The 72,089-nt window shown below is 43.6% G+C and overlaps 1 protein-coding gene across 1 annotated transcript; it reads left to right on the top strand.

The window, feature by feature from the left end:
* The first annotated feature begins 18,037 nt into the window (after positions 1-18,037).
* On the top strand, positions 18,038-58,213 carry LOC147605572 (ankyrin repeat protein). The gene is made up of 6 exons (XM_086793468.1): positions 18,038-18,169; positions 19,466-19,542; positions 57,128-57,176; positions 57,298-57,405; positions 57,501-57,588; positions 57,706-58,213. Exons 1-6 carry the CDS (start codon positions 18,121-18,123, stop codon positions 57,929-57,931), a joined length of 597 nt encoding a protein of 198 aa, XP_086649594.1. The 5' UTR covers positions 18,038-18,120; the 3' UTR covers positions 57,932-58,213.
* Positions 58,214-72,089: the final 13,876 nt, after the last annotated feature.

Genomic DNA, 72,089 nt, shown 5'->3' with positions numbered 1-72,089 from the left:
CCAGGAGAGTGGACTAGGAGAGTGGACCAGCTAGTATGCTACTGAAAAAGAAGTTGTTCGGATTGATGTGAGTGGAAATGTGGTTGCACAGAATACAAGTCAGCAATCACAGTCTTTGAGTGGACCAGGAGAGTCCTCATCTAGTGGTTCAGTTGATTGACCATGGAGTGGCAAGTTGCGTCATAATACCAGTCCTGCAAATGTGATTAGTACATTACATAAAGGCAAAGAGAAAGTGGTTGAGCCCCTTAGTATGCTTGATATTTCTGCAGGGCATTCTCATGTTGATGGAGAGTCTAGTGGCTCAGAGATGAGCCTTGATGATGATCTTGGGATACCAGCTATGAGAACACCTGGTGTAAAGAAGGCTATGGAAGCCATGAATGCAAAGCTGCGAAGATCTGGGAGGGTGAAGAATCCTATGCAGAGGTTTGCCTATGATGGTTATGTGGCACATCACTATGCATACATGGCAAAAGTTATACAGGTTGTAGAGCCCACATGCATCAATGAGGCTATTGGAAATGTGTGTTGGGAGAAAGCTATGGATGAGAAGATGGATGCACTATATGGAAATAAGACTTGGGATTTAGTGCAATTGCCTGAAGGCAAGAAAGCCATTGGATGCAAGTGGGTGTACAAAGTAAAACATAACAATGATGGAAGCATAAGTAGGTACAAGGCTAGATTGGTAGCCAAAGGATATGCGCAAACATATGGCATTGATTATGAGGAAACTTTCAGCCTAGTTGCCAAGATGGCAACAGTGAGAGTTGTGATAGCAGTGGCTGCGTCAAAGCAATGGTCTTTAGATCAAATGGATGTAAAGAATGCATTCTTGCATGGGGATTTGCAGGAAGAGGTGTATATGCTGCAGGCACCTGGTTATGAGGATGTGAGTCACCCCGAGCATGTTTGCAGGTTGAAGAAAGCCTTGTATGGCTTAAAACAAGCACCAAGAGCATGGTCTAACAAGATTTTTGAATATCTTATCACTATTGGCTTTCATGTAGCCAGTGCAAATTTCTCGCTGTATGTGAGACACAGTGATAGAGGGGTTGTGCTTGTTGTCATCTATGTAGATGACCTGATCATTACGGGGGACCATGATGCAGAGATCTTTGATGTAAAGATCTTGCCTAGACAGAAGTTTGAGATGAAGGATCTAGGGGAGCTCAGATATTTCTTGGGCATTGAGGTGATTAGGTCACCACATGGGATTGGATTATTGGAGAGACACTATGGCTTGGACATGTTGTCCAAGTATGGTATGACAGGCTGTAAGCCTATCTCAGTGCCATTGGATCAGAATAGCAAGCTGAGTGCAGATTCAGGAGAGATTTTGGAGGATCCTACTATGTATAGGTGCATAGTAGGAAGCTTAATCTACATGACGATCACCAGGACCAGATTTGAGCTATGCTGTTGTGGGTTGGTGAGTCAGTTTATGCAGGTTCCTCGGAAGCTGCATTTGGATGCATTGAGACGCATATTGAGGTATGTGAGGTCTACTTTGCATTGTGGACTATTTTATGAAGCCGGGATAGAGATATGTGTACATGGGTACATAGATGCTGATTGGGCTGGTAGTATCTCAGATAGAAGATTTACTAGTGGCTTCATGTTTTCTTTGGGGAGTGTTGCTGTGACTTGGAGTAGCAAGAAGCAGCCTACGGTTGCTCTATCTAGTACAGAGGCCGAGTACAGAGGTGCTGCTATGGCAGCATGTGAGGTAGCTTGGTTGAGAAAGCTACTTGCAGATTTGGGTCTATCAGTGGATAGACAAGTTGTCATTTTCTATGACAACATTAGCAGTATACAGTTAGCCCGGAACCCAGTTTTTCATGCTCGCACGAAGCATATAGAGGTCCACTACCATTTTGTCAGAGAGAAGGTTTTGGCAGGAGACGTTGACCTTGTTTATGTCAGCACATAGGATCAGGTCGCTGACATCTTCACCAAAGCATTGGGTATAGAGAAGCTCCGCAGATTCAGGGCTTCGATTGGTGTACATGAGATGGAGTTGAGCTCGAGGGGGAGTGTTGAGATATCGAGCTTATCTAGTGAGGCGGTGGACAACACTGATGACCCGCCTGGGGGATAGGCCCCACACTTACACCACTGGCATGGTTGGTGAGATCATGGGTGATATGCGGCCAGTGAGATGACAGGCTGTGTGACAACCATTCTAGAGACTGGCATAGTTATAGCGTCAGCTCATTTAGTTGGGTTCACACTATAGAGAACCCTAGTATGTATTTGGTTGAGTACCTTTTCATATTGTGTGTACTCTTATCTTTGTATATGGTGTGTTGAGTGTTGTGTGAAGAAGAAGAAGATTTTCAACCTCTCACCTTGTGTGTTCTCTTTTAGGGTTTTGTGAGTGTGTGTGTGCTTGCAAGAGCTCAAGCTCTCTTCCCCCCTGCATCTTTTCAGACTGACCTATTGATTTTAAAGCCCCCTACTATTCTTCCATTGAGAAGCACTTTAGAGTATCCACCCAAGGAAAGAGCATAGATGCAAGTGGCCATTCTAGTACCAAAACCCATTCTTTCCATCACTCTTGCAATAAATGACCACTGTATCCTATCATAGGCTTTCTCAAGGTCTAATTGCATCATAATACATTTTTGCTGAGTTTTAATGACCACATCTCTACCTAGTAAAGCAGCAAAGATGTTAGCATAAATAGACCTGCCTTTAATAAATCCATGTTGTTTTTTGGAGATGATCTCTTGCAGCACATGAGTAATTTTGAGAGCAATCACCTTGGCTAAAATTTATACATCACAGTCAGTAAGGTGATAGGCCTCCAATGCCCAAACCTGTTGCAAGCAGTTTGTTTAGGAATGAGTTTCACCAATCCTTCTTTAAAGGCCCTATCCCAGAGACCCAATTTAAAAGCTTTCTTACAAATGTTAGCCACTACATCACAGTCAGTAAGGTGATAGGCCAATGCCCAAACCTGTTTGCAAGCAGTTTGTTTAGGAATGAGTTTCACCAATCCTTCTTTAAAGGCCCTATCCCAGAGACCCAATTTAAAAGCTTTCTTACAAATGTTAGCCACCACCTCTTTTAATGAGGGCCATAAGGTTATGAAAAACTTGGTTGAGAGACCATCCCACCCAGGAGCCTTCTCCCTACCCAACTTTAGTAGAGCACACCAACACTCATCCATCTCACTATCTCTTTCTAACCATTTAGCTTTATTAGAATCCATTTTCTGATTAAGAAGACCAAGCAACCTGTTTTCAGCTTGAAACCTCCTCAAGGAATAGTCTTCTTTCACACTGAATGTAGATCCCAAGAACTTGACCCATTTCAGAGCAAGTGAATTGGTGTCATGTATAATAGGAGTGCCATCCTCATCCATAATGCTCCCCCCCATCACTCTGTCACCTTTATTCTTGGAAAGTTTAAAAAACCTATTGTCAGGTTTCTTTTTATTACTGAAAAGACTCTTTCTAGTCCAATACTTGTGTTCTCTAAAACATTTATCTTCCTCCACTTTGATGTTAGCTTAACACTTAAGATACAGCTCAGTGTCACCAGAATCTAGCCCAACAGTCTGTCTCTTCAAAAGCAGATCCTCTAGGAGAGCATACTATTTTTTTTTCTCACCTCTCCTTTCCTCAGCTCTCAGTTTACCCACAGCCCTAATGACTCCTTTCATGTCATTGGCAAACTGTTTCCAAGAACCCTCAGCTCCCTTTGTCCTTTTTTAATTTATTGATGGCTATTTCCGTATATTCCACGAAAAGAGGGTCTTTCAAAAGTAAATTATTCACTCTCAATTTCCTAGTGGGGAACTGAGATAGATCCATATCAGACCCATTAAGATGAGACCAACCCCACTTCAAAGGGAGATAGTCAGATAAAGTAGAGCCACCCTCAATGTGCAAGGCTCCCATGAAGCCTCTTGACTAAAGAAAACTCTGTCAATTCTTGATGAGGAGGAAAGATATTGAAGACTAAAATATGTATGGCCCGGTTTATCTCTCTAGTCCCCAAGGTACCAACAATCCTTGAGTCCCAAACCCCTTCTAAGGCCTTTCCACTTCCCTTTTTCTTTCCCTAACAAAATAGTTCTACCACCACATCTGTCAACCGCTCTTTCTACCATATTGAAGTCTCCTAATACAACACAAGGCACTTGAACATTTACCCCTCGGCGGGGGGTGCATCCACAGATATGTAACCCTACTACGTGCGTTCAAATTAAGGGGTATTTAATTTATTTGGACTTACAGAAATGTACATACACAAGGGTTTATTTTATTCTCCTAGATCAAATAAACATAAGGAGTATTTTTATTCATGAGTTTACAGAAGTGTGCGTCTATTGTAGTGGTAAGGTTTATTTTTGTGAGCGCCTAGGTACATGGTTCAAGTCCAATTTTTGAAAGTCACTTTTTGAAAGATATTATAAAATAATGAAGCAATCCCAATTTCAAAATCTATCGCCCGACTGTATCTTTGGTCGTTTATTTGATGATTACTTTTTTAATGCTCAAGCGCTCTTTCCCTCCTCCTAGCTTCCATGAAAGCTAATAGCTTGACGTATCTCCCTCCTTAATTTACTAGCTCTGTGTTTTTTCCTCACATATTCTTTGTATCTCTTGTGTGCTCCTACTCTTTCCATGTAAGCTTTCAGTCCATCCTGTGCCCTGCAATGTATTTTGTTATAATAATTCTTTGCTATTGTTTTCTCACAAAAACTAATCAAGGGTTTTGATAGTATTTTTCATCTTTGCTAAAGTCTTTCTTATGCCTATGGTTCTCTCACAGATATTCTTACAGTGACTTTGAAAAATTTTGTTTTTCTCACACAGACTAATAAAGGATTCTCCTACCATGCGTGAGACCCAACTATCGTAAGAGACTGATTCTGTGTGAGGCCCAACCATCTTATCAATCTCATAAGAATCAGGTATCTTCAGTAAGTATATTTTCTTTAGTGATAGTAATCTCTCATCTCTGAGTACATGCTTTTTTAGTGAGAGTAATTTCTCATCTTTGTTGTTATATTTCTCTGCTTTAGTTTTCTCACAAAGATTAGTAATTTTCATCTTTGTTTAAAATTTTATCTGTTTTTTATTTTCTCACAGAGATTCTCTCTTCCATGTGTGGCCATACGTGGGGCCCAAGCATCTCATCCATCTACCAAGCCTTCATAAGAATGAGGTAAAAATCTCCAATGATCTTAAAAATTTTAACGTCTTTCTATGAATTCTTGGCTGGTGGCACAAGCCCACAAAGCAATACCCTTATTATTGAACATGACCTTATGTTGACAGTGCGAGCTCTCTTATTTTGAGCTCTTAATCAATTGTAAATGGATTGTAGTGTAACAACCACAAAAATCAGCTGGATTTTTGAGATATGGCTGTAATTTGTGTACCTTGATCCACCAATCCCATCATAAATTCAATCCCCCTTGTTAGCTAGCACTTTTCAAGCTTGGCATGACTTTCATCATGCCTTTATTTATATCATTTTTTTGGTGTTATAAGACCTCAAAAAAGCCTCTAAAGTAATATCCTCATCATGGAAAAGTACTTTGTCAAGGATCATTTTTTGTTGTCTCATACAGCTCTCCATCTTGAGCTTGTGTTGACATTGTGAGGCTTCTTCTTTTGAGCTCTTACGCTTCCAAGATTCCTTGGTAGCCTTACTTGAACGATGCCATGGAAATGATATGGTAGATGAAGAGAAGTTGTGTGGTAGCCCGAAGGCCCAATCATTATGTTTTGATTTTTATGGGTTTTCTTATGTAGCTGGTGACTAGTGATTATCCCGCTATTTACGTCTTGTGACTCTTAGTGTATTTACATCTGGAGCTCAATTTGAGGTTTGATCTCCAACACTCCCTCTCAAACTCAAATTGATTTTGAAAGTCTACATACTAGGCAGAATCAACAATGAAAGTTATTTTGTTGACAAAATTCATGTAGGCATAGATACCCACATCTAGATGCTTGATTTTGATGCCTCGGGTAGCCCACCAACAAGGTCGTGTCATCAGCATACTCTGAGTCAAGCAAGTCCTCCTCTACTCCCAGAGGTAATCTCAAACCACAAATGTCTGTGGCTCTATCCCGCAAAAAAAACGACATGGCCTCTGCAAACAAGATAAAGAGATAGGGTGCCAAGGGACATCCCTGTCTCACTGATCTCTCCAACCGAAATGCATCACCCACCAGCCTGCCCCCACCAATGACTGTCCTGCTAGTAGCTGATCTATACAAGGCTGAGATGCCAGCAATCCATAGTTGTGGAAAACCAAGTCTTAGCAGCGTACCCTCCAAAAAATCCCAATCCACTCGATCATAGGCTTTCTCAAAATCCAAAAGCATAATGGCCAAAGGCTTCCTTGAAGCCCTTTCTACCTCCACATGTTTTTAAGGGCATGAGAGAGCATTTTCTGCAACATGGAAACTACACGGCAGACCTATCCCCGACTGTTTTCGTTGAGATTCACACAACTTATTTGCATCCTCGTAGCATGACAAATTACCTAATTGAATTTCTCTGTGTGTTGAAGGATGGTGCATGTTCTGTCAACATCTATACATCATGGGGAGGGACACAACTTGGAGATATTTACTTGCCAGTTTTACTGGTCTTTCATAAAGGGGGAAGGGAAACGATTAATAAGCTCACCCCAGAAGTTGAGAGTGAGCAAGCAGGCAAGTTTTACTTTTACTTCGCCTATACAGGAGGCTGCTCCAGGAAGGTATTTTCATGGACGGGGTGAGACGGTCAAAGAGCCGCAGGTACCTTTCAAGTAGTTTAAAGGGGTGTTGGCTTAGAAGGTGGTTAAAAGCGTAATGATGCCAATTTTTGGCTGGAGCTATGACGGTGCATGTATTGTTCCACATTATGAGTTATGGCTCGTTTTCACTTGATGAGGTGGAGCTGGGCGATGATGGTGGCTTTCAGAAGGTCTCAGATCTTGATGCATTATTACAATCTGGGGACACACAAAGGAAGGAGTGGCACTGTAACGGTTTCTTTTTTATTATATAAGCTTTCAGGAGCAACATATGACATGGTTTGACGGCAGCCAGTCATGCGTATATTAGGAGGCTATGCAACTGAGGCCAGTTCCAGTGAGTTTGGACTTTTGCAGATCAACAGAAGCAGGCAGTCGCTGAGCATGGAAGATAGTCAATTTGTTGGTCTGCAGCCACTGCAGCCAGGGTCAGCAAGGCAGCAGGTAGACGGCTTCTTGGGACAGCCTGGTCTACATTGGAAACAGGTGGATTGGCACCGACATGAGCATTGTGTTATCCTGACATGCATTTGTCATGCTCTCCTCAATTTCTTTTTCACCAAAAGAAAATTTGCTTCTGATAGAAGAGGCTCCAATGATACCCTTTCTCAGTATGGTATTCTTATCAAAATCACAGTCATACTTGCTTCCCATTTCGCTCAAATGCCTTCTTTCACTAGCAGCTGCCTCTACCGTACCCCTTGGGTTGAGCAAATTCATGCGTGCACTGCACGATTTCAAGCTAAAAGAGTACTATGTGCCACAGTTTGTAGGAGCCCTTGTTGACATGGTAGAGCATTGCCCAAGCATTTGTTGATGAGACAGGTCTTCCTTGTCCTTAATGACTGGCCTACATCCAAGTGTCCCGGTGATGGAAATGCACTTGTGAAATCAACACCTTTGATGGAGCTACAAGACACTCTAGACCTTTGATGGAGCACCCTCCAAAGACCTTTGATGGAGCTACAAGACACTCTAGACCTTTGATGGAGCTACAAGACACTCTAGACCTTTGATGGAGCACCCTCCAAAGACCTGCTAGTGGCTACCCTCAAGGCCCTAGAATATTGATCTGAGTCTATAATTGCATAAGGACTGTTATACTGAGTCTTGCTTGCTTCTTTGACTGTTTTCATGTCCACGATGCACTATTTCTACAGTTTGCAACACCATTCAACTATGGTGTATAGGTCGGTGTCATTTCATGGTGAATGCAATGGTCATTGTCGAAAGTGATCAGACTTAAACTCACATCCACAATCTGTTTCGATTCTTGCTATCTTGTGGCCTATTGGAAACTCCTCAAACATGTCATCTTTATGGATTATAGGATGGTGAATGACTTTCTGTTGTAATCATTTGATGACAAACATGTACCTTGCTCCACAAAGTGACTCTTCGGCCATTGGACCATGCAGATGCATTTGAATTCACTCATCTTCTTTCTGGAAATTATTACAGCAACTTATCCTTCTCACGTGTACATCTATTTTGTGGATGAAAATGTGTCAAGAGCTAGTATAGGTAATCCCTGAATGAATGTAAGTATGATTTTCATGTTCTCCTGCCCATACATGCGATTATGTCACCACTTTAAAAGTACCGTATAATATAATGACTCTAGTTTTAGAAGACTAATTGGTAGTGTATTTGTGTCACTGTGTGTAAATAATGCTGGGAGGCATCATGGCTTTAGCTTCCAAGAGTCGGTACTAACTCTACTGCCCGTGCGACATTACATTTGCTGGCAATAATGTATGCCATGTCCACTGCTCTTTCAAGATCAAAGGAATATGTGGCTGCAATGGGAGCTTGCTTAGAAGCCTATGATTCATTTGATCTTAAGTATGGCTGGAATGGGTTTGATCTTAAGCGCATGCACATGCCCACCAAAGTGCATGCATGTGTGAGAATGTACCTCTCACTACCCAACAAAAAAAAAGACATCTTGCTCAAAATTTGTGAAAGTTATTTCTCTAGCATTATTGGTTGCATATATGCTGCCTATCATGAGCTCCATATCATGTTATAATTTTTTTGGTTGAAATGTGGAGTGGGTGGTTATGCATGATCTGTGATGTTATGCAATCATATGTGCATTAAGACTCAAACTTACATACTCGGTAAAATAATTGATCCGTTGTTTTTTCAGCCAAACATGAGTTTACATACAAACCCATAACTGTTTTTTGCAAAAAATGCGTATGTGCGCATCCATGTCTAAGTTAATCCTATCAAATTTTTGTTTTTTAAAACTTTTGTCTCTTCCTTTAACCTTTACAGATAATTGGTTGATCGGTGATAATCTATGGGGTCCAAGGTTCATGTGAAGGTGTTTGACCACGGATCTAGTGAGAAGAAGCTCCTGGGCTATGTTAGAGCTTTTGGTGAACCTACCTACAGTATGATACGCAAGGAGATAGTGCAAGATGGGCTTGTTGTTGCAGATCCTTTTCAGTTTATCATCGAAGACAAAGATGATGATGAAGGTTGCATATTAAATGCAATACAAGAAGATCGTTGGCATATCGAAGGGGATAAATGTGTTGGTATCAAAAGAGCGTTGAGTAACATTGAGAAGGATGGTGGGCCATCAAAGCGTTTTTGCAGGACATCACATGACATCAATGAAGGATTTATCAATGCAGATGGTGATGGAGAGAATGGCACGAGTGATCTATATCATGGACATTTGCATGCGAGGAGCATGTACAAGAGTACAAGAGTACTCTATTGTCAAAATCTATTCTTGAAATTTGGGAGGCTCACTGTGAGAAGATTCGGAAGAAATTAAGGGAGCTAAAGAAACCTAGAGATGACAAGTTTCAGCTTCTTACAGAGGACCTCAATGGTAAGCCTATGGTTCGAGTTTGGTGTCATGAATGTGGAAGTACCTACGGATCAGGATCGATTGAGGGCAAGAAATCGGCTTATGATTGCTTGTCCAATTTCATGAGAACTCATGTGCTAGATTGTCAAGGACATCAAAAAAGGTACTTGGCCAATAGAGGATTGAATTTGGAAAATTTAATGACTTCTCATGGAAGCAGCACACGTGAGGGAAGAGATGATGTTGATGATGCAGTGGAAATTGTAGCCGCTATTGAGGAGATAAATGTTTTCAATAACACTCACAAAGGTATGCTTTTTCTCTTAGATTAAGTAAGATGACTTACTTTATATGTATAACCTGTATCTTTCAAATGCACATTAGCTATAAAATATATGCTTTTGCCAATGCAGGAGCAAAGTTTGAGGTGGTGGAGGCAACTTTAAATGAGTATAAGGATAAAAATGTAGTAAGAGTAGTATGTAAGTACGATGGAAAATGGCTTCATTTGTGCCCTCGTGGATCAGATTTGGATACTATATTGACAGAGCATATCAAAGGCAAATCTCACATCACTTCTTGGAACAAGACATCAATCGAATCAAGCCCAGCATTAACAGGGACTTATGGGAGACCAAGGAAACACTTTGATAAAGATCCTCGACAACAATCCTTAGGCGGTTTCCTCATTTCAACAAAACAACAACTCACACATGATATAGCGGTGAGATGCAAGTACCTTATAGTCCTGTTAGCTGATCCATACTTGTCTTCTTCGTCAAATTTAAATTTGTTGTGTTGGGGGTTATGGAAAGCAACTATTCATGTAAAAGGTCAGGAAATTGATATAAAGTCTTGCTTAAATGATCAAAAGGGAACATGAATGGTTTTGTGAGCCGTATACAAGAGCTACTCTACATGATGGGGCTATGGAATACAAGGTGGAGGGATGCTACAGACACATACTTTGTCATCGTATATCAAGAACAAAAATTCCATTTCGGGGTTTCTCATGTGATAATTGCAAGAAAATTACAACTTGCAATGATTTTCGTATGAGGTTATACAGAGAGTATTGCCATTGAAAAGAGAGGAGCTAGAAGAACAGGTAAAGGCAGGCGATTAGATTATTTAACAATTGAAGAGTTAAAAAATGCTACTTTGGAGTCAAAGAAAAGCTTGAATGAAGACAAAAGAAAGTTGTGGTGGGCAAGATCACACATTGCGGTGCTATCAGTAAGGATCATGTCTTTCAAGGAAGCAAGTTTGAATGAAGACAAAAGAAAGTTGTGGTGGGCAAGATCACACATTGCGGTGCTATCAGTAAGGATCATGTCTTTCAAGGAAGCAAGTTTAGAATGTGTCAATAGAAAAGATGTTCGACGTTTCTGTAACAACATAATAGAGGCTCATAGACAAGATAAATTTGGAGGCAAATCAGCGCTATGGGATTTCTTCCAAGACGTGGCAGAAAACACATTGAGATCCAAGAAAGGGAGAAGGTTTAGAGAGTCTACCAAAACAATCTCTGAAGTTGTTAAGTTGTGGGGTGGACCAAGACTACATGATTTTCTAAGCGCAAATCTTGAAGGGCCATCTATGTCAACCACTAAAAGGCAAGGTCGAAAGGCAATTCAATTCATAGCTGGTGAGCATGAGTATATTTTTGATGCGGTTGGCAAGATATACATGGAGGCCAAGAAGAAATACGGAGTAATGTCTAAGGTGCCCATCATCATTGTGGAAGATGAGACAACAATCAAACGTCGCATAAGGTAACATTTGTATTTCTTTTCATTTAGCCTTAGTAGTCAAGTAACAAAGTGACTTGTCCTTGCATTAATATGCTATTCTGTGTAGGTGGAATCCAAAAGATGACACTCTTGTTGGATTTTGTGGGAGAAAAGAGGAGCATCATGTATGCTCTTCCAATGGTGCTATCATTGTTGGAGAAGGTTCACAAGGATATGAGAATATTGTAGATGCCTTTCAAAATCATGTGATGGGGCATTATGCAAGGCTGCTCATAGTTAATCCTCTTCACGAATGTCTTCCACGATTGGCTCTAGTTGTGCATTGTACATGTAATCGATTTAATAGTGATTTTGTCAGGAATCAGTGGGATCTTATAGAGAAAATGTGGAATGCTAAGTTGAAGGATATAGTTGGACCTATAATTGGGCATGCTTCAGATGGTGATAGTAGACGACGTCGATTGATGCTTGAGGATTATCTTGGCAAGAATTATAGGCTGTTTCACATTGATTGGTGTGGCTGGAAACTAAGAGGAAAGCTCATAGGAGGTAATGTATATGGTATACATGATCAGGATTTTGTGCACGGTGGAAAGAAACTTACAAGTCCGCTTGATAGTCCTACTCGACAACTAGCAATTGGCTGTGTTTGGATCACACTGAATCATGTTGCTATTGTTTACAACTCTTTCTCTATTGATGAGCATAGGTTACGAGATGGAGATATTTAACGAAACGATCGGCAAAATTGGGGAGCAACTCAAAGACTTGCAAGTAGGCAGGTACAAAGTTATTTGAGACGGTTACAAAAAAGAGAGAGAAGTATGCAGGGAACTGAAGCCTATTTGCAAATTGTTGCTGATTATATCGACATATTTCTATCACCAAATTTAGGCTTGAAGGAGCGTGTGATTCTTGCAGCAAAGGTGGTGTTCTTTTTCAAGATTTGGAGATTGTGGATTTATCACCACCCAACCTACACCTTGAAGAAAAACTTCATCAGCAGAGAGGCCTATACAGATATTCAAATTTCTTGCCACTTTGTTGTACTCCTAATCAAGATGTTTCGGGACTTCTATCCTAATCTCAAGTGCCCGTTGCATCTTACTGGAACTGATGCTGCTGAAATTTACTTCAATAAAATTGGAGGCATGGTTGGGCAAGAAAGAGCATTTGATCTTGGAGATCTACTGCATGTCATTGGTAGCTTAAATAAAATTTCCATGCATGAATGTAACTCAGATGGGCTAACATTTTCTAGGGCTCATAAAAAGCAGGAACATATTTGGAAGGATTTGAACAAACAGGAAGGAATATGTGAAGCAAACCTAGGGAACTATGAGAGTGTATCTTCAGATGACAAGATTATTGGTGCATTAAAGGAGGGATTACAGCAAGCACAAACGCTATGTGAATCATTAGGGTTGAAGCCTAGCAAGGTGGAAGACCTAAAATGGTGGTCTCAACCTTGGTTGGATACAGGATCCACATGGTCTAAGCTGGATGTTGAAATGGGAGAAGCCGACGAGTATGATGATTTTGCAGATCCTTGTGTTGAAGAGGATCCTCCTGAACAAGGTAGCGATGAAGATGATGAGGTCATTTCAGTGAGTGAGATACGACACGAAGTTGATGAGATTTTGAATGAAGAAAGCGTTGGACCAGATAAGAAGAAGATATGCCCAGTAGTAGAGATTGATGGAAAATTCATTTTCAAGTCAACCTTAGTGAGCCAACTCAATGGAAACTCAACGCTTTCAAAGGACAGGCTCACAAGAGTAAGGCAAGGCGTTTATTTCAACAATGAATCAAAAATATGTCGAGCAAGCAATGGAAACTTTTTTGGCATAGGATGTGATTGTGCTGTTTATTTCCATGATGATACAAAAGGGCAAGCAAATGAGCAACCAAAGAAAAGAAATGGCAAGGCAACAAGCTTGAAAAAAATGAATGCAACTCATAGTACATGGTATCTTGGAAGAGTTCAAAAGATGAGAAAGAAGATAGGACGTAGATATGTGGATTACAAGCGAGGTTTTGATCTAGCAGATAGGCCTCAAGGTTTGGAAGTTCAGCTTGGTTGGTATCAGAAGGTGAAAGGAACCCGAATGTTTGCATATGATTTGATCGACTTGAATATGGTGGACATTGAGAGTGTTATTGCATTAGCACACTTGACTTATAATGTAACAACTGACAAGTACCAACTAGATGAGAATGACTACAAGGTTTTCGTCAAATTTTTAAAAAGTGTTAAGTAGAGTATCATCTATTTTCATGTAAGTTGGTACCTTAAAGAAGTTTTTTATATTCATTTTCTCCCAAATTAGACTGACTCTAGATGTGTGATTCTTGATTGTAGACAAAAGTACCTCAAACGGAGCAAGCAAAAAGTACATGAAGTAGCTTTCATAAAGAAATTTTGTCATCTTTTGTAAGTTAAATGTTTTTCTTGTCAACTCTATGGGTTGGAGTACATATTGTGTAGCTATTATGTTCTTCTTTTTCCTTATCATAAGCTCATGATATAATAATGTTTTGTTTCAGGCCTTTGCTCACTTTAAGGTGACATAGTCTATTCGGCAATGACCTTCAAGAGTGTTAGCAGACCTAAGTGAAGTGGAAGAATGGTTTTGGTTAAATACAGCCTTTTTGGAAGTTACTTGTTTTGCTTGTCAATCTATGCACTGGAGTACGTATTGTGCAGCTATTTTGTGCTTCTTTTTCCTTATCACAGGCCTTAGCTCACTTTAAGGCGACGAAGTCTATTTGACAGTAACCTTCGAGAGTGTTTGGAAGACCTAAGTGAAGTGGAAGAATGGTTTTTGTAAAGTACAGTCTTTTTGTATCAGAAAATGTTGTCTATTTGCATCCAAAACAGTTCGTAAATGTAGTTTATAAATCGTTGAAGCGTGGTACAAGTTTTCTCATTTTTTGAGAAGTGACTTTTTGACGCTTTTTTTTTGTGTATCAAGTTGAGTAGTAGTTGTTAGATTGAAAATCTATCTTGTTGTATGGTGCAAGTTTTGATGTAGTTGGTTGAATGACACAAGTAGGTTTTCCATTCACTTGTGTGCCTCTCACATATGCGTGTGTGACATGCACAAAAACACTCTCACATATGCGTGTGTGACATGCACAAAAACACTCTCACATATGCCTGCAAACATGTGTATGCAGCTTGTGTGCATGCGTGTTTATACGAGCTTGTAGCTCACTTGGTACGGAATGGAAGTTTTGAGGCAGAGCTCTTGAACTCAAATCTTGGCTAGGACTGTTGATACGCTGATGTGTTTCTTGTAAATATGATATCGCGTCTGATGTATTTGTATATGTATGCATGTTCTTGTGTGAAGTTGTTATAGACAGATACAATTAGGGGGATTTTTTCCAAATGCAGTAATATTTTCTTACATGTTGAAAATGCAAGCAAATTTGGACAATCATTAATGCAGTAATCTTAGCAATGGCAGCCTGTGTGTAAATAACAATGCAAGATGCCTGAATCAATGTATTAAACAAGACTTGTATGCCAAAGAAGGCACTGTTGTGTTGGTGTTTGGCTTCTCATAGATAGCCTCAAATTACACTTTGAGATGTACAGAAGGAGGCCAAAAAAATGCAAGCTATTCAAATTTTAGACTTATGGAAGGGATATACTTATTGACCCAGAAACTCACAGTAGGGGTATATAAACTAGAGAAAAAGGGGTTACATAGGGTTTTTAAATTACCCTTTGAACGCACGCTGTACATATAACTTTTATAAGGTGCACCCCCCGAGATTTACCCTAGCAATCCAATCCCACATACAACTCCTAACCTTATGATTGTGAGCCCCATAAACATTAATGACCCATATTCTTTCACCATTTACAATAATCTCTACTATCAAAATTCTTCCCTCTGGATGATTAACTATAATGCTAGGGTTGAGATCCCTCTTAACTATAGTCATAACCCCTCTGGATGATTAACTATAATGCTAGGGTTGAGATCCCTCTTAACTATAGTCATAACCCCGCTAAAGCTTGAATTAATGCCGCCATAAAAAATATCCCACTCCCTAAAGCAATTTATCCTCGGAATTTTCCCAAAGAGATTATGTTCCTGAACAGCCAAAACAGACAAGTCCTAAGACTTCATTAAGTCCCAAAACAGACAAGTCCCAAGACTTCATTAAGTCCCAAAAATGGTATTTTCTTTTTGTCTTTGATCCCTTTCACGTTCCATGTACATCCTTTGAACTCTTTATGATTCATTATGTTAATCGAGTTTCCGAAACCATTTCCACTTCCTGATTTAGGAGTCTCAATAGAGGGGTTCCATGTGATACATACACTGTTACCTTGTTTTCCTCCTACCTCATCACCTGGGACAAACAACATCGGACCAAGGGACTGAGCAATGTCGCACAGAGCTGGTCTAAGCCAAGGAGGCAATCCAATCACCTCAACCCAAACATGGCACGCGTTTTGAAGGCTTTTATTGACATCAAACAGAGGGTAGAAGGGAAAAACATGTATTAACCTTTGACCAAAGAACAAAGGACCCTTGGCAAATAACTCAGTCACATACTTCCCTTTGATAAACAGTATAGTGAAAAACCACTTACCAAGATAGAAGATCTTAGACACAACACAATCTTGCAAAATAGTTTCCTGCAACCAACTACTTAATTCTCCCCTTGACGGAGGTTTGCAAAATAGTTTCCTGCAACCAACTACTTAATTCTCCCTTTGACGGAGGTTTGCAAAATAGTTTCCTGCAACCAACTACTTAATTCTCCCTTTGACGGAGGTTTGCCTTGCCACCCGCTAGAAGCAACCGCCATGCAGGACCCGATACGCCGACCACCCATCGACGTACGCTGGTCATGCACTCGCACGAGTTGAGTAAAATCACCACTCGCCCACTCGCTATAAGCATGCGTGACAAGTAGGAGATCTGATCACTCTCAACAATAATAAATTTTACCATTGTGTTATATCATTTCTTACCAACAACAAATTTTACCATTGTGTTATATCACATATCATTTCTTATCTACATAATAATCCTCACACTTTATTTTATTCGAAGATCAGATAATCAACTAGCTGTGTCATGTGGACAACACTGATCTGGATAATACTTAGTTTAATGATTAGTTGTGTGCCATTGATTGTAATTGAATGGACATTATTACAGGCTCACTTTGGTGCTATTGGCACAATCTTGTAATACCCGAGCCATGCAGGTTAGAAGTGGCTAACCAGCTCTGTATTTGGGGGCACATGTGAATCAATTACATGAACATACATCCACCAACACCTGTCACACTTAGGTTCTCTGTAGCACATACTATCTTGCAACCAAATTTATCCTGTAACTTTGCACCAAACCAAAAATTAGACATGTAGAGTCAAAATCAAGTGTTTGTGAAAAACTTGCATTGACAAAACGAGGCCTGAAATGTAGCTGAATCACGCTGAAACGTGTCAAAACTCAGTTAATGAAGTTAACTACACAATATGTTCTTCTTCTTTTACCTACAAGGATCCCTCAATCTGAGACAGTGACTTTCTTGTCTACTTGTAGCTCTCTCACAACTACCAAAGGTGTTACTCCAAAATCAAGGAGGAAAAGAGATGGAAATACCCTTAAAGACCATATTAGGGAGTTTGAGAAAATCCCATTACTTTGGGAATTTGGCTTTCAATATACTTTTTGGTGTATCTTTAGCACACCAAATCCAAAGTTGTTGGAGAATGTGGATTTAGAACCTACTCTTCAAGAGCTTTCCAACAATATGTCAGATGAGCTAGTTTTGACAAAATCTTAAAAGGGTTCATGGTGCTCCCATTTAGTTTCACATTTGTGAGGATAAATAACTTATGTGATTTTGTCTTGAGGGTTTTTGTGTAGTTGTTGATGCCCATTGAATCAGACTACTACATTAAAAAAACATGCATTATACATTATAGCACCTTAATATTAATAACCTTTGAATAACATGCTCCATTAATTGACTAAATAAACCACAAAAGATACCCATAGCACATATAGGTCAACCTCATTATAAACCAAGGTAGGAAGGCCAAGTCCCAAGATCCCCCTATGTCCCACCTCCCCCTAGCTCGACTCCCCTCTTCTCCCCCCCCCCACACACACATACACGCACTCTCTCTCTCTCTCTCTCTTTTAGGATGTAACTAGTGGGCAACCCGTGCTTTGCACATCTTTTGAGACTCCAAATTCAAATTCCACCCAAACCTCCTCAAACCTCCTCCTCCTTTTCCCGAACCTCCAAATCCTTGCCACATGGCAGCTTTGTGAAACTCTTCCTTAAGATAATATAGAGAAGAGCCTGAACCCTTGTACGAGTTCTTCCACACAGTCAATAAGCACAATTGGTTTCTTCATTAGAAAGCACAACAAGACATCTCCAATTTCTTAATCTTAGATAAAGCACTTGTCTTAACCACTTATTAAGGTCCTTGTTGATGATTAATTGAAAAAACTAGCTAGCTTAATGAGGGGGATGAAATGCCAAGAAGAGAAGACATGCAACCTACAAATTGCAAGCCCATGCCTTCCATGGAGGACGTATTCGCATCTACTTTCACACATAAAAAAATAAATTAAAAATCTACACATTGCAAAGCCGGGACGCCCATGGGTGTTTCATACTGTCTCCCCCCCCCGCCCGGACACACTCCGCAACTATTGTCAACGATTGTTCAAGCCAATTCATTCTTTTCTACACAGGTTTGCACTTCCATGGCAGGCAGAGAGGTACGGGAATACACAAATCTCAGCGATCCGAAAGGTTCTCTCTCTCTCTCTCTCTCTCTCTCTCTCACACACACACACACACACACACACATGTACGCGCGCGCGCGCGCTCTCACACACTCGCGTGCATATTCCCCTCTGTTCTTCAATCTGTTTGCAGGCACTGTTTCCTTTTTTTCCCCCAAAGAAAAGCTCCTCGAGAAAAGGTGTCTGCTCAATGCAGACTGCAACCCTTAAAAGAGGTACAACTAGAATAAAACGCTATCACTAGGTCAAAAAACCAAAGAACATAGAAAAAAAGGAGCTTCCCTCTCTGGCTGGCGCCTCTCAGAGGGAGATTACAGGGGGGGGGAAAGGCCTGTACTGCCAAATTCGTCTACGGCTCGGTGCTGTTGCATCCAGGGCTTGAATTGCTGGCTAGGGTTTGAATGAGGTTTGTCCAAATGGTTTGTCTCCGGGGGCAGGGTGATCGTCAATTGTCTCACTACATTTGGCCTGCCAAACATGCTAGGAGGTGATGCTGCTGATGAGGTCCCATTTCTAGCGCACGTGGGACTTTGGAGTCCAAAGAGTTTTCAGACACTGTTTCTTGTTTTAAGTTTAACACACGAGAACATTTATCAAATTGAATCATCCCTGGAAACCTCTTTATTCAGGTTACTTTAGTTCCTACTTTTGTTTTCAAACTCATGATTTGGACATGGTGCCAAAACCCTACCTTGGTAGGGACTCTCAGCATAGGGAGGAATATCACTTATGTGCATGCATGTGTGTGTGTGTGAGAGAGAGAGAGAGAGAGAGAGAGAGAGAGAGAGAGAGAGAGAGAGAGAGTTTAACTACTTGAGCACACACCGATTTCATATAGTTTTGAAACATGTATTATCATTATGCTGAAGGGAAGTAAATTGATAGGCATTATTCATGTTTTACCTAGCGATACTGTCCTTAAGGACTCCTTAACACATGGTGTTTACTTGCAATGCAAAATGGCAATCTAAAGCTTAATGGCAATGCAAAATCATGAAAGTGCTAGTATTCCAGCTTTGCAGATGGAGGGAATGCACAAATGTAATCAAGCATGTAGATTATCTTTGGTTTTTTGTATATGGACGTATGTAGTTGTTAAAGAATTTTTCATGTGTGTGTGGAGAGGTGTATATACATATTTGTGTTAGCGATTTTATTCATGTATATAGCACGTACCACATGTGCACACTTGTGTGTGTAAATTACCTATACATCCTTCCTTAGATGCCTGGGATCAAACTTGCCACTAAAGCTGGTGTCCTGGGAATGGCTGAGTAATTTGGCACTTGGATGGTTGTTGCAGACAAAAAATGGGGCGGGAAAGGTATCAAAGACAAGGTAGATGACGAAGATGTGGCCTTCAAAAGAATGGTGGCCAAGGTTAGTGGATCGGGCTTGTTGATGTCTTATCTTCTATTTTACTCAACCTCTGCTTTGTTGGACTTTTGAAAAAGACAAACAGCCCTGCTACATTTTTTTTTTGCAAGCTTTGTTTCTTAGCATACACGATGTAGAATGATATTCAGTTGATAGTGTTCAGCATACGAACCTTAGATTTAAAAACACATGCTATTCGCTGCTGAATATGAAGCTGGCATAACAAGCTCCTCCTTTTCTTGAGGAGCTCAATTTTTGTTGGCTTACATCTGTGTATTTCGTGGAGCCATGGATGCATCTTACTTTAGCTATGGTATGCTTGGTGAGCATCAGCAGATAAGTGGATGCTTGAAGGTCCTTCACACATGGATGGTGGTCATGAAGAAGACTGAGCAACTTTACACACACTGCCTAGTGGGGCTTCTCCAAATAAAGGTTAGATTTTGGACAAAGGAACATGCTCGTCACTGATTGGCTGGAGGAATCTCTTCCTTCCCTCACCTGTGGAGGTGACACTCGGGACATTTCTTGTAGGCACTTCATTTGCTGTCCGCCATGCAAATCACAAAGAAGACCGACAATTGGAAAGCACCTTCACAATGTCTGGGCAGTTGTCCATGGACACTTGTTAAGCACACCTAAATAGGGGTTTTGCCCAGTGAAGCAAGCTGCTGAGCTTGAGCCCTTTCATGGGAGGAAAGTAGGGGAAGGGATTATATGCGGTTCAGCAGTTGTGAGAATCAATTAACAAGCCCATGCCTGAGTGTATGACAAGGAGATGCTGCTCTTCTAAATTTATTTGGAAAATTTTACTAGCCTACAAGGCTGGACAAATTACCCCATTGGCCAGAAATCTCTTGCATGAAGACAAAGGGGAAGGGATGTTGCATTCGTGGTGCTAAAGCTGGTAAGTGGAAGTGATAAACCATCGACACATGCACAAGATAGGAGAATTCTTCATTTCAGAGTACAATGGACAAAGGTCAGCAGTCTACATAAAATAGGGAGGACCCTACAATGTGTCTATTAAATCATCTGCGATGGGAAGAGGATATCTATTTTTAACCGTAACTTTATTCAACTTTTTGTAATTGACACACAGACGTCGAATGTTGTCGGGCAATCTAATCCTCCTCCAACTGGCTCTTCTTGTAAGGTGCAATACTCGTCCTCGTGCTTCAAAAGCATTGGAGTTCCCCATGGAGATTTACATCTTGAGGTATTTCGACAATTGTTGGGCAATCGGATCCTCCTCCAACTGGCTCTTCTTGTAAGGAGCGATTGTGTGCTAAACTCTCTTAGTGTATGTGACTTCCTTGCTCCTTTTAGAGAACTCATGTCGCAGCCTTTGGTGGTTGAGGACAAAGGATACAAGCTGGTTAGCCTCCTCAATGGTGGGTGCAATCCATGGCAAGGCACCTATGTCTTTGAGGAGGTTGTTGAGACAATGGGCCATGCAAAAAGAAACTGTGATGGATGGATACATTGACTCAATAATGGTCCCGGCTGCCCTATTTGACGCCTCTCCATCCGCCACCATGCCGACCACAAGCTCCGGCCCAATGACCTCGATCGTGGACGCCCATTCCGCGGCAAGCACATCCACGGCCTTCCCAGTGCCACTCGCATCATGTGGCTCGATGAAGTACACTTTGCCCCTTGAGTAGGCCACCACTCCATGGATGGAGCGCTTGCGCGTGTCACTCCATCCGTCTACAATGAGAGAGACTCCGTTAGTCTCCCACGTTGCCTTTGTATCCGCCGCCGCGTGCTCAACGGCCAACTTCTCCCTATCAAGCAAAGTGGTGCGAATCTTTTCCGATGAAGGTGGCACATAAGAGGGGCCATATTCCCCGATCTTTGTGGCCATCTCACGGAAGTAAGGAGACCTATTTCAAGTAAGGAAAACCATGTAGCATGTTAGCTTTTTTTGGCAATATGACAAATGCTTTGAAGCATGAGACATTAAAAAAAAAAAAGAGTGAAGAGAATTGAGTCTCGACTCTCACCGTGCCGCTTGAAACGCAATGTGGTCGTGGTAGAAGAACCTAGCCACCGACCTATCCACCTCATCCTTCAATTTTGGGTTCCAATTCTCGTTAAGAGTGGATTGACAGCGGATGGGAATGGAGGCACCCGATGTGGATGGAGTGGACTTGAATGGTTGAGAGCTTGAAGCAAGATTTGGGTTCCTCTCCACCTCCATTCGCGTCACTTGCTCTCGTGCTCTCACCACATCATGAGGATCAACGGCAACATGTCGCCCTCTCTTTGCCGCCTCGGCCGCCTCATAAACCTTGAGCTTCTCAAGAAGCTCCGCTCGCTTCTCAGGAGTAACGCGTGCGCAAAATTGCACTTGATGACCGGCCTCGTGCAAAAAGTGAGCTCGCACTTTGTTGGCACCGCCACTTCTCTTGTAGGAACAAAGCTTGCAATTCCATGCCCTTGAACCACCGCCCACTCCACGACTAGTGTAGTGGACCTCATCCCACCATGACCATGTGTGCACTGCCGGCCTCCTTCGTGAAGAGCCCGCAACGGAAGATGTGGCGGCGGTGCCTTCGCCTTGAGATGCCATGAATGATGATAGTGTGAGAGAGAGGGAAGAAGGGTGCAATAGAGAGCTGCAAGTTGCTGCTTGACTCTTGAGGCTTGCAAGTCTCAAGAGGGATGGATCATGGAAATTGGAGAGAGAGAGAGAGAAAGAAAGAAAGATATATTAACGTCTACGAGAGGCCAAAGTCGGCCTATGAGACAAAAAAATAATACAACTGTGTTCTTCCGGTCATCGGAAGAAAAGAAACAAAAGAAAAAGTGTGCATGTGTCTGGAACTTGGAGAGAGAGAGAGAGAGAGAGAGAGAGAGAGAGAGAGAGAGAGAGAGAGAGATGGCTTGGAAGTTGGAGAGAGAGAGAGAGAGAGAGAGATGGCTTGGAGAGAGAGAGAGAGAGAGAGAGAGAGAGAGAGAGAGAGAGAGAGATGGCTTGGAAGTTGGCACAACTTGGAACTTTGAAGTTTGGATTCTGGAAGCTTGAGGCTTGAGAAATGAGTGTGGAGAAAAGTCCTAGAGTGTGCCTTTTTTAATAGCTGGAAATCTGCTCGTTTGTGGCCGTTTTCTGCCCGTTTCCGGCCGTTGGAGGCGTCCCCTCACCGGGTCCCCTGCCCGTCCCGCGTTTCGGGAACGCGTCCCCGGGACGACCTCATGCGTCCCCAGGCTGCACGGCGTCCCCTGCGCGTCCCTCCTGTCCCGGCCGTCCGCGTCCTCGCGTCCCGCGTCCCTAAGGCCCATCCCCGCGTCCCCGTGTGACTCTGCTGTAAGTACATGTCAAAAGACATGTTCCACATATCCAAATCTGCAAACTTGGACACATTGTCAAACTCATCCATGCCTTGGAGGAACTTGTCTCGAAATCCACCCACGTAATGGGTTTATCCCTTATCTCTCTCCACCAAGTAAGGGCTTTCCCCTTTAGGAGACCCTTGGGCATGCTCCCAGATTCATCCAGGTATATAATTCAGCCGTATTAGTAGACACGTAGATTTCACATTGTGAAGTTTTCGTCCGTGTTGCGGCCAGTTGATATTGTGCTAATTCTTGGTGCATTTGCCCTATCAACTACTTATTTGTTATACTATTTCTTTCTATTTGCTACTTCCCTTAGTGCTAGGCTTCATTATGGCTGAGTCTGCCCTGCATCTCTGGAGGTTTGACAGAAGTACGAAGGGCTTTGTGTGAATATATGCTCTTGTGTGTGTGTGTGTGTGCGCTTGTGTGTGTGTGGAGAGAGAGACTGTGAGGTTCATCGCCTGCTTGTGCTGGTGTTTTCGCCTTTCTTTGCTCCTATGCTACTGAGTCTGCTCGCCTCTTTTTGCCAGTCTCTTGGCCGTTGTCAGTCTTTGCTGCAGGCTATCGCCTTTGTCTTCCGAGAGCTTCTGCCTTTCCTTGCAGACTGTCGTCTGCTTCTGCTAGGTGTCCTTTCTCCGGTCTGTCTTTGCTGTGGGCTGTGACGTGGTCCTACAGTAATTACCGTCCCTCGTGAATCCTCTCAGGAAGTTGTCTCAAATTGCAGTTATAATTTTCTTTCCAGGAAGAATCCCAGCGGCCAGTGGATTAAGTCCATCCTTGGAGGATGCTTTGTAGAGGGAGTGTATTTTGCTTCCAGAGGCTTTTATGAGGTGCATTTATCAGATGCTTCGTGCAAGCAGAGGCTTCTTGAATTCTCTCCCCTGTTTTACGGGAAGCAGATGGTACATGCTATGCCCTGGTCCCCAAACAAGGATTATCAAAGTCTTATACGACATCATTGTCCTGTATGGGTTGAGGTTGTTAACTTCCCGGACTATATGCGTGAAGAGTTGCCTGGCCTGGCTGCTTCTTTGGGACAGGTCATTTGTCCTCCACGCCCCATGGGAAACCGTAACAGGTTTTGCATTCTCTGGGACACTGATACACCTACCCCTCCTTCTATTGCAGTGGAAGTAGAGGGAGTGCAATTGGGAAAAAAGTATTTTGAATTGAAGTGGGGTGTGTTTGCAGGAGCTTGTTTTGCCTGCCACAAGTTTGGGCATCTAGCCTCTGAATGCCCAATGGTTCTGCATCAGCCCCCTCCCAATGCCTTGCCGCCCCAGACACAGGAAAAGAATGAGAATTTGCAGGAGCTTGTTTTGCCTGCCACAAGTTTGGGCATCTAGCCTCTGAATGCCCAATGGTTCTGCATCAGCCCCCTCCCAATGCCTTGCCGCCCCAGACACAGGAAAAGAATGAGAATTTGCAAGCTAAGACAGCAAATAGAAATGGACCAAAGAATGCCAAACCAATCAATCAGGTGCAGTCACTTGCTGGAAAAGGAAAAGATAAAGGAAAAGAGAAGATGAAGGAATCTGCGGGGATTGATCAGGATGGTTTTCAACAACCTAAGAAGGTGGTTGTATTGAAGCAACGCCCCCTTCAATCTCGTCAATGGGATGCTTCTTCTCCCTTACTAGGACAGGCTTCTACTTCAGCTCCTGTCCTTCAAAATTGGGTGGGGGTTTTGAAGAAGGGAATCCCCATATGTGATTCAGAAGAAGGGGATAATGCTATGTCTTTCATGGGTCATGATGGAATGCAGCCCATGCAGGCAGAGGCTTTGCCTCTCTGATGTCTTGTTTTTATATCTGATACTTTGCTGTATATACCTCTTTCATGCCTCAAACACTTAAGTGCTTTACCTACAATGTACAGAGCCTCTGCAATGTCTCAAAGTGGAGGCGTTTATGGAATTATGTACATAAAATGCAGCCAGATATTGTTTGTTTGCAAGAGCATAATCAACACTCCATGGTTGGTCATCATGTTTATTTCGGCAGTTATGATATATATTATGCTGGTACCACTACCTACTCAGGTGTATGCATACTGGTTAGACATGAGCTGGAGCCTTAGTTAGCCTTCAATGACAGCAGTGGCAGATGGATGGTCATACAATGTAATGTCAATGGTGATATTCTTGAGTTTGCATCAGTCTATGCTTCCTAGACCTCTGCCCATGAGGGCTTCATTATGGGATTCTTTATGCAGATATCCATGGAGATCCAATGCATTCATCTGTGGAGATTTTAATAATTCCCCTCTGCCAAGAGATACCACCACTTCAAGATCTCATATGCTATCATTGGAAAGGCAGAAATGGGACAGCATGCTTCTTTCTGTGCAAGCTGAAGATTTATGGGTGCTTCTCCGAGGGTCAGTGCCTGGATATACTTTTCATCATACTGCACTTACTACATACTGGGCAAGGCTTGACAGATGGTATTTGTTTTACCCTCAACAATTTGCAGATTTTAGCCCTCATCTCCTTATAGATTTCTGATTGGGCTTGTCAGATCATGCCCCATTGTGGATGAATTTGCAGCTTGGCATGCCTCTGGATGATTTGCCCCATTGTGGATGAATTTGCAGCTTGGCATGCCTCTGGATGATTTGCCACCCCTCTCCAGTAGATTATTGCATGTTAATCAGGCTTATTTCTGACATCACTATTTCCAGCAAATGATCAGACTTGCAATTCATCCCTTGCCTTTGCATGCCCAGGAGGACATGAATTATGCTTGGGACAGCTTTGTCTCTCGTATGCAGAATGTCATTAGGGAGTATGGCAATTGGCATATGACTGAATGGAGGAATGAGGTTAAATGGGCAAAAAGGACAGCACAACAATTGACTGAATTTTCTCAGTTAAGGCCTCTCTCTCGTTCAGAAAAGGATTCCCTTTCACATGCTCAGTTTAAATTGACTTTTAATGATCAGAGGAAATTGCACAAATGGCAGATTAGGGCAAGAATGAAGCCCCTCATGGATGATGGGGAGAAACCTGTCAATTAGGGTTTAGAGATCATTCATGGGAGACATACACAGAGAAGCAAGGGAGAGAGAGAGAGTTGTGGGGATAAGTCAACTCATGAAAAGCATGAGTGTGTGACTCCCCTATCACACATGTATATTGCACTAGTACACATAGTGCACTTAGTACATTAAAAGTACTAAGTGTACTATGTACTATAACTTATGGGCTTGTACACACTATAAGGGTGGGCATAACGCCTTTACCCCAACAACCTCCCACTTAAAGGCAAAGTGCCCTTAAGTAAAGGAAAAGAAAAAATCAGCATGTACATGATAATATACAAGGCCATATCAAGGCTGAAAATGGCCTCATCCAATGCCCATCAAGTGTCTGCAATGAGCAAACCGCTCCGGAGGCAAACTCTTCGTCAACAGATCAGCCGGGTTGTCATCCGTATGAATCTTAACAAGCTGAATTTGCTTGTTCTCTATCACCTCTCTGATGAAGTGATACTTCACATCCACATGCTTCGTCTTTGCATGAAAGACAGGGTTCTTTGCCAACTGAATGGCACTCTGACTGTCACAATGCAACAATGGAATATCCCCTGTATAGCCCAAATCAACCACTAACCGAGATAGCCATAATGCCTCTTTGCAAGCCTCTGTGGCTGCAATATACTCGGCCTCTGTAGTAGATAAGGCTGTGCACTTCTGCATCCTGGATATCCATGACACAGCACCTCCTGTGAATGTAAATACATAACCGGTAGTAGACTTCCGGTTATCTGGATGACCGGCATAATCCGAATCCGTGTAACCATGCACTAATGCATCCTGTTTGCCAAAGCAAATGCACAAATCCTGTGTGCCCTTCAGGTATCTCATGACACCTTTCACTGCTTCCCAATGCTTCTTGCCAGGGTTGGCCATGTATCTAGAAACCACTCCCACTGCAAATGCAATGTCCGGTCTAGTAGCAACCATGGCATACATGAGACTGCCACAAGCTGAAGCATACGGAATCTTGGCCATATCAGCCCTGTCTCTATCTGACTGTGGGCTGTCCATAGCACTGAGTTTCACATATGGAGGCAAAGGAGTACTAGCTTTCTTCCCCCCGTCCATATTGAACCTCTGCAAGACTTTGCCAATGTATTCCTTCTGAGACAAATACAACACATGCTGATTTCTGTCCCGAAGTATCCGCATACCCAAGATGTGATTTGCATCACCCAAATCCTTCATATCAAAGGTTTCATGCAGCCTCTTCTTCAAAGCATCCATCTCTTTACGAGATTTCCCGGCAATCAACATATCATCAACATACAAAATGAGAATCAATAGACTGCCATCCAGAGCTTTCTTGGTGTACAAGCAGTGATCTATGTCACTTCTCCTGAATTTCTGAGATTTCATGAATGTATCAAATTTATGATACCATTCTCGTGGTGCCTGTTTGAGCCCATAAAGACTCTTTTTCAGCTTGCATACAAGCTTCTCCTTTCCACTCACTGCATAACCCTCTGGCTGCTGCATATATATCTCCTTATGGAGATCACCGTGAAGAAAAGCAGTCTTCACATCCATCTGAATCAAGTCCAGATCATCATGCGCAACCAAAGCCAACACAGCTCTAAGTGTGGTCATTTTGACCACTGGAGAGAAGATCTCATCAAAGTCCACACCATATTCCTGCTTGAAGCCCTTAGCCACTAATCTGGCTTTGTATCTTGGCTTTGCATCTGGTGCAACTTTGAGCCTGTATACCCACTTGCATGGCAAAACTTTCTTGCCTGCAGGCAAAGGCACCAACTTCCAAGTTCCATTTTTATGCAGAGAATCCATCTCTGACTTCATGGCACGCTCCCATAGAGCTTTGTCTGCCCTCTGTAAAGCCTCCTTGTAACATGAGGGCTCCCCACAGTCAGTGAGCATCAAGTAGTCAACCCCTGGAACAAACCTGTCAGGGGCTCTGGAGGGTCTAGTGGACCTCCGTACCCAATGACCATCATTTGCAGGTTGCTGTCCAGCCTGCATATCACCCATTGGTGGCTCCTGTTCCATGCCATAAGGCTGAAAAATCATGCCCGGTATATCCTCCAACTGTGGTATATCCATAGGGATATCTTCTGCCATGTCTGGCTGTCCATTTGGACCATTTTCAGCACCATTTAAGGGCTGGTTTTCCTGCTGTAATGGCTGATTTACAGCCCTTTGTTGTTGTCCATGATGTCCATCATCATCAAAGATGACTCTGCCAGGCTCCTGTTGCCTTGCAGGCTCCTTATACATGCATGTTTCATCAAAGATGACATCATTGCTGCGTATGATCTTTCTATTTATGGGATCCCAAAGTCTATACCCCATTTCACCTCTGTCACCATATCCTAGGAATATGCATTTGTGAGACTTAGGATCAAGTTTGGTGCGCATTTCCCTGCGTATGTGCACGTACGCAACGCAACCAAACACTCTCAAGTGCTTGTATGACGGAGGCTTCCCTGTCCATACTTCTTCTGGCACTTTCCCACCAAGCCTCGTGTTAGGTGACCTGTTTATAAGGTGTACGGCTGTCATAACAGCTTCAGCCCAAAAACCATGAGGTAATGCAGCATGTGACAACATAGAACGGACCTTCTCCTGAATGGTCCTGTTCATCCTCTCTGCTGTCCCGTTTTGTGGAGGATCATAAGGAGTAGAGAGCTCCCTCTTGATGCCTTTAGCATCACAAAAGTCCTGAAACTGTTTGGACATGTACTCTCCACCATTGTCGGAACGCAAAGCCTTCAGTGTTTTGCCAGTTTGATTCTCAACAAGAGCAACAAACTTCTCAAACACTGAGAATGTATCACTCTTCAGACGAAGAGGATAAACCCACACCTTGCGTGTGGCATCATCAATAAAAGACACAAAATATTTTGCCCCTCCCAAAGAAAGCTGAGGCATCTCACATACATCTGTATGCACAAGCTCTAACTGAGCATCTTTCTGTCCAAGAGCTTTCTTGTGGGGGCACTGTAGTTGCCTACCATAAATACAATGCTCACAAAACTGAAAACTTGAAAACTTTAGAGAAGGCAAGTAACCCAAACGAGACAATTGCTCCATTCCCTTGACACTCATGTGTCCCAACCGGCTATGCCACATAGAAATTTCCGGCAGCTCGGTTGCATTTACATTAGCATGGTGACAAACACCTGCATGCATGAAATAAAGAGTGTCCACTTTAGAGCCTCTGGCAACAACCAGTGAGCCCTTACTAATCTTCCACTTTCCACTACCAAATGTGGTAACATAATCAGCATCATCAAGCTGTCCAGTAGAAAGCAGATTCTTCTTGATCTCAGGCACATGCCTGACATCATGGAGCATAAGCTGTGAGCCATCTGAAAATACAAGCCTCACATCACCTCTGCCAAGAATTTTGCATGCATGGTTATCACCCAAATAAACCACTCCTTCATTGCCAGCAGTATACCTGACAAACAAGTCTCTGCAACCTGTGACATGAAAGGAGGCACCTGAATCAATGATCCATGAGTGCATACCATGACCACCTGTAAGAAGTGAATGGGCATCAAGTGAAGACGTAAAGAGGACCTCATCCTCACTGCCACCTGCATGTGACACATTGATTTCTTCGATCTTGACTCCACTTTTGCCCTTTGGCTTTACATCTTTGGCTTCATCCTTCTCTTTGTCTTTGCCTTTTCCCTTTTCTTTCTGATCATTTTTCCATTTGTAGCATTGCTTTTTAATGTGTCCCTTCTTGCCACAATAATGGCATTCCAAATCCTTTTTGGAGCGAGACTTGCTCCTTCCCCTTTCTTGGCTTTTCCCCCTTTGCTGGGATCTCCCACGTGCATTCATTGCATTGGACTTTCCCACAGAGTTGTTTTTCCTGTTCATCTCTTCTTGAAGAAGAGCACCCTCAACATCTGCATATGACAGCATAGCATGCGAATTGCTAGTGGCTGTCCTGAATGTGTCCCAACTCTCTGGCAAAGTGCATAACAAAAAAGTGGCTTTGAATTCATCGTCCATTGCCAACTTTTGATTGATAACCTGGCTGACAATACCATTAAACTCATTGAGATGGGCTGTCATAGAAGCCCCTTCCTTCATCTGAAGGCCTATGAGTTTCTTCAACCAATACACTTTGCTTGAGGCACTTTGTTGGGCATACAAGTCCTGCAATCTCTGCCACATTCCCCAAGCTGTCTTCTCTTCACGAATGCTGAAAAGTAATGAGTCTGACACAGACAACATGATAGTAGATCTTGCCAGCTCATCCATATCTTCCCACTCTTCAGCCGTAAGAGAAGCGGGCATCACACCCCTTTCTTTGATAGGCTTGTGCTGCTTTTTCTGAAGCAACACATTGTAGCACTGGGTTTGCCAAATGTCATAATTCTGCGAGCCTTCAAGCTTCTTGATGTGAAGCAATGAAGAGCTCTCGCCTGTGGTTGCCATAGCAATATGCAACCTTTAATGCTTGACTCCCTGCAAATGTGCAAACACTGCACCCAAGATGTGCAAACACTGCACCCAGAGCACACAAAGTGCTCACAAATGTTCTCCCAAGCTTTATCTCCCACTGCGGAAGCAAGAATGCAACTTTTCTCCCACTTTTTGTGATGAAAACACCAAAATCTGGTTGCTGCAGATTTTGGACAGCACCTTAAATGTGCTCTTTTGCCTCTCCAAAGTACTGTACAGCAGTACCAAGTGCTAACCAATGATGTACCAAACCTGTACCGGCAATTTCAGCAGCTGAATTTGAACCTTTTGATCACTCAAAACAGTGTACAGCCATGCCAAAACATGCACAAAGCTGTGCCAAATCTGTACCAGCAGGTACAATAGCAATAAATGCTCTCCTGGCTGTCCAAATGAGTGAAAATCAGACTTTTACAGTCTCGAACACTGCATGCAACAGTCCCGAACAGAAATTGGGCAAAAGCCCCTTGACTGCAAGCTGATTTCTGAGGATTCAAGGCATAAATGTCTTGCCTGCTGCTTTGCCAAGCTCAACAAGCATACAAACTTGAAAAGCCCCTTGATTTGAGATCAATTTTTGATCATGCATGGTACATTGGCGCACATGAAGGCATCCAGAGTGTTCACGATGCTTCCCCCTGGCCACATATACATCAAATACATGAAAGCTTTTTGATTTACAGGCACATTGAGTGCATGTAAGGCATCAATACATTATCCACAGCATCAAATGCGATTGCCTGCATGCAAATCAACCAAATCGGCACAAAAGCCCCTTGATTTGCACTGCGATTTGCTGCAATTTTGCCCAAATGTGCGATTTTTCACATCATACAGCATGTATGAGTGCTTAATTGCACAATTACATCAAAAGCCCCAAATTTTCGGCTTCAATGTCTGCAAATTGGCTTTAATTGACAAAAGTCCCAATTGTTTTCCACCATTACCTGCGTAATCTGCACAATTGCATGGAAAACAAGAAAAAGCCCCAGAAAATGAAGCAAAATACCTCTTGAAATTTGCTGGCTGTGTGTCTGCAGATCTGATAAAGGGAGGCACTCCGGGAGCCCGTGGGCCTGCTGGGCAGCCACGTGGGCTGGCTGCGTGGGCTGGCTGGGCAGCCCTGTGGGCTGCGTGGGCAGCCTGGGCAGCCCCCTTGAGCTGCCTGGGCAGCCTTCTTGGCTGCAACAGCAGGGCGACCAGCAAAAGGAAGGCGGCCAGCTGCAAAAGTGAGGCGACCAGCAGAAAGGGGGGCGACCAGCAGAGGAGAAGAGGGAGGGGAGCACCGGCTGTTGGCTACCTGTAGCCCGCGTGAGTGATTGTCACGCCTCGTGTGTTCGCCTAGCGCTTAGGATCGCTGCTCACACTCGATGCTCCAGCTACGCTGCCTGTGGTGTGCTTCGCTTGCCTAGCGATAGTCTTCGCTGCACGCTGAAGGGCCTTCGCCTATCCGCCTGCGTGGTGGCCAGCGCTACACGCTATCGTGCCTGCGATTTGCTGCCTTGCGTGTCGGCTCCAGTGATTACGTTGTGCTCGCCTCCTTCAGTGTTCGCCAACGCTCACGCTCGACCTCCGCCTTGTGGACTTAGTTCGCCTACGGCTGCTGCCTTCGCCTAGTGCTGACGCCCGCCTATTGCTGGGCAGTCCACGCTGCTGGCTGGGCAACAGTTGAGCCAGCCCACGCCTACTGTCTGGGCAGAGACTAGAAAAAATACAGCAGCTCCAAGAGAGATTCAGCAGGCGACCAGGAATCAGCAAAAAGGGGGGGGACGGGGGCGGCCAGCAGAGCAGAAGAGGTTCTTCGCGACGGAAGTGCTTCACCAGCAATAGGGAAGGCGGGAGCAGGAACAACAACAAGCTCTGATACCAGTTGATGGGGAGAAACCTGTCAATTAGGGTTTAGAGATCATTCATGGGAGACATACACAGAGAAGCAAGGGAGAGAGAGAGAGTTGTGGGGATAAGTCAACTCATGAAAAGCATGAGTGTGTGACTCCCCTATCACACATGTATATTGCACTAGTACACATAGTGCACTTAGTACATTAAAAGTACTAAGTGTACTATGTACTATAACTTATGGGCTTGTACACACTATAAGGGTGGGCATAACGCCTTTACCCCAACAATGGATAAGGGGTGCTCGTCAAAAGCATTTTTTCAGGGCTTGCATGCTACTCGAAAGAAAAACTCATGCTCAAGGGTAAGGAAGCTAGATGGCTCTTGGACGCACTCTTTCTCTGATCTCCAAGATGAATGCCAGAATTATTTCCAAAAATTATTCTCCGCTCCTAGTTCCCCATCGAATCAAATGACTGAGGCTAGGACTGAATTTCTCCAATATGTTTCTGGAATAGTGGAAATGGATGAAGCTCTTACCTTGGAGAGACCTTTTATTGACACAGAACTTGATAATGCATTGTTCCACCTTAGCAAATACAAGTCCCCTGGCTGGGATGGCCTTACGGTGGAATTTTATATTTCTTTTTGGGATGATTTGAAAGAAGTCCTCTTGCAAATGATCAATGTTGCCTGGCAAGAAAATCAGTTGCTCCACTCTTGGAAGCACGACATAGTCAAACTTGTGCCCAAAAAACATGTGTGACCATATGTCAGATTGGAGGCCTATTACTTTGATGCCTGCAGTTTACAAACTCATTACCAAAATGATTGTGCATAGGCTTCACAGGATACTGGATGCGGGACCTCATCCTCATCAGTATGGGTTTGTGCCGCGAAGACAAATCCATGACAATATATCCAATGCCTTGATTGCAATTGAATATGCTAAGTATTCGCATCAAGATGTGCTTATATTGCAGGTGGATATTGCTAAGGCATTTGACACTGTTCAATGGGATTTTATCTCTCAAATCATGACCAAGTTGGGTTTTGGTCCCAATGAAACCGGCCTCTGGTAGAAACCAAAGTGCGGTAGACCAGCAGTCACCCTTCCACTTGTAGTCCAGATATGAAAACAAATTTGATTGGAGCTAGAGTGCCCCAAATCTGAAAATAGAACGACACCTGTTGGCCCCAAAGCTTGGCGCCCCTTGCGGTATTTCTTTATTCAATTTCAAAAATATGTAAGGCTGAGTACAACAAAAACAGCCAAGAGAATACACCTGTATGTCCAATCTGGCAGCCCACAATACCTCTTAGCACAGAGGATTCACACACAGATCTGTGTCTCAAAGCAACACTCTGTGCTTCCCTCCGATCAGCCAAGACCATTCAGCAGGACAGCCTTGAGCATACATCTGGCATATCTCATGCACATGATTCAACAACTCAGTACAAACATACATTCATTGTCCAATCTCTGTTCCCACCCTTTTCAATTTGCCATACCCCTCCTCTCACAAGGGGCCAGATAGCACAAATCTGCATGGAAAGAAAGATAGATGAACAAATTCAGAGCTTACCAAGTCAGCACGTGGTTCTGCACCCGTGGAGCAGTTCGTACCAGTCTGCACTTGACAACGACTGTCTGTACTGTTTCCCTGCAACCACTTGACTATCACACCAACCAAGCTCTGGAAAAGCTCTGCCTGCAACTGGGAGTGCTGTACCTGTCTGTACAGACCAGAAAATCAGCACTGTACCTGTCCGTACAGCTTGCACACACCTGACTGAATCTGTCCGTACAGAACTGTACGGACGGTGCTACTGTCGCCTGAGTTTACTGGTGCGCCTGCTGTACCCGACTGTACCTGATGGTACAGTTCTGTACCTGCAGCACAGCCACCTGTCAGCAGCCGTACAGATACCTGTACCTGCTGTCCGTACGATTGTACCTGCAGTACAGCCTCTGTCAGATCCCACAGCTCCGCTTGTACCTGCTCAGCCTGTCAGCGCCGCCTGTACCAGCAGAGAAACCTGCAGCTGCCGTACTGTACCTGCAGTCGTACAACTCTGTACGGCCTGCACACGTGGACTGTACGGGCAGGTTTGCACTGAAAACAGCAGCAAAAACACAGCAGCCAGCAGTCCCACGTTTCTTCTCCTCTCCTCCACGATTGAACTTGCACGATTCCCAAAAGCAAGAGAGAGAGAGGGAGAAGTGAGAGAGGCATGCAACTCCAAAAGTGGAGTGGCCTCTCTCCAAACTTATCCTAGGGCCCCAACTTTAATAATCATTAAAGTTCCCTAGGGGCCACTAAGTCCTAGGGGCAACCATCAATAAAACATTAAAAACATTAATGTCTTGGTCCCCCCTTTCACATCTGAAGTGTCCACACATCATTTCATTTGTCCGGGCACCCCAAATGTGAATCTTTTAATATTTTTGCTCAGCAACCACCATGCCCACACTTGTGCTGTTCCATTTTCACAGGATACAATATGGCAAGATCAGCGTCCCAATCTCTCTAAGCCATGCACATGTATCAACATCATTCACTGCAAACCAATGGCGTAGTAGTAGTCCAAGTTGTATACCACTATGAAGCATACATACCACAATATCCCATGTGACTAGTACACATATATCATAGAAGTGATGTACTGTCAGCCATCAGTACCTTCGGGTGAGATAAAAACTGCACCAAGCGACCTCTAGATGTCATCTGAGCCTGTCTTTATCAAGGGAGTGGAGGTGCTACCCCCCTCTTGAGCATCAGGTAATGCTCCAGACCCATGCTCTGTTGAACCTGAATGAGCCACAACAAGAGTCGGCTCTAACTCGAAGGCATCGAGATAAAGTTGCAAAACCTGAGGTGAATCTGTTAAGTCACCTTCCTCCATCCACTTCGCATCCATCGGTGAATAGTTCTTGAACTTCACAAGATAGCGACGGGAAACTTTACCTCGTACCTTTCTTTCCTTATGTGCCAGTATCTGCTCTGGAATAAGAACCTCATCAAGTTCTTCAACTTCCGGCTGAGCCTCATCTGATACATCCTCAGGCACATCCCCATGGAAAGGTCTAAGGAGACTCACGTGAAAAGCATTGTGAATCCTCCAGTGATCTGGTAGCTTCAAATGATAGGCTACCTCACCAATCTTTTCGAATACGTGAAAAGGACCATAATAACGCATGTTGGGGTAAAGGCGTTATGCCCACCCTTATAGTGTGTACAAGCCCATAAGTTATAGTACATAGTACACTTAGTACTTTTAATGTACTAAGTGCACTATGTGTACTAGTGCAATATACATGTGTGATAGGGGAGTCACACACTCACACTTGATGAGTTGACTTATCCCCACAACTCTCTCTCTCTCTCTCTCCCTTGTTCTTCTCTGTGTATGTCTCCCACATGAATTAACCTAACCCTATTTCTTGTTTCTCCCACTCAACTGGTATCAGAGCCTTCAACTGGAGCACACAGTCGAGCTAGCAGTGAAGCGCAACAACGTTTGAGATTTGATCTTCTTGTAAGGAAAGAGAGTGCTGAGCAGCGCACAGTACGGCTCAGAAGAGGCAGCGTAGCAAAGTGTTGGTGGCCACAAGGCGTAACCCCACACCGGCAGTGATGGCGGAGCTGCTTGTGAATAGGCGAAGGTGGCGGCAACTTTGAAGCGCACAGCAGTCGGGCATTTCGTCTGAAGGGCCACCATGAGGCCTCTGCCAGCGGGGCGACGTCTAGGTGCGAATGGGTCTATGAGTCAAGCGCACAGGCGGGCGTCCATCGAATACTAGGCGTCGAGCGTTGAGCGAACCCGTAGCGTGGCTGAGGTAGCGAGGAGGCTAGCGCGCACAACTGGCCGCGTAGCCAACTACTAGGCGCTAGGCGAAGGCAAGCGAGCGAAGTCGGAGGCGGCAGTAGCCGAGCTCAAGTCTGATGCGCAGGCCTCCGGCCAGAGTCACAGAAAGAAAGGCGCGGTTTTCTCTCCGTCAGCTCTCGAAAGACGAGCAGCCTTCGGCGTTCCCCTTAGCGTAGACCCAATCAATGCTCAACTTCCTCTTCCTACACCATCTTCTCCAAGTGCCGCTGCCTGGGATCTCGTGGACTTGGAGAGTGGTTTTACTGACTTCATTCCTGAACGCCATAACGTGGCTGGAGAAGTGTTCGTCTTTCATCTTTACAGACAAGCACCTGGATCAAAATTGCCCACCTGCACAGAACAGCAGCAGCATCATCACCCCCTTTTCCTGCAACAACAAAATTCAGCCTGCAAATTGAAGAAAAAATCAGAAATTACAAGGTATTTTCCTCAAATTTTTTTTGGGGATTTGCAATTGAGCAAGTACAATCAACAATTGAGCAGGTACAGGCGTCCAATTGCTCAATTTTTTGAGCAAAATTGGCAAAATTGGGTGACATTGGTCACAATCAGGATCAATTTGCAGGAAATTGGTCACAATCAGGATCAATTTGCAGGAAATTGGATGTCAAAATTTGGGGCTTTTGATGTAATTGTGCAATTAAGCACTCATATATGCTGTATGATGTGAGAAATCGCACATTTGGGCAAAATTGTAGCAAATTGCAGTGCAAATCAAGGGGCTTTTGTGCCGATTGGATTGATTTGCATGCAGGCAATCGCATTTGATGCTGTGGATAATGTGTTAATGCCTTACAAGCACTCAATGTGCCTGTAAATCAAGGGGCTTTCATGTATTTGATGTATATGTGGCCAAGGGGAAGCATCGTGAACACTCCGGATGCCTTTATGTGCGTCAATGTACCATGTATGATCAGAAATTGATCTTAAATCAAGGGGCTTTTCAAGTTTGTATGCTTGTTGAGCTTGGCAAAGCAGCAGGCAAGACATTTATGCCTTGAATCCTCAAAAATCAGCTTGCAGTCAAGGGGCTTTTGCTCAATTTCTGTTCGGGACTGTTGTATGCAGTGTACAGGACTGTAAAAGTCTGATTTTCACTCATTTGGACAGCCAGGAGAGCATTTATTGCTACTGTACCTGTTGGTACAGATTTGGCACAGCTTTGTGCAAGTTTTGGCATGGCTGTACACTGTTTTGAGTGACCAAAAGGTTCAATTTCAGCTGCTGTACTTGCCGGTACAGGTTTGGTACATCATTGGTGAGCACTTGATACTGCTGTACAGTACTTTGGAAGGGCAACAGAGCACATTTAAGGTGCTGTCCAAAATCTGCAGCAACCAGATTTTGGTGATTTCATCACATAAAGTGGGAGAAAAGTTGCATTCTTGCTTCTGCAGTGGGAGATAAAGCTTGGGAGAACAACTGTGAGCACTTTGTGTGCTTTTTTGGTGCAGTGTTTGCACATTTTGCAAGGAGTCAGGCATTGACAGGTTGCATATTGCTATGGCAACCACAGGTGAGAGCTCTTCATTGCTTCACATCAAGAAGCTTGAAGGCTCGCATAATTATGATATTTGGCAAACCCAGTGCTACAATGTGCTGCTCCAAAAAAAGCAGCACAAGCCTATCAAAGAAAGGGGTGTGATGCCCGCTTCTCTTACTGCTGAAGAGTGGGAAGATATGGATGAGCTGGCAAGATCTACTATCATGTTGTCTGTGTCAGACTCATTACTTTTCAGCATTCGTGAAGAGAAGACAGCTTGGGGAATGTGGCAGAGATTGCAGGACTTGTATGCCCAACAAAGTGCCTCAAGCAAAGTGTATTGGTTGAAGAAACTCATAGGTCTTCAGATGAAGGAAGGGGCGTCTATGACAGCCCATCTAAATGAGTTTAATGGTATTGTCAGCCAGGTCATTAATCAAAAGTTGGCAATGGACGATGAGTTCAAAGCCACTTTTCTCTTATGCACTTTGCCAGAGAGTTGGGACACATTCAGGACAGCCACTAGCAATTCGCATGCTATGCTGTCATATGCAGATGTTGAGGGTGCTCTTCTTCAAGAAGAGATGAACAGGAAAAACAACTCTGTTGGAAAGTCCAATGCAATGAATGCACGTGGGAGATCCCAGCAAAGGGGGAAAAGCCAAGAAAGGGGAAGGAGCAAGTCTCGCTCCAAAAAGGATTTGGAATGCCATTATTGTGGCAAGAAGGGACACATTAAAAAGCAATGCTACAAATGGAAAAATGATCAAAAGGAAAAGGGAAAAGGCAAAGACAAAGAGAAAGATGAAGCCAAAGGGCAAAAGTGGAGTCAAGATTGAAGAAATCAATGTGTCACATGCAGGTGGCAGTGAGGATGAGGTCCTATTTACGTCTTCACTTGATGCCCATTCACTTCTTACAGGTGGTCATGGTATGCACTCATGGATCATTGATTCAGGTGCCTCCTTTCATGTCACAGGTTGCAGAGACTTGTTTGTCAGGTATACTGCTGGCAATGAAGGAGTGGTTTATTTGGGTGATAACCATGCATGCAAGATTCTTGGCAGAGGTGATGTGAGGCTTGTGTTTTCAGATGGCTCACAGCTTATGCTCCATGATGTCAGGCATGTGCCTGAGATCAAGAAGACCTGTGGAAGCATGGATTGTATTGTTGTAGGCAAACTCAACAAGTGGAAGATACTTCTCCCATGCACTCTTTTGATCTGCCACATAGCACTTCAACAAATCCAACACAGCTGAATTCGCAGCTTCACTTTGGCCATCCGTTTGGGGATGATACGCTGATGAAAACTCAAGCTTGATACCCATATTATCAAATAAAGCCCTCCAAAATAGGCTTGTAGTCCTGGGATCTCTATCCCCAACAATGGATTTAGGCATACCATGATGCTTGAAAATATTAGCAAGAAAAAGCTTTACCATATGATCAGCTTTAATGGTTTTCTTGACAGGCAAGAAATGAGCTTGCTTGCTAAACCTGTCCACAATAGTCCAAATAGCATCATTCCCATGCTGGGATCTAGGCAAATCCATAATAAAATCCATCGTGATACTTTCCCAAGGTTGCGAGGGAATAGGCAATGGCTGAAGCAAACCTGGAGGCTTTTGCCTGTCAAATTTCACCTTTTGGCAAGTAATACATGCACGCACATAAGCCTCAATGTCTTTACGCATGCTTGGCCAAAAGAAATACCTCTCAATCATATGCGAGTAGTAGGCATAATACCTCTATGACCAGCATATGGTGGAGCGTGACATTCGTCCATAACCTTTGGACGCAAATCCTTCACCACACATAGGCAATTATCCTTCATTAGATAACCCTCGTTGATAACATAAGAGGCATGTGAATGACCAGCCATCAAATCAGTCCATATATGGCAAAAATCAGCATCCAAATGATACAAATCTCTCATAGCAGATAGATCTCCATGAGAGGCCATTGAGACTGCAGCAATATAAGGCCTCCTAGATAGTGCATCGGCCACCACATTTTTCTTTCCTGGAGTATGCACAATCTGAAAATGAAACATGGAAAGAAAATTCGCCATTCTCATTTGCTTCTCTGAAAGCTTGGTTTGAGATAGAAAGTATCTCAAGCTTTGATGATCTGTCTTGACTACAAATTCAGCCCCAAGAAGGTAGTGTTTCCAAATCTTTAAGGCGTGAATTACAACCAAGAGCTCTTTCTCATAGATATCCATATGAAGCTCAGCATCATGCAAACGACGGCTCTTGTATGCAACTGCATGCCCTTCTTGATTTAGGACAGCTCCTATGCAATCACCACAAGCATCACATTCAACCACGAATGACTTGTGCAAGTCAGGAACAATCAATACTGGACCACATATGATCGCATGCTTGAGCTGCAAGAAAGCATCCTGTTCCTTTGAAGTCCATTTGAAAGCAGTTTTCTTCTTTGTGAGATCATGTAGAGGAGTGGCAATCATAGCAAAATGCCTTATGAAACGCCTGTAATACGAACATAATCCCAGAAAACTACGTACTTGATGTACGTTTTGCAATTCGGGCCAATTCCGAATAGTCTCTATCTTTGCAGGATCCATTGTAACTCCATCCTTGGATACAATATGACCCAGATAATGAATATCTGAAAGGAAAAATTCACTTTTCTTGGCATTGACGAAAAGTTGATGCTTCCGCAACTCTTCGAACACTGTGACCAAATGAGTTCTGTGTTCCTGCTCATTCTTGGAGAAAACCAAGATATCATCAAAGAAGACTCCTGTAAACTTGCGATGGGATCGGAATATCCTATCCATCATTCGATTAAAAGTAGCAGGAGCATTGGTGAGACCAAAAGGCATTACCAAGAATTCATATAATCCGAAGGCTGTCCTGAATGCAGTCTTATGGACATCTTGTGGCACCACGCGTATCTGGTGATAACCACTCTTCAAATCAAGTCTGCTAAAGCAAGCTGAGCCATCAAGCTTATCCAAGATATCATCAATACGTGGAATTGGGAATCTGTTCTTGATGGTAAGCTTGTTCAAAGCTCTATAGTCTACACACATACGGAATGATCCGTCCTTCTTTTGAACAAGAAGCACAGGAGAGCAGTAAGGTGAGGAACTGGGCTGAACCAAACCTTTCTCTAAAAGCTCGTTTACCTGCTTCATAATTTCTTCTTGTTGTGCAGCACTCACTCGGTATGCGGGTTTGTTAGGAGGAGAACTACCTGGCACAAGATCTATGCGGTGATCTTCGGGCCTTTGGGGAGGTAATTCACCTGGCAACGAGTCAGCAAAACAGTCGTTGAATGCATTAAGAAAATTCAGCCTATCATTAGACATAGCATCCACAGTTTGATGATTTGGCACAAGACTATCACGCACAAAAACCAAGTACGCTGAAAGACTCTTTTTCATTGCTTTATTAATTTGGATGTGTGATACAAGTGGGATGGAATCCCCTTCTTTGCCAGCATCAATAAAATGCATGCGGCCTTTATGCATAAAAGAAATCATATTGGACTTGTAGTCTTTGCGGGGCTCAAGCCTATGGTACCACGGCTTGCCCAACAATACATCACATCCATTCAGTGGAGCAACTAGGAAATGCTCATTATCAAGATAGCCCTGTATATGGATGCACAACTTCCCAATCAAAGGGGTAACCTGCACCTCTTTACCAATAAATGCAGCTTCGGCTTCAATATGAGGTCCCATGTTTTCAACCTCAATTCCCAATGCAGCTGCCATTTGCATAGAGATGAAATTGTCAGTTGCACAGTCATCAAACATGAATAATGCGGGCTGATCCTTGATTTGCCCCCAAGCCTTGCAAACCATACGCTCTTTTGCATCATGACCTGTATTACCTTGCACATCAGGAACTGCATGAACATTTGCTTTGGTGTGCTTGTCCTCGTGCTTTGGTTTGCGATCTGGGCATTGCCAAAACATGTGGTCTTTGCTACCACAAGAAAAGCATTTTCCATCCTTAGCATATTGCTCTCTTTGCTCCGGGGTTAATCCAAATTTGTTCTTCCTTGGGCCCTGTTCTTTAGATGGGTTATTTTCAGCTTTACCACCCTTGTAAGGCTCCCGGAAGTTCTTTTTAGGTGGCTGTCCACCCTTTTGCTGATTTGGGACAGCCTTGTCCTTCCCCTTGGAACCTCCTTGATCCTGCTTGATCTTGAGCACCAATTGCTCCGTAGCAAGAGCAGAAGCTGTGAGCTGTTGCAATGTATGTTTCGGGTGCAATTCAATACCCGATCTATATGCAGGTTGTAATCCAGAACGAAACTTCCTTTTTCTTTCATCCTCAGTGATTAGCATGAAGGGAGTCACTTCCAGCAACACTTTCCAAAATTTGTTAACATACTGTTGCACACTCTCATTATCTTTTTGTTCCAGCCTGTCCCACTTTTGAGTGAGAGTTTGCTCCGCATTGGGTGGCAAGAACTGAGCATAAAATCTATCTTTGAATTCCTTCCAAGTAGAGATGGGATCCTTGGTGATCTTTTCGGTGATCCACCAATGGGCAGCAGTCCCTTTCAAAAACATGCTAGCATGGCGCACCTTCGACTTTTCTGTAAAGTCCTCATCGCTAAAAGCAATGTCGAACTGTGCCACAAACGCTAACACCTTAGAAGCATCATGTTCACCATGAAAGACATCAAATTTGACAGATTTATCACTTGCTTTGAATTCCTTGAGCTTCCTGGCATGAGGCTCATGGTCTTCTCTTTTTCTTTTCCCCTTATCCAACGGGGTAGCCCTGTCTGCATGGGCTCCATGGGCCGTCATAGAAGCTTCATGGGGCACGGTGGCATGTGCTCCACGAACTCGAAGCTCAGATGCATGTGACTTACCTGCATATGGCATGGTCTCTCCATGAGACAACTCAGAAGGCAAAATTTTTCTGGAAGTAGACCTGTCACCATGAGATACATATCTTGCATGCATGTGACTTTCGTGCCCTTCATGAGCACTGGCATACATATATCTGTCAGGCTTAGTGCCTTGGGGAGAGGATGCATGTCGAGAGGTGACAGTCACCTCTTCCCTTTGCATAAAAAATTTCAGCCTCTGGGATGCGGGATCTCCATGCTTCAAACGAGGTGGATTTCTGAATTTTAGCTCTCCGTCATCCCCCTCTTTGATATCACCTTTGCGAAGGAGATAGGCAAGTGCCAACTCCCTTGGTTTCTTGCCCACTTCACGAGCCATTGATTCAAAAGTTACATCAACCATAGCATCAGCCTTCCTGGCATCAATAGCACTTTGTAGATGAGGATCTTCATGCAAAAACTTCAATTCTTGCTCTTGAGCCTGCAAAAGTTTTCTCATATGTTCCATTTCAGCCCTCATAGCATTAGGCTCTTGTTCAAGCATAACTGTCTTTCCTGGAGACAGTTGACCCTTGGATTCACTATCCAGAACCCTTTCAAGAGGCTTGTGTCTACCTCGCAGGGCATCAGACCCACGAGAAGCACTAGATGGCCCCCTCGAATTTGGTACTTCCAAAGGGTTGCCTTGGCTGTCCATTGTGTTCAAAGTTTGCTAAAAGCGGGATGTCCAGTACACAGGTTCGTTTCCCCACTAGGAAGAGGGAAACAACCGTGCTCTGATACCAATGAAACCGATCCCGTCAAGTGGGAAAGACTCCGTTGGACACCCACACGCTTAATAGCACAACTTTAAAACCACAAATATGAAATGGGCAACTTAAAACAACTTGAAATTTAAATGAACAGAAATGGAAAGATGGACACCAGCACTGGGGCCGGAACGGGCCGACCCCCCCCTCAATATATGATATATTTATTGGGAGTATTTAAAGAATACAATGCTCCATGGGTTTTGAGAACCAGATAATGTCCATGTACATATGAAAACAGTACCAAACAAGTAGGCTCGAATTTCGATGTAGAAACTCGAAGCAGAACGACCACTAGTGTGGTCCAATCTCTACGGTCCTGTGCTTTCACTGGACTCCGCGGAGAGCGCCTCACTGGTGTTCCGAGACCACGCACAAACAGACGCTCTCGTACTAACGCCTGGCTCTCCCGATCTCAGCACCTTTGGACCGAGGTTCGCCAATACAGCTTGGACAACCCGGCACCGAACGGGTGTGGCCGTAGAGGGATGAATCCCTTAGCAGATTTAATACAAAGTACTTTATTTAAATCTGAAAATTCACTTACTTGTTGAAGGTTGATAGAGAACCAATACTTATGGTGTTTGTGTAGACTTTGATACCACCCAAGAGACGTGAAGACTTCTTGTAGCCACCAACGGGAAAGAAGTACAACCTTTAACCAAACAGAAGATGGAGCTGCCGCCTTAGGAGAGGTAAAGTCCTCTTGTAGGAACACAGTTACCAACAGGAGCAGCTACGCATGAAGATACAGCCACCTGAGTAGCTGGTGCGTGGCCTGCTGGTGATGGAACAACAACTGGTTGCTGTAATATGCTGCTGGAGATGGCCTACGTCTGCCTGCAAAGGAACTAGGCAGCACAGCCTGTGGGTAAACAGCCGCCTATGGAAGCAACGTGCAGTCTGCAGAAGAACTCACGCAGAGGAAAAAGGGCAGCGCCTCTTGCTGGATGTTCAGTCGCCTGTGGGAGCAGAGACAGCACGCTGTAGTTAGGAACAGCCGCCTCTGTGCTGCTGTAGTGACCTGACTGCAGTGTACAGCAGCCTGGTTAAGACCTGAAGAGGAGATGGCCTCTCTTGAGAGCATGCGCCTGTTGCAAGTGTAGGAGAGGCTAGTGAAGCGCACAACCGCCTGGGAGACAGTATGCGCAGCAGTACAGGGAAAAGATGGCAGCCGCCTGCTGTAAGTTCAGTCGCCAGCAGAGATGGGGAAAAGCATGCGCCTGGTTGCTATAGGAGCAGAAGCGTAGGTGACGATTTCTTGGTCTTCACGTGGAAGGAGAATCGGGTGATGAACAAACGCCAAATTGAAGCGATGGATGCCCACGCTTGAGAGAGAGATTTCTTTTAATAAAATTAAGGTGGAGTTGCAACTAGAGATCTCCACGCTTGCATGTGGGTGGGGAGTTTGGGTAGGTGCCCATGCCCACCCCCACACTCACTTAAGTGGGGCTCCCCACCTTGGCCCCCAAGTGGGTGCCCAAAGGGAGTGCCCACATTTAAGTGAATGTGAACACCTAACCTTATAAAATAAAGGGGTTAGAATTTAAAACATTAAAACAACATGTGTAACATACTTGCCACCTGTTCACATGCACTGAAACTTGTCAGAATACAGGGCAGACTTCACGACTCACTGGCAGGCGTCCCCGCTCAGTATGTAACACGTCAGGCAGGCAAACACACAAATACATGTCATGCGAAAACAGTTTCAAACATGCAAAATATGTGTGCATGTGCAAATAGTAACATGGACATATCTCCCGTTCATGGAACAAGTACAAAATATCTGTCGGCACAAAACTGGCACGACATTTAATACATAAAAACCTGGTCTTCCTATGGAGTGACAGTCCCATAGGTAAGACACAGTTCCAGGCACGAGTCTCCCTATGGTGTGACAGTCCCATAGGTAAAACACGGCACGAATACTGGCTCTTCCATGGCGTGACAGTCCCATGGATCGAGCACAGTCCAGGTCATACACGGGTGGCACTGATCTGGCTCCCGTCCATACGACACCATCCAGCTAACACACGGGTGGCACCAGTCTGGCTCCCGTCCATGTCAGCAAAATACTGGCCTCTTCACACGAGACACTGGCCTTGCCTCAAGTGAACGAGACGCAAAAACTAGGAATGGACCAAATGGTCGGCCAATTGGTGACATCTCCGTGTAATTCCCACCAGAAAAAGCAGCATCAATCTGCTATAAAAAGGTAAGTGCTTTTAATTTATCTTTGGCTCCACTGAATGTATCAAACTTCACAACAGCTCCCCCTTCCTTATAATCCTTCGCCTTTTCCATAGGCGTTAGATTATCATATGGAAGTGGCTTCGCAAGATTGCTGCCCCCAATATTCATGCCCATCATAGGGTCAACATTTCCCATTCCCACACCTGGCATGCCATACATTCCAGCCATGTTTCCAAACATACCATTATGCATACCTGGCTGCATACCACCATACATATTTGCTTGCATTCCAGGTTGCATGCCCCCAAACATATTTCCTTGCATTCCGGACTGCATACCACCATACATATTCCCCTGCATTCCAAGCTGAAAATTTGCTCCAAAAGGCCCTGGCATACCCATGCCTCCCTGAGGATAACCCCCAGTCATAGATTGGAACACTGAGCCACCACCAAAATAACCTGGATGCATAGTCTGCTGAGGAATAGATGGCTCCCTAGGGGCCATTAAGGCCTAGGGGCAACCATCAATAAAACATTAAAAACATTAATGTCTTGGTCCCCCCTTTCACATCTGAAGTGTCCACACATCATTTCATTTGTCCGGGCACCCCAAATGTGAATCTTTTAATATTTTTGCTCAGCAACCACCATGCCCACACTTGTGCTGTTCCATTTTCACAGGGCCATGACACCCAAGATGGCAAATGCAGTTTACTGGCTTTATTCTGGCTCTACTTCTCAGTGCATTCTTGGGGGTCATCTGTCTCGGTCATGGACATTGGGTCGATCAGTTAGACAGGGTTGTCCTCTTAGTGCTCTCTTATATGCCATTGCGACCCATCCCCTTTTAATGTATCTTGATCATCTTACAAACACAGGACAGATGACTGGTCTTAAAATCCCTGGAGCTGCATCTTTTTTGGCACAAGCATATGCTGACGATTCCTTCTTTATGCCACATAATTCTTCCCGGGAAGTTCAAATGCTTATGACCACTCTTTCATTGTATGGCTTGGCAGCGGGATTGCATGTCAATTTTGACAAATCTAAATTACTTCCCCTGAAACAATGTGATTGGCATTCTATTCTTTGGCTGGGTCAGGTGGTGCATTCCAAAGATGTAGTCAGGCATTTGGGATATCCCATAGGATGGCATATCACCAGGAAGCAGCAGTTAAAATGGATCTTCCAAAGACTTCAACATAAACTGGAATACTGGAAGATTTCTACTTGGCCTGTTCATGTCAGGCTCAGAATAGTATAGTCCATTGTAATGTCCTATGTCCAGTTCTATTTGCCTTTGCTGCATTGGTCCTCCAGGGATATTTCAGCCTTTATGTCTCAAGCTATGGAGATGTTATGGAGGACAAAAACTGCTGTGAAAGCATTGATACTGATGAAGATGGAAATGGTGTGCTCTCCTAGGATGCATGGTGGACTTAATGTCCTCAATATAAGATATCATGTACTTGCAAGGAAGGCGACTATGCTGCATACTTTTTTCCGCCAACAACAGCCATGGACTTGTATGCTAGCATCCATGTGTGTCAACATGAGGACTTGTGCTTATGGTCATTGGATTACTGATCATTGGGAGGTTGTCATTGGGAGATTTGTAGGGAAGATACCTGGCTGTCCTTTCTCTACTCTGATACTTGACTGGAAACAAGTACTGTCTAAGGTCAAATGGGCTCCTGATAATTGCTCGGGGACAAACTCAATGAGGAAAGAAAGTATTCATTGGAGTGTCATCTTTGACATTCCACTCGCTTTACAGGAACCTGTTCGGGCATACAATCTCATGAAATTGGGAATTAGATACATACATGATGTGGTAGATGATCAGGCCATGTCTTATCTTTTCCTCAGGCCACTGCTTCCTATGCATTGGGAATGCATCATAGGTCTATATGGAAGAAAATTGCTGATTTATTACATCCTTTTCTACCTGTTCCTCCTGTTGGCTGACACAGACAGGCTTACGGATTGGCAATTGCAACCCTCTACTACATGCACTCATCCTGTTCCTCTTCCCGCCTTAACCTCCATCAAAGCTTACAGGCTTCTTCAGCCTGCTCCATGGATTCAGCAACATGCTAATTCTTTGTGGCATATAAGGAAGCCCCTCTCATGGTGGCGGAAGAATCTCGAGATGTTATGGAAGTGTAAAATGCCATTGAAACAAAGACTTTTTCTTTGGAGATGTATGACAGGCACATTGTCAGTGGGGGTCACACTTGCTAAACGTCGCATTGCACCATCCACATGCTTAAGATGTCAGGCTCCTTCAGAGACTGTTCTTCATTTGCTTTGGCACTGCCCGTGTTCTAGGATCCTCCTCAGGAGAATTTCAGATTATCTTCGGCTCCGTTTCCCGAGTCACAGATTTGGGAAACATTTCTGGCTCTTTGGCAGATTTACGAGGTCTTTGTCTCAATACTCACTATTTCTCTCTTGGGTGAGATATTGGGCTCTTTGGACAATCTGGAGTGAGCATAATTTGGCATACTTGGGTCGGCAGATTCACAAGACATATGAATCTTTTCGAGCCTCATTGCGGCAATCCTTATATGATGCCTGCCATGAGGGTGATATGGATGCTTGCATAGAGCTTTTCTTTTTATGTTTATGATCTTTGGGATACTCTCCATTTCGGAGACCTCCCATCATGTAAATTTATGAGCATATAAATATACTACACTGGATATTACCAAAAAAAAAAAGTGTGTGTGTGTGTGTGGTGCGTATGTGACAGCATATACAGAGTTCTACACCCACTATTGGGCACTGATGACGCTAGTGGGGATGTCGTAGTATCTAGTCCATACTTGCATAATGGAGTTGATAGTTATATAGTCTTGTGGGTTGACTACCATGAGTATATAACATGCACTTTCCTAAAGGTGAATTTGGGCATGTTCTTGGATTCATCTAGGTATATAATTCAGCCGTATTAGTGGACATGCAGATTTCACATTGTGAAGTTTTCGTCCGAGTTGCGGCCAGTTAATATTGTGCTAATTCTTTCTATCTTTAGTGGTGCATTTGCCCTATCAACTACTTATTTGCTGGACTAATTCTTTCTATTTGCTACCTAGTGGTAGGCTTCATTATGGCTGACTCCTGAGTCTGCCCTGCATCTCCGGAGGTTTAACAGAAACTCAGTACGAAGGGCTTTGTGTGAATATATGCTCTTATGTGTGTGTGAGAGCATATCTTGATACAGAGTTCTACACCCACTATTGGGCACTGATGGCGTTAGTGGGGATGTCGTAGTATCTAGTCCATACTATGCATAATGGAGTTGATAGTTATATAGTCTTGTGGGTTGACTACCAGGAGTATATAACATGCACGTTCCTAAAAGGTGAATTTGGACATGTTCCTGGATTCATCTAGGTATATATATATATACAACGAACGAAGGAGCAATTCCAGCCGTACTTGCTGGCTGAATCAACCGCTACCCTCTAGAGAAGTTGATTCCGTAACTGCTGAATATCAGCCTGGAAATCAACCCCGAGTTTTGCCATCTCAAAGTAAGTTTTCTCTACCACCTTGACCTCTTTGGGCGCTAAAACTCCACATGGTCCACCTTGTTCCTAGATTCATCTAGGCATATATATATATACAGTGAACAAAGGAGCAATTCCAGCCGTACTTGCTGGCTGAATCAACCGCTGCCCTCTGGAGAAGTAACATCTGATTCTTTTTTTTTTCGAGAAAAGATCCTTTCATTAGTTATGTAAAAAACGCCCGAAGGGCTACAAAAGAGATCTCTCCTGCTCCTAACAGAGAGAAGAGCAGTGAATACGTCATGGCAGCCCGGGAGACTCTCCCTAGGTGCTGCAAAATACAAGCATCAGTCTAAAGGACTGAGCGGCTAAATCATACAATGGGGGGGGGAAAGAGCCAAACAGGTGGCCTGTAGTGCCAACGGGGGGATCCCGTGTGTAGGGTGTAGAACGGGCCGCAGCGCCAAGTGGTATGAAAGGCCTGGCGCCGTAAGATCGCCTCATCCGAGTCTCCCCGGATGCGGTCGTACTGTCCTCGTAGGGTGTGGATCAACTCCTGCCAAATCCCCCGAACAGTCTCTGCTGGTGGCTCTAATCTCCCCTCAAAGGCCGTAAAGCACCGGGCCCTCCAGGTGAACCAGATGGTGAGGCTGCTGAGGAGCTCCCATCGTAAATCCCTCTCCTGTGTCCAGCTGGCGGACGAGAAATCCGGTGCCGGAACCAGGCGAGGCTGGCCCCTAATAAATCTGATGGCCTGACTGCCCTGCTCCATCTCATAGCCCATAGCAGGCCCTGACGAAGTCGACCAAGCAGCGGCACCCCACGTAAACATACCCTCTGGAGAGAGGGGGGCCAGAATACGCAGCATCCGCAGCCAAATCTGCTGTGCCTGAGGGCAGTCCCAAAGGCAGTGTCTCTGTGTCTCCATAGGGTGGCCGCATCGGACGCAGGCCGCCGGAAGACCGCTGTAAACAAGCCAAGTGCCAACTGCTGAGCCCCTGTGGGCGACCAGCCACTGAAAAACCGAGATCCTGCGGGCCTGTCGACTAGCCCAGAGCCGAGCCCAGAAATCCTCCAGGAACTCCTGTGATAGTCCCTGCAATCGCCAATGCCCCGCTGCCGCCGCTGGAGAAACCGTCCTCCTCGCCGTCAAAATATGCCGTCCCAGCCGAACAGTATACTGGAAAAATGTGATCTCTGTTCCTCAGTGCTAGCTCTGACAGCAATCAGGATCTCCAACTGCGTAAAGGCTCCCATCCACCGTGGGGCCACAGGCTCGAGAGGTGTGAACCACTCCTCTGAAAGTGCCTCCTGAATATCATCCCTCATAATCAACCCCCCTCTGAAGTGACTCAGCCTCTCCACCTGGGTCTCCTCTGGTAGACTGCAGAAAGCCTGCCAGTCTCCAAAACTACGAGCTGGGCCTGCCGCTAAAGGTCCCCAGGCTAGACGAGGCCGAGAACCCAGCATATGACCCTGCTCTGTACGAACCGCTGGGCTCCAGATGAGCGGCTGCCTGGCCCGCTCCTCAACACAAGAAGGAGGCCGCTGAGAGAGCCCCGGTCTCAGCAGCTCCCAAGCTCTCAGGATACTCAAAGCAAATCTGTCCTCCCATCCTCTACTGAGGCCTGTCCTCCTCATCTCTATGAAGATCCAGCGAATCTCTGGTGCCCAAGTACCCCCTGCAGGAGGCGCCCGGGCCTGCAGTCGCTGCAAGAGGAGCTCTTTCCAAGGCTCCGCGCCTGGAAGCAACCCTTGAACAATAAGCTTCCCCAATAAGGCTCTACTCTGATCGACTGGATCTATAATGCCCAAACCGCCCTGAGCCAGCGGAAGTGTAATAACTGCCCATGCAACCTTTGCCCGAGCTGGCTGACCGTCCCGCCCAGACCACAGAAAGTTCCTGATCAGCCTCTGTACCTGGCTGATGCAAGAGCTCGAGAAAATCCAGCAAGACGTAATGTACCACATAGTCGCTAACAGCACCTGATTTGCCACCACCACCCTCCCAGCCAAGGATAGTCGAGCTGTACTCCAATACAATAGCTTCTTCCGAATGCTCAGAAGAAGCGGGGCAATCTGCTGCTCTGGTGACAAATCGAGGCCAATCTGGCATCCCAAATACCGCACTGCTGTGCCGGGAGGAATCCATCTAAAACCGGGGTCCGGACTCCATGCCGGAGTGGGAGCACTACTGATCCAAAAGGCCACTGTCTTGCGCCAATTGATCAATGCTCCCGAAGCTGCACTAAAAACCTGGAGCGGCTGCTCAGCCCGAATAAGATTGGCCTCTTGGCCATGCAAAAATAAGCCCGTGTCGTCTGCAAACTCAGCATCAAGCAAATCCTCCCCTCGGACTGGGAGCTGAAGTCCTCTCAAACCAACCTCCTCTGCCGTCAAATACATACTCATAGCCTCCGCAAAGAAGAGAAAAAGGAAAGGGGCGAGGGGACACCCCTGACGGACTGATCTGGTCAGCTCAAAACTCGGCCCCCGACCTCCTGCAATCAGCACCTGGCTGCGAGCTGTGGAATACAAAGCTGCCACCCCTCTGATCCATCCTGGCTCAAAGCCCAGGCGTAGCATAGTGCCCTCTAAGAATCCCCAATCAACTCTATCGTATGCCTTCTCAAAATCGAGAAGCATCACGACCAAGTCCTCGCCAAGAAACCTAGCTCGGGCCGTCGCCTCCCAGAAAGTAAAGATGTTGTCAAGGATACTGCGCTCCTTGACAAATGAGTAGCATGAATCAACTCCCCCAGGAAGGGCTGGATCCTCAGACTCAAGGCCTTTGCCAAGACCTTGTAGACAGTATTGAGGATCGTAATAGGCCTCCAATGCCGAATATCATCTGATACTCCCTCGCCCTTGGGGATAAGATAGATCAAGCCCTCTGAAAAGCTCTGCGGCATCACCCCAGTGTCCAAAACATGCTGAAAGCCCCTGCGGAGGCCTGGCCCCAAAAGGTCCCAATAGCGCATAAAAAAGGCCGGCGTCAGTCCGTCCTCCCCTGGGCAACTATGTCGCGGTAGGACCCTCAAGGCCTCGGCAAGCTCAATCTCTGACAGAGGCGCACCTAGAACTGTGCGCATATGGTCTGTGACCCTCCTCTGCACATGGGCCCACACAGTCTGTCTGCATACATCTCGATCCTCAGTGGCTGGCTCCGCTGAAAGCAAGTCACTATAAAAAGCAGTGGCAATGGCTCTGATCTCCCCGAGCTCAGTAGCTATCGATCCATCCGGTCTACCAAGCTGGCGAACCCCTGCTCGCGCATGACGGGGTCCAGTGATCTCAAAAAACTCCCCAGTCACTCTATCACCAAGCTGCGTCCACTGAGAGGCCTGACGACGATAGTAAAACTCATGTCTCTGCTCCTCTGCCTCTCTAACCTCCTGGCGTGCCTGGCTCAGCTGGGACGCCACCCACTCACATGCTGGCTGCTGCTCCTGAAGGCGCTGTAGCGAAGCAAGGCTGCGTCTCAGCCGTTGCTCCCGCTCGCGAATCTCTCCCAGTCGTGTCAAAGCTGCAGCGTGCAGAAAAGAGCTAAGATCAATGAGTCCCTGGGCACACTGGCCCGCTGCATCCTGGTCAGAGCACTGACTATCATGCCAGATCCTCTCAATGTCCTCAGCGAGACTGGGGTCTGCAAGTACCCGCTCTGGGATCCTCAACTGCAAGCTGGGCTCCCGTGTCCCCTCCTCCAAAGTCAATATAACTGGCGCATGATCTGAAAATGAGGTGCCAGCAAGAATGCCGACGGAGCCCCCTCACTCCCCCAACCAATCGCCCACATAAAAGCGATCAATCCGAGATAGATTAGTCCCTCCCTGCCGGCGATCCGACCGAGAGAAACTAAGACTGTCCTGAGACCGGGAGAAAGCCCCATGCTGCCATGCATCAGTGATCCTCAGTGACATGCAAAACCGGTCCCAAGCTGCAAGCTCCGTGCCGTGCACTGTAACATGACTGCCTCCCACCCTATCTGCCGGGTCCTCAAGCATGTTGAAGTCTCCCCCAACACACCAATGTGCAGCCTCTGGCAATGCATCTGTAACCTGAGTCCAGAACTCTGCTCTGGCACTAGCATGATTGGGCGCATAGATGTTGAGCACACCCAATAGCTCATCATGCATCCTCAGAATGACATACTGTGCTCTACCAGGCACAATGATCCCTCGATCCACAATGGCCTGCCGCCATGCATCTGCAATAACCATGCATACTCCTCCCTGTCCACCCAAAGGACCAAACCCTGCAGACCAGAAAGTGTCCCATCTACCAGGCATCACCGAACCATATCTCCGGATCCTGCTCTCACCCAAGTGGTGCTCCTGCATCATCAGAATGTCAATGCTGCCACCAACCAGGCATCTCTGTAGCTCCTGCCTCAAGCAGCCTCGATAGCGTATAAAGTGTGCTCCGCCAAGGCCCTGTACATTCCATGAGATGATCCTCATGGATGTCCTACTGAGGTGGATGCTGTCTCAGCCGTGCGGCGAGCCTTCGCAAGCGGCTTGGATGGAGAGTAGTCCCCATCCGAACGGCTGCGAGTCTGCCCACCCGGTGTACTGCAAGAATCCCGGATCAGGCGCCAGTGGCTGTGACCCATGGCGACTGCCTCCTGCTCTGACATAGTAACCTCGTGTATACTCACATATCCTGGGTCGCGTGCCAAATCTGCAACTATGCGCACGACCAAATGCCGAATCCCGGATGTATCCACACTCCCGGGATCCAAGAAAAAATGAGCCAACTCCCAAAGTCGGCCTATCACATCTGTAACCTCCAAATCGCTCATGTGATGCGAAAACTCAACTGCCTGAGTCTTCAACGTGCTGAGAGCGAGCTCTAGAGTCCACTCCCGGTCACAAGGTCCACATAGAGGGAACGAGAAGGCCACCGCTGAGTCTAGTGCCTCCTCCCCGCGGGCCGGAGGTATCACTACATGCACTCGGATGGGTGCTGGCTCATGAGGGCCCTCTGCTCCAAAAAGCCGTGTAAAGGTATAATCAAACGCCTCCGAGCGCTGTCGAATGCCGAGGCGACTCAGCCGACTGCGGATAGATGAAATCCGTGAGGCCCTAATCGGCATGGGTCTCCTCTGTGATGCTCGAGCGAGGTCTGTGCTCAGCGCTCTCCGGACTGCAGGTGAGCGCCAGGGAACTGCCAGGGTCTCCCGGGAAGGTGAGGCGGGCGGAGGGGGAGGGGGGGGAGGCGAGGGAGGTGGAGAGGGAGCCGCTGCCGAAACCGGAGCGGGGGCGGGCGGAGGCGAAGGTGGAAGCGAGGCGGTGGGAGGGGACGGGGGTGGGGGAGGTGAAGGAGGGGGAGCTGGCATCTCCTGGTCCTCGGTCGCTGCAGGGGTCTCCTCCTGAAGGGGAGCAAAGCTGTTCCTCACTGGAACCCAGTGAGACTGAGACTGTGGCTGCTGATGCAGCGGTCTCTGTGCGTGCTGCTGTGGCTGTCTCCCTCGGCGGCGCCCCTGTCCAGGCTGCCACTCCGAGGTCTCTGTGGCCTGAGCAGGTGTCCCTGAGGCAGCCTGCCGAGCCGAATCTGTGGGCGGGCCATCAGTAGCCTGCTGCTGTGGTGCGGGTCGAGGTCTCCTGCGAGGGCAGGCCTTGGCCAAATGACCGACCTGCCTACAAATGAAGCACTGGTTCGGGAGCCCTGAAAACTCCACTCTCTGATCTATCCACCCCCCCCCTATCCTAGGTAGCTGAATGACCTTAGGAAGGGAGGAGATGTCAGACACCAACACTCTGACCGAAGGTAGCCCAGCTGCTCTGGCCACCACTGAAGCAGCTGAGGGGCCCGTCTCTAGTACCGAGCCCACCAATGCTCCGAGCCTGGAGAGGAGCGGAAGATACTCCCGGCGGAGACCAGGGAAACAGACTGTAATATGGAAGAGGCGCTCTCCCTGCTCCGCCGCTGCTGGGTCAAATCCATGCTGCCAAGGTCTGAAGAAAGCCCGAGCACCCCTGATGTCCAGAGGACTCATGGCAAGGACCTTGGCAACGCTCTGGGCGGCCTCGAATTCGATCTGATAATGGCCCCGGCCCAGGAGCTGTACATCTAGGATCTTGCCCACATCTGCAAGAAGGCGAGCCCGAAGAAGATCCTTGATCTCCCCTCTGCTGGGGCGAGTGCCGACTATACGGCAGATGGTGGAATGAGCCTGGAGGCGTTCCACCTCTACGGTGAGGCTCGCTTCCTCTTCCGGCGAAAGAGAAAGCCTGATGGGGATGTCCTCGGGGGCGGGCGAGGGGGCTGCGGATGAGTCCCTCTGAGGCGAGGCGGGAGGAGTCTCCATCAGAGTCTGAAGCTCAGGCGAAGGCGAGGCGAATGCGGGAAACCTGCAAGAAACGGGCTGCACACGAAGAGGCGGGAGACCGGAAGAAAAAGAAGAAAAACAAGAACCCCCTGGGGGTGAGAAACAGCACGAACGAGGAGGGAGGGGGGAAAAAAGAAAGAGAAGCCTTGAGGGGGGGGGGGGGCGGCAATGAAAAAAGGCGAAAGGGAGGGGAGGCGAGGCGATGCTGAGGGGAGGCGGGTGCGAACAGGCGGAGAGGGGGGGAGGCGGCGAACAGGCGAAGAGGGGGCGGCTAGGAGGGGGGGACGAAATGGCGAAGAGGGGGGAGGCGAAGCAGCGAGGCAGGAGGGAGGGGGGGGCGCAGCGGCGAGAAGAAGGCAGGCGGGGGATTGGAGGGGCGAATAGGCGGAGAGGAGGGAGGGTGAACAGGCGAGAGAGAGAGGGGGGACAGGCGGGCGCGTGCAGAGCAGGGTGGAGGCGGGGCTTCAGCGAGCTCGACAACAAGAGCTTCGCGGGCCACAATCCCAGGTTCTTGTGTCTTCTAGTAACATCTGATTCTGTAACTGCTGAATATCAGCTTGTGAATCAGCCCGGAGTTTTACCATCTCAAAGTAAGTTTTCTCTACCACCTTGCGCCTCTTTGGGCGCTAAAACTCCACGTGGTCCACCTTGGGTTGAGGATCCTCTTCGCGATTCGATAGGGTGTTATCAAACTAGAGATCTTCTGCCATGGGTGAAGTGAAGGAAGTAAAGCAATTGCTGCTGGGATTCTGATGAGATGGACCTTAATTTGGCTGATAGGAGAAGGGGTTGGTCTTTGCACTCTCGGTCCTTGACTTCCCTGTCCCCTTGACATGGTAGGAGTTGGGCACACTCCGGTTAGCTAGTTGGTTGGATTTGTGCACTCCGAAAGGTTTTTTGCATTTAATTTTGGAGAGTTTTTGGCAATATTTATTAATTAAAAAAAAGAAAATGGCTTCGAGCAAGGGTAGCATACGTGTCTCAGGCAGTTTGGGGGGTATTTCTGGAGTATTATAACCTGTTTCCAGCCTTACACAAGCCGAGCTTGTCCACATGCAGCAAGTTGTCCTTGCACGCTAGACAGAGGCTATTCATCCTCCGTTCACGTTACGACTTGGCGTGCAGGAGCTGAGTGGTGTAGGAGGCACGTCCTTGACCTTGTCCTTGTTCGTAGACGACCACACGATTCCGTCCCGCTGAGATCGAACACAACCCACTGATAGTCGACCAATCCGAAGAGACTGGCAATACATTGTTGGACCCAGGCACAGATGACGACCTCTTGAATGAGGATGAGTTCAGGATGTGGATCCCAATGCTCGATATGAGGCCGACGTCTCGGACTAGGAAGTCTCATGCGAGTCCATTTTGCAGCTTTTTGCCCCAACCTTAGAACAAAATCAAAATGAAATTTTGACCATCCTTAGGAGTTTGCACCACCGTTAGACTCATGACCGGCCACTCCTATTTCTAGTGTTGCGTCTCCTATGCTCGTGCAGAGAAGAGTGCAATTTACTTCTTCTCAGCAGGAAGTTAGGACTTCCATAGGGCGGCAGTGCAGTCTTATCAAACGGTCCCCTTCTTGTGTATGCAAGAGACCAAGAAGCCTCATTGATGTGAGCTTCCTACAGGATGTCTGTAGAAGACCGGTGGGACCATGGTTCTGAAATACAGTCTCAGACAACAGGAAGAAATCTTTAATGAAAAAAATGAAGTCAATATAGTTTGGAGTTAAATGGATTCTTATCTTGAAGTTGATCTAATTTGGTGATATTTTTTTTAGATTACTTTTTCTGAGAACTTGCCCTGACAGGGACCATGGCGTGGCACCTGGGGGGGTTATTGACAACAGATGCAGGAAGTAGCTGGGGAACGTGGTGGTTACCTTCATGGTCGCGGGGGTATCACTTGCTTTTCCTTTGTTCTCAAATTTTGCCAGTTTTTGAAGATTTTCAAGGCTCTCTTGTCAACATTCAAATTTGTTCTTATGAAATCATGTATTGGTATGGGAGGTGCATACAGCTCTTGACAGTGATGATCTGCTCTACTTGAAAGAGCAAATGGAGGCAGAAGAAGATGCAGAGCGCCTTCGACGCCGCACTGAGAAGAGGGCTTTTGCAGCCTTTCGAATATCCAGAGTTTCTGTTTATGTTGATTTGTGTGGTTTAAACGTGACTAATCCTGTTTATGGTGCCTTTGATTATCCTTGACATAACCTCTCCACAGGGCAGCGAGTTTAGCGGATGCATCAGCATCAGCATCATCTGCTCCCCTACCCCTCAGGGTAGAACCAAAGCCTCGTAGTGGGATAAGGTATGCTTTGCATGGACCAAATGGTTTTTTGACTTAATTTTAAGAGAACAGCCATGATTGTGTCAGCTCTGGGGAAGGAAATACAATTCTCATCATGCTACGGTGCATGGATTTTAGACAGCAAGTGTTGCTGAAGAATATTATGCCTAAGCGTAAGAGTGAAACTGGACCAAATAGCGAAACGGGAGGCCGGAAGAGCTACAGCTCAGGTTCTGACGACAATTCAGCAACTAGACATCAAGAGGAGACTACTTCGGATAAAGGACCAAGACAGACAGAGCAAGGTCAAAGTGGAAGCTTGCTGGGATTGACTTACGAGAGCTCGGAGGATGAAAGAGATTAGCAAGGGGACCTGAGGGTACATGCTCAATGAGGCAAGTTTCAGATGCAATGTACTTTCTCCTCTTCATATCTGAGAACAAATGCCTTGAAATGCTGGCCTTTTGATTGTATAAAGTTTTGTGCTTTTGGAAGTCCGGAATGGTTTTCTTCTACATACAAACGGGATAAAATGTAACATACAAGTGGATTGCATGCTCTAGGTATTGCAGTGCTCTGAAAATTGTAAACCTAGCTTGGGGAAGACATTTTTTTGATAAAATGCATTAATGAAGCTTATGGTGTGTATACTTCCACGGTTCCATCATGCTGAAATGTAATAGCAAACCCAACATGTGGTGAATTTCTATCAGTGCAGGAATGAAGCTTAGGATGGATATAATGATGGACCTAAAACCTCCCATGATAGTATTCGGGTGCGTCCACTTGGAGAGGTTTTCTATTGCAAGTACATGGCTACCAATCAGAGAAAGGGAGAATGTTGCTGTCACAGTGATAAAAACTAGGTGTCTTAAGGCCCGGCCACAGACAGACAGACAGAAAGGTTGCCTAAGGTTTCCTCGCTGGAAATAATTGAGCTAATAAGAGTTGATTTTCAGTAAGCAGTGGTAAAAAATCTAGGCTTAAACATTGTGACTTGCAAAACATGGAAGAGCCCTTAATGTTGCTTGCTTTGATCATGTTCTAGCACTCACTGGTGTTGAGCTTCCCACCACGAACTCCATTTTATTGCTCAATTGAACAGTGGCCCTTTTTTGTTGCTGTTCTATGGTATAGATATAAGCGTGTGCATGGGACTCAAAATTCTCCTTGCATCTCAGTCTCTTCCTGTAGATCAAGGCATGTTGCTGTGAAAAGCTGGCATGCTACTAGCGGGCTTCCATGTTTTCAATGTAGTAGAGCTAGGGGAGGGCTGTGGGGGGGGGGGGGGGGGGGGGGGTGGAAGGAAAAAGGGGAGGCGCAGTTCAAGTGGAATATTTAGATTCATTTGCATTTTAACCAGCCATTGTCATTTGGGTAGGTTTGTGTATGATGCATTTGCAATGCCCCTTTTTTTTGCCTCAACTGCCCTATTACATAAACGAGTAGGTGAGAACACAATGTGAAAGGGAAAAAAACAGGGTCTCGAGTGGTTGAGGTTTAACACTTCGTAGCAAACGCCATCAAGGCATTTACAAATATCCTCTTCAATCAAGCAGTATAGTTACCCCTTTCATATTTTGCATGTGTAGGTGTCGGCCGGACTGCTTGTCTCTCAATCTTCCATCAAATCATTTAGAAATCGCCTATGTTAAGCAGTATGTGGCCTCCCTTACGTCCTTTGCATGCTGTTTAGGCTCCTGTCTGATGAGCGTAGAACAGCTATTTCTAGTGTAAGAAATCAAGCCACTTCTGATTCCAAAGGTGGTGGATCATGGCTGTAAATTGATGATAGTTCACCACTTAGAGACGAGGCCTTGTATAGGCAGCCGAGTACCAAGGCTCGTCTTGTTTGAATGTTGCCTTTTCAGAGTGTGTTGTGTAGGTTCTCTAACAAGCTGCAAGTAAACCATTGGAAGGCAGAATTGTATGTGCTCAGAATGTATTGAAGAAGCACTAAAATATGTCAATCGCCTATACTTCAAGACCCTTCAAGGGTATTGTGAGTTGGAGTGAACTAGTGGTTTAGACACAAGGACATGATATTACTTTCCACTCAATTGGTCGATTGAATAGTAAGGAGTAGCCCATGTTGACATTATTATCATCAAAAGTGGAGTAGAAAGGTACATATTTTTCATCATGCAATTTATCATGACTAACATTCATTCTACAAGACATGAAAAAAGTGTAAAAAGCAACCTTAATGGTACAGGATTACATTGATATCTTTAGACACAACAATAGGGATGATAGCTTCATTGGTTTGGCATATGCTTTTGGGTGTTTATTAAGGGGGGGTGTGTTAGGAGTTAATAGTGCACTATCTTTGTTTATTTTTATGTCTCAAGTCACTCATGTTGTAAAGCCTTGGCTATTATTTAGTAGGTGCCATGTTTGGGAAAGCAATTGCTTCACATTCCAGATTTTGATAGTAGCGTAGATGCAATGTGAGGAAAAGGATAAGTTGGAGATAGTCATATGGGTCAATTTGGCCTTTTGAGAGAGGGCAAATGTATTGCCCAGACCACTTCAAGGCTATATAAGGACCTCATGTTCACTCTTCTATTTCTTGAAGTAGTCTTTAGCCTCTGTCATTTCTCTTGTATGGAGTCTAATCTCTCATGTTAGAAGCGTATAGCTAATGGGATGCACCTTCTTTTGTAAGCAATTCACTAGTAGTCAAGTTTTATTTTTCTCTTTCTTATGTAAGATCTACATCAATCTTGTGAAATGTCCTGCTTTTTGTGTTTCCTTTTATAAGTCGAGAGCTTACCTTAGCCTTACCGAAGCATGTGTTGTTGGGTCTTGCCTTTAAGCTGCAAATACAACTTCTTGATGTGGGTGCGTTAGCTTGTTTGTCACATCCTCACTCCATTGTTGCACCGGAATGCTCTTGCTCGATGGGGTGGAGGGAGCGCTCATGGAGGCAAATGGAGATGGTTCTTCGTGATAATTCTCTTCTACAAAAGGCGAGGAAAGAAACAGTTAATGGAAGAGAGAAACCTACAAGCAAACCTATTCAAGCAAGTATCCATCTAGCATGCATGAATTCAATAGCATATAAGCAAGCAAGAGTAGAGTCCACAAAGATTCTATTGCAAGGGAATGATTGCATATTGCTTATTGTCAAAATGACTTATATACAAGTGACTAGTTTTCACACTAGGACGGCTAAAGTTTAAAATGGTCCGGCTTCTATTACTAGTCTTAAGCAAGTATATACGCGAAGTCCTGACTTTCCTTATCTTACATTATGTACAAGATAAGCCTTTTTATATGTTCCAGTGTCATCTTACAAAAGATAAATGCTTGTTCGAGCGGGTAAGATGGCAAAGCATCTTATGATATATAGGGTGGGTGAAACCATGTTAATCTATGGAGAAGTTAACATCTTGCATCTTTATTATTCTTATAAGTGGCTTTCTTTACTGTTGAACGCTATGTTCTGTCTCAATTTTCTTTGCTTTGTCTCTTCAAGCAAGAGAATTACGACCCCACTTTTTGAGCCAAGTGATTTTGAAAGCCATTAACAATTTATTATTATTGTTTCACAAAGCACAAGTTGTCTTTTTCTTTTTTCTATGAAGTACATGAAGATAGTAAGGAGATTATTTTGCTCAACAAAAAACCCATTATTTTCTCTAACTGGACTAATTCATATTTGACAAAATTATGGATCCTTAACAATCTTTTTGGATAAAGATCTAGGCAAGTTTAAGGATTTGAGCTTGTGACAATGTAAATGTTGCATGATAGACAAACTCATGAACCCCCACATGAAACTCAACACACAAAAATCTCTTCAAGTTTTTGGGTAATTACATTTAGGGAGCTCGGAGACTTGGATGGACTATGTCACTTCTTTCAAAGTATTACTAGTTCTTATTAAGAAGTGAAGTGCAAGCATATCATTTGGCATCATCATATTCTGAGGGACCCCCTTTGCCTCTTGGTCTCTAACTCTTGTGATACCCTTTTATCTTTTTAAACTTCGTCTCAATAACATGCTAGCCCTCTTCTTGGTTGCTCATGGTTGAAGGTATAGAGATTGTAGATATAATCCACACTGTGTACTTTGTCCTTGAGATTCTAGCTTTGTATAATTACACTCCTAGATTTGAGAACTAAACATATCCAAAATTGCATGTATGCTTTTAAATTCTCCACTTTAGTAGCTGCTAAATGCATGGATTGTAAACATAAGAAAAAAGAAAACTCATATGCACATACCAAGACATAAAGTAGCCCAAAAAAATACATACAAGAAAGTGTCTTTTTACAAGTGTGTATATGTTTGAGTTTGTGTTTTTGTGTTAAGCAAGGATGTACACTAATTTTGACTTTTTCTATTTGATATTAAGCTGAAGGTAAGGTTGCTTTAAATGTTCCAATGATTTCTAACAAAAGATAAATGCCCTTTTGAGCATGTAAGATGGCAAAGTGCCTTTTGAGCATGTAAGATGGCAAAGTGCCTTACGTTAGGTGGGCGGGTGAAAGCATGTTAATCTACGGAGTGATAATATACCTCGCTTCCTAATGGTGAGACCACATCATCACTCAAGTCGGTGGTGAGGTTGTTGTCGGGGTGGAAAGGTGTGGATGGTATAAGATATGCCTTTAAGTTGTCATGCGAGGTTAAGTGGTGTGGTTTGGGATTGATCTTTGAAACCAGATGCAGGGCATATTGGTGATAAGCTTTAGGTAGCCATGGTGGTAGAAGGCAGCTTGTCGAGGTGGCATGAAAGGTATAGGTGATGTTGACGGTCTTCATGTGAGGCCGCCTTCTATTATAGAATGTTGAGATGTCAAGCTCAACATGAGCTGACACGAGACGCTTGCATGACCGTTCGATATTTACATCACTGGCGGGTTTGGTAGCTGGCACCGACTAGCGTGTTCACATTATGGACTACTTGTATATACTCTATTATGTGTGTTAGTCAGTTTATCTTCATTGTAGACCTCTTTTGTTGTGTGAAGATGAAGAAGAATTTTCAGCCTCTCACCTTGTGTGTTCTCTTCTAGGTTTTGTGTGAGTGTGTGTGTGTGCTTGCAAGAGCGCAAGCTCTATTCTTCCCTGCATCTTTTCATGGTATTAGATCCTGGTTCATGCTAAGGGCTGAGCGACAAGCAAGAGAAGCACAGAAAGTGGTACGAGGGTAAGAGCTGCATTCGGGAGGCATCGACAAATGAACTTTAATTGAGGAGCTTTCTTCGTGGGAGGAGAGCTACAGGGCAACTAAACTATCCATTGGACCACATTTTTTGGGCTGAAAATGCGTTTCAGGCGCGCTGGACCTCCGTTTTTCAGTTCGCACAAGCGTTCACAAAGCACTGTGGGTAAGTTTCGATTCTTTGCAAAACTTTGTTTTTGAACTGCAAGAAGGGCAATTGGTTGTGTAGACACTATGTGTGCTGCAAAGAGGTCTTAAAGGTGCCATTGGGTGTATGTATGCAAATTGAGGTCACTGGTTGTGATAGTTTGGGTGCAAGTGTAGTACTGCTGCAGAGAATACAACAGTTTGTGCTGCAGGTCAAGCAAGAGTGTTGTTTTCGGTAAATTTGTGTTGTAGACAAAATGTCAAATGATGGAATAAACCAGATTGTTATACAGAGAAGCTTGAAAAGAACAACTTCCATGCTTGGAGGTTTAGATTGACAAATTTCCTGATGGGAAAAGTTTACTGGGATTACATTAAAGGTTAACATATGAGAAGGCACCGGAGATACCGAAGATTAATCCAAGTGTTGCAAAAAGAGCAACGATTGGAATCAAGGAGCAAGGAAAGTCATGTATTGGCTTTCTATGAGTATACAGGACACCATGATTGGGCATATATAGGATGCCAAGTCACCTAAGGAGGCATGGGACACCTTGATGAAGCTGTATGAAACTAACACCAAGGCATGAAAGATTCACTTGAAGAATGAGCTTTATACTATGGAGAAGAAGAATATGTATGTGCATGAATATGCCTTGAAGATAAAGGGCATTGTGGAATCCCTTGTATCAATTGGTGTCTCTGTTGATGATGATAACGTGGAAGTGTCTACGTGATCTCGGGCTACAATACAAGGCGTTTAAGACGTCTATTCAGACTCGGGAGAACAATCCCAACTTCACAGATTTGGTGTCAATGCTGATCATTGAAGAGAAGAACCTGGGTGAAGATCAACAGTCTCCACAAAACAAAAACAATTCAGAGCAGCAAGTCTTCTACACAAGTGCAGGTAGAGGATGAGGTAGAGGTCATGGACGTGGCCAAGGTGGTGCTTGAACAGGTAATCAGAATTATGGTCACCAACAACAACAGTCCTAAGATTCGCAACAACAACAACAACACATAGGTGGAAGAGGCCAGTTTAGAGGCAGGGGGAGTAGACAAGGTCATGGTAATTGTCAAAGGCAGCATAATGATACACGAGGTTGTTTTTATTATGGTAAGCTGCCTAGGCATGTGTAGGCACATTGCTATAAGAAGCAGAGTGATGCAAAATGAAAAAGTGCAGCAAAACAACTATGCATCCTCTAGCATAAATAATGAGGATAATGAGAGGTTGTTTGTTATGCAACATGTGGTTAATGCTGTGTCTGGAAACGATGTAGCAGCATGTAAGGATGACGTATGGTATGCTGATTTAGGTGCTTCGAACCATATGACAAGCCATAGTGAGTGGTTCAAGGAAATGAAGAGTCTTGAAAGACCAGGTTTTGTTGACATCTTTGGATACCAGAAAGCCCAAGTATTCAACATGGTCGTCGGTAGAGAAAGTGCATGCAGGGAAGTCAGGGACCAAGATTTCAGACTCCAGATCCTTCCTTCCAGAGTAATTAGGGTCCTTTCCATCAAGATCAGGGAAACCCCAGAAGGTAGACCCTTTAACCAACCCTCAGTTTCAATGCAAAGTAATGCAAGACCTGAGTCGAAGAATTGGGAAAATCAAAGAGAGAAGTTCCCAAACCAGCCATCCACTTCCAAGGCAAAAATGTTAGAAGTGATAGAAGAAGAAAGAGATGAAAGAGATTATCCTCCAGCTGCGAGATGATGAGCACATCTCGCGTTTTTTAAGTGGGGTAGGATGTAAGATTCCTCCCTCCAGCTTTTGAGATGTAAAGGTGTAAGAACCGCCCCTTCTGTCTCTTGTAATCATCCCCCCCTCTCAGAAATGGAAAAAGATCTTGTTTTACCCTGTTTTGGCATTGAGAGAGAAAATATCTAGAGAGAGATAATTCAAAATTGAGATATCTTTGGATACAAAAATTTCCCTAATATCTAAGATGAATTTCCTTGAAATAGAAGTTCAAAATTAATTTACCAATGTGCATTAGGAATTAATTAAATATGTGTATAAGAGACCTTAGCCTAAGGATCCACATTTTCAGAAATTTTTGGATTAAGGTCCAAATAAGGTTCCAAAGGGCCAATAGGATTAATCCAAGTGTTGGGATGAGAAAAATGCAAAGAATAAAAGAAAATACCCTAAAAGTGAGTAAATGGTCATATAAGATGAGGAGTTGACTGAGTACAGGGTTTATTAGTTAAAAATTAAGGTATAAAAAATTGGGATATTTTAAGTAAAATGATGAATTTTTGACACCTCAATACGGAGAGAGAGTCCCATCAAGTAGTCCCATCAAGTAGGCACCTTTTTTTATCATCATTGCTTGATATTTTCAATTCAACAAAATCAAGATATTTTATCTTTCCTCTCTCCTGGGGTGCAAACGAATCAAAAAGGGAGCCAAACTGATCCAAAACTTGTCCAAATTGGGTCAAACTAAAGCTGGAAGCCTCTAGAACCCAATTGGACTTGGTTAGTGGCCTTCGCCTTTTTTTTCATCATTGCTTGATATTTTTAATTCAAAAAAATTAAGATATTTCATCTTTCCTCTCTCCTGGTGCAAACTGAATCAAAAAGGGAGCCAAACTAATCCAAAACTTGTCCAAATTGGGTCAAACTAAAGCTGGAAGCCTCTAGAACCCAATTGGACTTGGTTAGTGGCCTCCCTCAACTATAAATAGACCCTCATTCCTTTGTATTTTCATCTTTGTGAATTTACATGCCATTATTATCTTCATTTTAGTGTAATTTCTAGTATCCCTCTATTTGCCTCTTCTCTTGGGAGCTTCTCTATTCTCCATCCTCTCTTGGAGATTACCCTCCCCCTCTTGGTGGCCAAGGACTTGCTTGAGGGATTCACTCCTATCCAAAGAATCAAGCCAAAATTAAGGGTAAGCTCTAATTTAATGGTTTTTTCTATTCCTCTCAATGATTTTCTTCTTCTCAACCCCTCTAAAGCTTGAGAAGCTTTCAATGGAATAGTTTTCTCTTGAAATCAAGTTTTCCAATGATTCATAATGTTTAATTAGATTAATGCTAGTATTTATGCTTAATTATGATGTTTCCTTTAAGAAAATCTCTCTTTTGGAAAGATTAATCATCTTTATGATTAGATCCTTGTTAGAAGGATGATTCTCAATGATAATCTCTTTATTTTAATCAAAACTCTAAGCTTGATAAGCTAGAGAAAGAGATTAGAATTTTTCATGATTTTTAATCTAGTAAAAATGATGGTTAATTCTTTTTAGCTTGATTATGAGTAAGAAAAATAATATTAACTCATTCTAAATTGAAAGAGGGTTATGCTAACATTTTTAGAAATGAGGAATGATTATTTTAGAATAATCAAGAGATTTATTCATAATTATGCTTATAATTATGATTATAATTATGTTATGTATGCATAATTTAATTTTAGTCTAAAAGAAGAGTTCCTATCATATTTCCATTACAAGTATTCATTTTAAAATAGAAAATTGAACATTCTCAGTAAGCTATGGTAAAATTTTCCAGAAAAAAGATAAATCTTATTTTTATGCATAATTTTAATAAAGTAAAAAGAGGAATTCCTATCATATTCTAGGCATAGATATTCTTATGCTAAAAGAATGATTTTTGTCATTTTTATGAAAAATATGTTTATAGATTTTATGTATAATTATTTAAATAGAGAAAAGAGAAATTTTTGGCATATTTCTTATTTATTGATCAAAAGTGGATATCTGAGTATTATCATTTTCTTAGAAAACACGAGAATGAATTTATGCGTAATAAATTTTATGCAAAAAGAGGAGTTTTGAGTATTATCCAATTGTCAAAAAGATAAAGAAGGTTATGCACATTTTTCTAGAATCATTCAATTTACGAGAGTTATGAAAATGATTTATTTAAATATTTTGATTAGTGTTTATACTGAAAGAAGAAATATGGGTATAATTGATTTTATAAATCCCATGAATCTTTTATTCAAAAAGAAGAATATTGAGTATATCTTATTTTGAGAAATTTGAGAAAGAATGTGAAAATATTCATCGAAAAAAACTTTCATAATTCATAATCAGAAAAAGGAATTTCGAATACAACATTTAACTTTTGGAAATTTGAAGTATATGTCTAGATTCTTGGAAAATAGAATCTTGGAGTACTTTCTGAATGGGAAAAGGAATTCCCAAAGACCAACAAAAACACGCTTAGTTGAATGAACGTATGACTGATTCATTCCTAGTTTCCCTCGAAAAGGAATTTGGAATCCCTGAGAGGATCAAGAATCCAAAAAGTGAACAGAAGTTTAGGTTAAACATGGGATTTCCATCTATAAAATCCAATTCATCGATTAAAAGTCTTCATTAATGAAGCTTAAGGAATGAAAACACAATACGTAAATGCTCTTCCGGAGTTTTTACTATAAATTTATGATAAAATTCATTTTTTCTTTTTTAAAACCTTCAACAACACTCTGATACTTAGATTTAATGGAATGGAGAAAAAGTTACCTTTAACTAAGCCAAGCAATTGACAGAAACTTAGATAAGTTCTATTAGTATCGAAAGCAGAGTAACTGTACTTTCAACTTGAGTCGAATGGATGTGATATGATCTAAAGGATGCGAATGGATGTGAATGGATGAGAATAAATGTGAATGGATGTGATATGATCTGAATGGATGTGATATGATGTGAATGGATGTGATATGATGTGAATGGATGTAAATGGATGTGATATGATCTAAAGGATGCGAATGGATGTGAATGGATAAGAATAGATGTGAATGGATGTGATATGATGTGAATGGATGTGATATGATGTGAATGGATGTAAATTGATGTGATATGATGTGAATGGATGTAAATGGATGTGATATGATCTGAATTGATGTGATATGATGTGAATGGGTGTGAATGGATGTGATATGATGTGAATGGATGTAAATTGATGTGAATGGGTGTGATATGATGTGAATGGATGTGATATGATGTGAATGGATGTAAATTGATGTGATATGATCTGAATAGATGTGAATGGATGTGATGTGATGTGAATGCATGTAGGACGATGTGAATGGATGTGATTGGATATGGAATGATGTGAATGTATGTAGGACGATGTGAATGGATGTGATTGGATATGGAATGATGTGAATGGATGTAGGATGATGTGAATAGTTATGAATGGATGTGAAATGATGGGATGTGAATTAATGTAGAAGAATGTGGAATAATGAGAAATGACTTGGAACAATGTGGAAAGATGGGAGTTGGTTGGAAACTATATTTGTATATGAAAACCTATTTTTAAATTTCATGGCCGATTCATGATAGACTTTCTACATCTCGGTGGGGCTGCTCTCTATGATGAATAGACATGTGTGTAATCCATGTGTAATGAGTGAACTTTCCTTATCTCTCATTAGATCCCTTTCTTACATTGGTATTAAAAAAATATCTCTTTCTTGCAAGAATCACACATGCAAGGGAGGAAGACGGGAAATAATTAGCACTACATAATGGGCACATTTGTGAAGCTTCAATAAAGTGCTTCAAAGGATGGTGGGCACTGGAAAATAACACCCACAAATTGGGCTTTAAATCTTAGGTGTTGGGGAAAAGAATTGATAAGAGAAGCATTAAAGGGAATGAGCAAAGAATCATCTCAATAGATACCTTCTCAGCTTCTAAGAAGCACCAATTTTTTGCATGAAGAAAGCCCCCATTTTTTTTATTATTTTTCTCCTTTACTTTCATTTCCTTTCATATCAAGCTAAAGATAGCAAGATCAGGGCCAAGTAAATCTAGTTAGCATAAGCATGGGCATGAGAGGGTTCTTTTCACACCAAAGGAGAAGGGTGGTGACAAGTGTCACCACTCTACGTAGGTCGCTATTTTAATTTCCCATTTGATATTATTTAAAACCATAGCACAACCCTTAGCCTTTTGTTTATTTTTTCCCCCTTTAAACTTCCCAAGGCTTAATGCTATTTTGAATTTAAGGATAATTGGCTTATACAAAGGTCACAGAGTCATTGTCCCACCTTCACATATATTTTGCTTGCAAAAGGGGTGCCTAGGTAGGTAAGGATAAACTTCAAGTGATGGAGCATTAAGATAGGATAAATGTAATTTCTAAATTGATTAACCATATAATTTACATCATTTAAATTTAGAGGGAGAAAGAACTCTAAAATATGCTAGCTATATTTACGATCAATTTTCTACTAATGACCTACATATACACCAAGTAGTTAGGACCCCTAAAAATCCTCACAAATGGGTTTCAACCATAAACTCTTATACAAAGAAAATTCTACATATTTACCAAATACATTTACTTATCTACACAGTGAACCAGTCTATTTATACAAGGAGTGATCCCTTCTGTGTGACAATCAACTGATAAACCCGCACAAAGTCAAATAAATTTCTCATTTTATCGAGATTAGATTTCTATTTATACAAGGAGTGATCCCTTCTGTGTGACAATCAACTGATAAACCCGCACAAAGTCAAATAAATTTCTCATTTTATCGAGATTAGATTTCTAACTAAAAATTTGCATAATTCACATTACCTTGGGGTTCATGATGCCAAAAGAAGTGTGGGGTGGGGGGGTAAGGGACACCTCATAGACTCCCCCCACTAAAAGAAATCAAGCTAAAGAAGGGAAGTTTTGATGAATCTTGTGGTCATTCCTAAGTAGTATCTTTTATTGGGTAAAGCTTCCATTGATTTCATTCCCAACAAAGTAGCATCTTTTATTGGGTAAAGCTTCCATTGATTTCATTCCCAAGTAGCATCTTCTACTGGGTAAAGCTTCCATTGAACAAGAGCTTCACTGATAATTCTATTTCTTAAAGGCTTCTCTTGGATATGCAAGATTTTGTCTCAATCCATGGAGGAAAATTTTGTTTGACCCTTAAGTACATAATGAGTTCATCATTTAATATATGAGTCTCAACTAGAACATATTTCTTTAACATGCTGATATGAAACACATTGCGGATCCACAAAGATGAGTAGGCAAAAGAAACTCGTAAGCTTAATCTTTGACTTTCTTAATCTTTGACTCGTAAGCTTAATCTTTGACTTTCTTAATCTTTGACTCGTAAGCTTAATCTTTGACTTTCTTAATTACAACATACAGACCATAATACTTATTTGCTAGTTTCAAAAAGTTTCCTAGGGCTAGAGAACTCCTTTTGGGTGGGACTCTAAGGAACACCATATCTCCTTCCTCAAATGTTATGACGGATCTTTTTAATTCAACATAGTTTTTCTATCAATCTTGAGCTACTTTTAAGTTATTCTAAATGATTTTCATTTGAATTTCTCTTTCATCTTGGTAGCCTCAACTTTGATCAATGGACATGATAATGTCTTGTCCATATAAGGCTTTAAATAGTGACATATGTAGGCTCCTATGAGGATCCTATGAAAGGAAGCATTATAGGCAAAATAAACCAATTGATGAATGTAAGTCATCCATCCTATGAGGGTTCTTGATTACAATAAGCTCTAAGCATATCCTCAATTACTTGTTTTACTCTTTGAGTTTGTCCATTTGTCTCTAAATGATAGATAGAGCTAATGTCTAATTGAGCTCCTATTGATTCAAATAGACCAGTATAAAATCTCAAAGTGAATTTGGAATCTCTATCACTAACTATTCTATGAGGAAGTCCATGGAGTCGAACTATTTCCTTAAGAGATAATTTAGCAATATCAACATCAATCGTATAAATCTTCTTTATTGAACAAAGTGAGCTATTTAACCTATTAAGTACCACCATGATTGCATCATATCCTCCTTGTACCTTAGGGATTCCTATAATAAAATCCATACTAATTATGCACTCCCATTTCATGTGAGGAAGATCTAAGGGTTGGAGGATTTTAGGTAGCTTGATTCTTTTTATCTTGACTTTCTAACAAATTAAACATCTCTCTATATAGTTCAAAGCATCCTTTTTCATGCTAGGCCAAAAGAAACTCTTTGTTACAAAGGTATAAATTTTATGGTAGGGCCTGGATGAGTTGCCACATGACCATCATGAGCTTCCTCAAGAATATGTCTTCTAAGTCCTGTTTTAGTACAGTACTTACTCCTATGTTACATTACCAAGGGTTAAAGTAGCCAATTGAGGCATAAGAGGTGAAATTTTGGAGTTTATAAAACCTAGGAAAGTGTAGATAACTTGTGGAGTTTTGAATTACAATGCATCCCTTCCCACAAAGATTTTGTTCTTAAAATCACCATCTATGCCATCAATGAGCCACATCTTTTATCCATTATTCATTGCAAAGAGAACCCCCAAACCTAAATCTGCAAGGTACAATACTCTAATGTTCATAAATTACAATTTTCTTATCCTTTTTCATAGATTATCCATTAGTCCCTGCTGCAAAGAGTACCCACAAACCTAAATTTGCAAGGTACAATACTCTAATATTCATAAATTATATTTTTCTTATCCCTTTTTCATTAAAAATTGGTAGTTTTGATTGGAATTAATTTAAGATACCTACACATTTTTCAAGAGTAGAGACTCTTTATGCTTTTTTCTTTTAATTTAATACCCATACCATAATAGAACATAACAGAAACTTAGCAAGTTGTGGAACCCTTTTTATTATCTTGAGCCTTAGAAAATCAGATTTCGGGATAGCCTATTCCTAAGAAAATAATAGTTTACCATCATTTAATCAAATTATGGGGATAGGATGGATCAATTTTTAAAGAGAGAAATTTGATTTAAATGGTCTTAATTGAGATGAGACCAAGCCTAGATTAGCTCTTAGCGTAAGATAAAAGTGAAGGAAGGTAATTATAATGATTAGATTTTATCTAGGCCTAGAGAGAGAAAACAAGATTAGGGTTAAAAAGAGAGACATAGCATTAAGATAGAAAAAATATCTTAGCTTAATTAGGAATTATTAGGATTAATATATATAATTATTTTTAAGAATTCATATAATTTTGACCAAATAATTCTAAAGAAAGAAAACTCTAGGAGGATAATTTTAGAGAGAGAAAAAAAGAATTCTAGAGAGAGAAAAAGAAGTGACCTTCTATGTAAGTAGGATTAAGATCAAGGATATGTAAAAACCCTAGAAGTGTCTCTAGAAAATTGAATTGTATCAAATATGGTTAGATTATTCTCTCCAAAGGAAAATATATTTTTA

The sequence above is a fragment of the Cibotium barometz genome, chromosome 59, assembly GCF_041138505.1.
Source record: "Cibotium barometz isolate CiBa-2024 chromosome 59, ASM4113850v1, whole genome shotgun sequence".
Classification (NCBI taxonomy): Eukaryota; Viridiplantae; Streptophyta; class Polypodiopsida; order Cyatheales; family Cibotiaceae; genus Cibotium; species Cibotium barometz.
The sequence above is the reverse complement of the archived record's forward strand: the minus strand, read 5'-3'. Positions and strand labels throughout refer to the sequence as shown.

Bases quoted from the DNA above. Each gene is read 5' to 3' on its own strand.
- LOC147605572 (XM_086793468.1), top strand. From the start codon at position 18,121: ATGGCAGGCAGAGAGGTACGGGAATACACAAATCTCAGCGATCCGAAA. The intron at 18,170-19,465 runs GTTCTCTCTCTC...TGGTTGTTGCAG, and splicing joins AAATCTCAGCGATCCGAAAG to ACAAAAAATGGGGCGGGAAA. The intron at 57,406-57,500 runs TATCCAGAGTTT...AACCTCTCCACA, and splicing joins GGCTTTTGCAGCCTTTCGAA to GGGCAGCGAGTTTAGCGGAT.